The 72,089-nt window shown below is 38.4% G+C and overlaps 4 protein-coding genes across 6 annotated transcripts; 2 read left to right on the top strand and 2 right to left on the bottom strand.

Annotated features, from left to right (window-relative positions):
- Positions 1-23,411: 23,411 nt before the first annotated feature.
- On the top strand, positions 23,412-26,018 carry LOC133817737 (RHOMBOID-like protein 9, chloroplastic). Of its 3 annotated transcripts, none has more exons than XM_062250333.1 (7): positions 23,412-23,645; positions 23,836-24,261; positions 24,479-24,692; positions 24,795-24,957; positions 25,156-25,326; positions 25,438-25,592; positions 25,672-26,018. In XM_062250333.1, the coding sequence occupies exons 2-7, from the start codon at positions 23,847-23,849 to the stop codon at positions 25,910-25,912; spliced, it is 1,359 nt and encodes a 452-aa protein (XP_062106317.1). In that variant the 5' UTR covers positions 23,412-23,645; positions 23,836-23,846; the 3' UTR covers positions 25,913-26,018. The 3 variants fall into 3 exon arrangements, with proteins under 3 accessions (XP_062106317.1, XP_062106316.1, XP_062106318.1); XM_062250332.1 differs by having other exon boundaries at positions 23,419-23,645; positions 24,792-24,957; XM_062250334.1 differs by having other exon boundaries at positions 23,420-23,645; positions 23,885-24,261; positions 24,792-24,957.
- A 560-nt stretch (positions 26,019-26,578) lies between these two features.
- Positions 26,579-27,766, top strand: LOC133817741 (membrane protein PM19L-like). Its single transcript, XM_062250338.1, has 4 exons — positions 26,579-26,876; positions 26,992-27,169; positions 27,317-27,365; positions 27,446-27,766. The coding sequence occupies exons 1-4, from the start codon at positions 26,744-26,746 to the stop codon at positions 27,587-27,589; spliced, it is 504 nt and encodes a 167-aa protein (XP_062106322.1). The 5' UTR covers positions 26,579-26,743; the 3' UTR covers positions 27,590-27,766.
- LOC133817738 (ultraviolet-B receptor UVR8) lies at positions 27,734-32,131 on the bottom strand. The gene is made up of 11 exons (XM_062250335.1): positions 31,800-32,131; positions 31,559-31,703; positions 31,360-31,470; positions 31,187-31,247; positions 30,690-30,808; positions 29,811-29,896; positions 29,507-29,708; positions 29,035-29,088; positions 28,844-28,957; positions 28,219-28,275; positions 27,734-28,120 (listed from the first exon to the last, which is right to left on the bottom strand). Exons 1-11 carry the CDS (start codon positions 31,826-31,828, stop codon positions 27,911-27,913), a joined length of 1,188 nt encoding a protein of 395 aa, XP_062106319.1. The 5' UTR covers positions 31,829-32,131; the 3' UTR covers positions 27,734-27,910.
- Positions 32,132-33,096: 965 nt separating this feature from the next.
- Positions 33,097-35,358, bottom strand: LOC133817739 (14-3-3-like protein A). The gene is made up of 5 exons (XM_062250336.1): positions 35,234-35,358; positions 33,882-34,395; positions 33,663-33,785; positions 33,429-33,545; positions 33,097-33,338 (listed from the first exon to the last, which is right to left on the bottom strand). Exons 2-5 carry the CDS (start codon positions 34,365-34,367, stop codon positions 33,270-33,272), a joined length of 795 nt encoding a protein of 264 aa, XP_062106320.1. The 5' UTR covers positions 34,368-34,395; positions 35,234-35,358; the 3' UTR covers positions 33,097-33,269.
- Between the last annotated feature and the right edge of the window lie 36,731 nt (positions 35,359-72,089).

Below are 72,089 nucleotides of genomic sequence, written 5' to 3'. Positions count from 1 at the left end.
TATTATTTGTATAGCGAGCCCACACTCGTTCTTTGGGTGACTGAGAACATTTTGGAAGATCTTGGTGTGAGATCTCAAGGATTCAGCCATACGAAAAGATAGCAGCAAGGAAGGACCTGAGGTAATGTTTCTATTCTTGTCCTTGATTCAATATATATATATATGAGTGTGAAGAAGTAGATCTAGAAATCTTATGGGATTAATCTGACAATTTGATTGTTATTCCGCTGCGCATAATCTCTGATTTGATCAATAAAAACCAACAGAATGATGGTTCTCTGAGGATGTGCATTGATTACAGGGAACTAAACAAGCTAACCATCAAGAATAAGTATCTATTTCCAAGGATAGATGACATGTTTGATCAATTACAGGGCAAGGCGGTATTCTCAAAGATTGATCTTCGATCTGGTTATCACCAGCTGAGGATCAAGGAAGAAGATATACCGAAGACAGCTTTTCGCACCTAATATGGGCATTATGAGTTCCTGGTCATGTCATTTGGTTTGACTAATGCCTTAGAAACTTTTATGGATCTAATCAACATGGTGTTCAAGGATTATCTGGATCGGTTTGTGATCATCTTTATTGATGATATACTGGTTTATTCTCAGTCAGAGGAAGAACATGAACAACATCTCATATTTGTTTCACAGAGGCTGAGAGAGCATAGACTGTATGCAAAGTTCAAGAAGTGTGAGTTTTGGTTACCACAGGTGACTTTCCTTAGTCACATTATCAATAGATATGGAATCAAGGTGGACCCTGCAAAGATTGAGACAGTCAGAGATTGGCCAAGGCCAAAGAGTGCTTCAGAGATTAGAAGTTTTCTAGGATTGGCAAGTTATTACAGGCATTTTTTGGAAGGGTTCTTCAGGATTGCTTCACCATTGACAGAGCTGACATGCAAGAACTTGAAGTTTTCGTGGTCAGATAGATGTGAGAACAACTTCCAAGAGTTGAAACGATGATTGATTATAGCTCCAGTACTAAGTCTTCCAATAGATCAAGAAAAGTTTGTGGTTTACTGAGATGCCTCGAGATAACGTTTGTGTTGTGTTCTTATGCAGGCAGGGAAGGTGATTGCTTATGAAAAACATCAACTAAAATAATACGAAAAGAGATACCCCACTCATGATCTAGAGTTAGTAGCAGTGGTCTTTGCACTAAAGGTATGGAGGCTTTACCTTTATGATGAGAAGTGTGAAATATACATTGACCACAAGAGCCTAAAGTATTTCTTCACACAGCAAGATCTGAACATGAGGCAGAGACGTTGGCTAGAGTTGGTAAAAGATTATGACTATGAGATTCTATATCATCTAGGGAAAGCCAACATGGTGGTAGATGCCTTAAGTCAGAAAGGTCCGGGACAATTATTCATTTCAAAGCAGATATCTAGGAAATTGGCAGAGGATATGACCAGAGCAGGGATAGAGTTGGTAGTGGGCCAGTTAGCCAATATCATCCTACAGTCTACTCTTCTAGAGGAGATAAAATAAAGTCAACTGAATGATCTTCAGCTGATGAATATTAGAGGGGACGTCTTAGCTGGAGTGGCTAAAGAATATATAGTTTCGAAGATGGGTTTACTGAGATATAAGGGTCGAATTTATGTTCCAATGGATGCTACTATTAGACGGGAGATTTCGGATGAATCTCATACTACCCCTTATTCTTTGCTTCTAGGAACCACGGAGATATATTAGGATCTAAAGACTTTATATATATTGGTGGCGTAGAATGAAGAAAGATGTGACTAAATATGTGGCTAAGTGTCTGACGTGTCAGCAGGTCAAGGCTGAACATCAGAGACCAGTGGGACTATTACAACCTTTGTGTTGGTATTAAAAGAGAAAATCAGAGATACACAGTGGGGAATGTGCCCTTTTTAATAATTATTAATATCAGCCAAGATCATACACATACATATATATATTAAATCACATACAATCAGATTAGAGATTACCTCTTGTAGCCTATCAAGTGTCCTCAAATATTTTTGTATAAAATCAACGAACTTCCTATCCAAGTTCTGAAAGCTCACACCTTGACCTTCCACACCAATCCTCAAACACACAAGAACATGTGTGGGCACGTATGATTCAAAATGTTGATTTATGACTCTCTAGATGTACTCAACACATGAGATCTAGAGAGGTTTTGATAGTGAGAAGAGGAATTGAATAGTTTTCAGGTTTAAGAAAACTATTGCATCTGTTTCAGATAGATAGTCTGATAGTTTATGAAAAACAATGACCCTTGAAAAGTATCGCTTCTTTTCAGGTTTATAAAGATAATTAACTGATTTAATTAATTTTTATTTTATTAAAATAAAACTGATCAGTTAAAACCTTATTTAATTATTTAATTTAAATCATATTTAAAAAGGAATAATTAAATAAAACAAATTATTTGAAATTCAAAATTCAAATCCCAGGGATAGAAAATCCTTGTGTGTGGCGTCACACTCACTGTACAGTGAGTGTGTCGACCACACCATTTGGGTTATCCCTAATTTTCTCATTTGTTTATTTAATTAATATTTAAGACAATATATTTATCCTAAAATAAATATCAGTTAATTCAAAATTAAATTTATCTTAAAATATCAGTTTTAAATAAATAAATCTTATTCTAAATAAGATAATTATTAATCTCTCTTTATATATTAATCCAAACAAGATTAATATTTATTTTAACCTTTAGTTTTTCAAAACAAAAACTATATAGTTAAATAATTAATTAATTCATAATTAATCAATTTCCCATAAATATCACATAATTATTTCATTGCCCTGGAAAATTAATTCATTTGCAATTAAGTCCTTCTCTCTACAAATCTTTATTTTGGCATCCTTACCCTCGACGGTGTAGGACAAAGGTGATATGGGGACCATGGACCTATAATACGAAGTTCCAATAAACCAAATTATTAATTAAACTCTTTAATCTAATAATCTTATTTATTAATTCCATGATTAGTCCACTATAAATATGGAATTGCACTCTATGTATTTATAGAATTATATTTACAGAGTTTTCTCTTGTAATCCATTGATATAATTAATAAATGTAGTTATGTCCTCCATTTATTGGTTCATTAATTAGAGCTGGACAAGATTACTATTTTACCTTTCTAATTACCTCTTGATCCTTAAGTACCATTAATTCACTTGCGAATAATTAATCTATAATCAAATTATAGATTTGAGTTCAATAACTATTCAGTTCCAGAATTAACCCTTAAGGGAACCAATATTTGATCTATTAGGAAAGTATGGGTTCCATTATTATAATTCATGTTCCCAGCCATTCATGATATTGAATCTCCAAAATAAAAGTCATTAGCCTCATTATACTAAGAAACCTTAACGAGTGAATCAAAAGATCCAATAAACACGAACATGAGTTCATGAATACTTATAATTTAGACTGATCTACAAATGATCATCTATTATGATAAGAATCAAATCTTTATGTAAAATGACAAGTTTAAAAAGATAATTAATTCTTATCGGTCATGTCATATACAATCTCTATTATATACAACACATTTACTAAGATGTCTATCCACATCATTAATCCAAATCTAGATCACTTGCATCCTGTATGCTTAGTAAACCACACTAGTAATCATTCATTAAAGATTCCTTACTTTAATATGAATAGACTATTTTATTCATTATATATGATCTTAGTTCTCTCGTACTAATACAAGATCATATTCTCATGAATGAATAATGAATTTTCTTAATATTATCATATAATTAATTCAAACAATAATTATAATATTCAAATATAATGAAATTTTTTTTATTTAATTCAATAAATTGTCTTTATATGTTTTTAGGGCATTAATCCTAACACTTTGGAAATCCCACAGTGGAAATGGGAGGACATCACCATGGATTTTGTGCATGGGTTGCCCAAGACGATGGGTCATCATGATTCGGTATGGGTTATTGTGGATCAATATACCAAATCAACTCACTTTCTACCATTGAGGATGACTTATACAGTTGATCAGTATGCAGATCTCCATGTGAGAGAGATAGTATGTCTTCATGGGGCTCTAAAGTCAATTGTGTTAGATTGGGACCCCACATTTACTTCCAAGTTCTGGGGAAGTTTACAAAAAGCTATGGGTACACAGTTGAAATTCTGTACAGCTTAGCATCCCCAGATAGATGGTCAGTTTGAGAGGACGATTTAGATATTGGAAGACATGCTTCGGGCATGCATTTTGGACTTTTAAAGGTCCTGGAGTAAGTCTTTTCCTTTGATAGAATTTTCCTACTATAATAGCTATCAGTCAACCATTGGAGTGGCTCCTTATGAGATGTTGTATGGTAGGAAGTGTAGATCGCCCATTCACCGGGAATAAATGGGTGAAAGGAAATACTTGGGTCCTGAAGTAGTTCAGAGGACCAATGAGGCTATCGAAAAATAATAGAGCTCGGATGCTCATGTCGCAAAGTAGACTGAAAAGTTATTTAGATCTGAAGCGCAAGAATGTGGAGTTCTAAGTGGGAGGCTATGGCTTCCTTAGGGTGTCACCATTGAAAGGGGTGAAGAGATTTGGGAAGAAGGGAAAATTGAGCCCTAGATTTGTAAGAGCTTTTGAGATCCTAAAGAGAATTTTTTAGAGGGCCTATAGGTTGGCCTTACCTCCGGCATTGTCGGGAGTGCATAATGTGTTCCATATTTCTATGATTCGGAAGTATGTATTGTTGGGGTTTTATGCCCTAATTAAAACCTAAATTCTTTGTAATCTCATTTTATTATCAATAAAAGAATAGAAATCATTTTTTGATTTGGTCAATCACTTTGCTCACATGTTTTATTTTCATGATTATTTGTTTAATATAAACTTCTATTAAATCCCGAGCATATAGCTAATCTTATTTATAGTGACGTAATCACAGTGGAATATAAATATGATTATATGTTCAAAATAAGTTAGTCCTAAGATTAGTCAGCGGATTTACACTGACTTGCCAATCTACGATATGATCTACTTACACATTACAGTGTTATGTTCTTTCCAGAACATTAGCAAAGTAGATAAGATCAGATGTATTTGTTACATCAGACAGGACCGATATTGACAGTTGATAAGATAAGTAAACATACCGTTATTATCTATTCTAGTCATATCATATAGTTGACCATAGGTCAATTCAATCTCAATTCTGAGTGGTTAGTATTCTAACTGATTATATTATTTGAGTTCTTTGACTTGTTCGTTACCAGCTTACCCTACGGACTAGCCCATACTTACATCTTGGGAACTCGGTAGTATAATTGAGTGGGAGTGTTAATCATAGATATGAACATCTATAGCTTCTGATGAAGAAGTGAAACGATGGTTTCCTTTTAGTTTGGTTCAAGGTGTTAAATGATAGAGATCTCATTTCAGTAATTAAATTAGTTTACTGAAATATCATTTACAAGGAACTAAGTGTTTTAAGGATAAAATACAATGAGGGGTAAAACGGTATTTTAGTCCTGTCTCATTGTAGAACGTCTATAGAGGATTGAGTGACAATTATGGTTGTAACAATGGATAATTAATAGCGTATCTATATTTGTTATAGAGCGTTCTATGAATTCAAGAGTGCAATTCTGAGTCTATAGTGAAGTCACGAGGAATTAATAAGTTAGTAAATTTATTTGTTAGATTTATGATAACTTATTGGAGCTTGATTTCATAGGCCCATGGTCCCCATTGTACCTTGGATAAAATCATCTAGATAGTCTCAATTAATTGATTTAATCATCAATTAGAATTATCAAAGTTGACCAGGCCAATTTTGGATAGTTTCACAGAGTTGTGTAATTTTGAGAAGAAAAGAGAAATTATGGCAGATTTATTAATTAAGACAAATTTGTATCTAAATTAATAAATAAATTTAAATCAAGGTTCAAATTATATATAATTAATTTGATAAAGGATTTAAATAATTATTTAATTAATTAAATCAATAGAAAATAATACAGGCCTTGATTTTAAGTCCAATGGGCTTATAATCAAATGGGAAATTTCACGGGCCTATAGCCCATGATAATTTCGACCTAGGGCTTCAAAATGGCTATTATTTTATTGATTTTTTAATTAAATTAAATGGCCTAATTGAGTCTATAAAAGGAGTGCTTAGAGAGAAGTCAGTAGAAGAAGTTTGATAAGTCACAAGTCAGATTTTCTAATAGTTTTAGATTCTCTCTAAACACAAGTCCTTTTCGAAGCCTCTTTGTTATTTTCTCTTCTTCTCTCTATATCTATCTCATGTGTTGAGAATTGCCCACACTAGTCTAGGTGGTTCTAAGGATACATTGGAAGATCGTGAAGAAAATAGAAGATCGGTTCAGTTTCTTGATAATACTCTGCGACAGAGAGGATACAAGAGTTAGAGAAACTGAAGGAAGGACTCTTTAATTCCGCTGAGTATACTGTAAGTATTCTATTCTTTGTTTCTCTTGAATTCAATTTTAGAAACATTTTTTAGGCTATCATTTATTAATTTTTTTGATATTAGATATACATGAAAATAAATAAAGATCCTGTATAAGCCTTTTCCAACATGTATCATAAAAGACTCATGTATTGAGTTATGAAGATCTGGAGTTGTAGACAGATTTATCCTACGAGGAACAACTGTTGGAAAAAGCTTATACAGGATCTTTATTTATTTTCATGTATATCTAATATTAAACAAATTAATACGAGATAGCCTAAAACATGTTTCTAAAATTAAATTCAAAGAGAAACAAAGAATAGAATACTTACAGTATACGCAGCGAAATTAAGAGTCCTTCCTTCAGTTTCTCTAACTCTTGTATCCTTTCTGTCGCAGAGTATTATCAAGAAACTGAACCGATCTTCTATTTTCTTCACAATCTTCCAATGTATCCTTAGAACCACCTAGACTAGTGTGGGTAATTCTCAACACATGAGATAGATATAGAGAGAAGAAGAGAAAATAACAAAGTGGCTTAGAAAAGGACTTATGATTAGAGAGAATATAAAACTATCAGAAAATCTGACTTGTGACTTATCTGTCGTCTCTGAAATCTTCTCTCTAAGCACTCCTTTTATAGACTCAATTAGGCCATTTAATTTAATTAAAAAATCAATAAAATAATAGTCGTTTTGAAGCCCTAGGTCGAAATTATCATGGGCTATAGGCCCATGAAATTTCCAATTTGATTATAAGCCCATTGGACTTAAAATCAAGGCCTGTATTATTTTCTATTGATTTAATTAATTAAATAATTATTTAAATCATTTATCAAATTAATTATTTATAATTTGAACCTTGATTTAAATTTATTTATTAATTTAGATACCAATTTATCTTAATTAATAAATCTGCCATAATTTCTCTTTTCTTCTCAAAATTACACAACTCTGTGAAACTATCCAAAATTGACATGGTCAACTTTGATAATTCTAATTGATGATTAAATCAATTAATTGAGACTATCTAGATGATTTTATCCAAGTTACAATGGGGACCATGGGCCTATGAAAGTCAAGCTCCAATAAGTTATCATAAATCTAACAAATAAATTTACTAACTTATTAATTCCTCGTGACTCCACTATAGACTTGGAATTGCTTTCTTGAATTCATAGAACGCTCTATAACAAATATAGATACGCTATTAATTATCCATTGTTACAACCATAATTGTCACTCAATCCTCTATAGAGGGTCTACAATGAGATAGGACTAAAATACCATTTTACCCCTCATTGTATTTTATCCTTAAAACACTTAGCTCCTTGTAAATTATATCTCTGTAAACTAATTTAATTACTGAAATGAGATCTCTATCATTTAACACCTTGAACCAAACTAAAAGGAAACCATTGTTTCACTTCTTCATCAGAAGCTATAGATGTTCATATCTATGATTAACACTCCCACTCAATTATACTACCGAGTTCCCAAGATGTAAGTATGGGCTAGTCCGTAAGGTAAGCTAGTAACGAACAAGTCAAAGAACTCAAATGATACAATCAGTTAGAATACTAACCACTCAGAATTGAGATTGAATTGACCTATGGTCAACTATATGATATGACAAGAATAGATAATAACGATATGTTTACTTATCTTATCAACTGTCAATATCAGTCTAGTCCGATGTAACAAATACATCTGATCTTATCTACTTTGCTAATGTTCTGGAAAGAACATAACACTGTAATGTGTAAGTAGATCATATCGTAGATTGGCAAGTCAGTGTAAATCCGGTGCACTGACTAATCTTAGGACTAACTTATTTTGAACATATAATCATATTTATATTCCACTGTGATTACGTCACTATTGATAAGCTTAGCTATATGCTCGGGATTTAATAGAAGTTTATATTAAACAAATAATCATGAAAATATAACATGTGAGCAAAGTGGTTGACCAAGTCAAAAAATGATTTCTATTTTTTTATTGATAATAAAATGAGATTACAAAGAATTTGAGTTTTAATTAGGGCATAAAACGCCAACAACAACCACTTCAGATATTAGACAGGAAGGACAAGGCCCTAAGGAATAAAACTGTACCTTTGGTTAAGGTATTATGGAGGAACAACAAGGTCGAGGAAGCAACCTGGGAATTGGATTTAGATATGCAGGAATGGTATCCCGTGCTATTCAGGTAAAATTTTGATGATGAAATTCTTGTAAAGAGGGGATAATTGTAACATCCTAAATTTGTTAATCTGGTTTAGTGCCTTGATTAGTATGCCGGAAGGGCATAAACAGATATTATGTGCATTTTATGATTATATGCATGATTATCTTAATTATGTGAGTTACATTATGATATGAATATTGTAGCATGTTTAGGTGTATTGAGTATGCATGTGGGCCCGTTTCTTATTAGAAGGGTATTTTCGTAATTTTGACTTGTTGAGGGTATATTTGTAAAAATATGTGTTTTCTGATTTAGACCACACTATTATGTGGATATATTTGAGTTATTCAGCACGAGATAATCCAAGTGAGCAAATTAGTGAAAAAGTCACAACAAGGTTAAATACCCGACCCAAGGTGAGCCTAGGGGTATTTTGGTAATTTAGCACATTACCAGGATTTATTAGGTAATGGGAATTATTTGGTGATTACTTGGGGATATTGGAATTAATTTTAAAATATGGTTTTAATTGAGGGTTAGTGGGAAATGGTGGCAAATGACCATTTTTCCCTTGAGGGCATTAAATAGCTAAGGTTTGGGCAATGGGTATTTTGGTCTTTTCCCCAGCCTTGGAATAGCTTAGTCAATTAGAAGCCTTCAGAAGAAAATCATATTATACACTAAACATCTCTCTTTCTTTCTCTCATTATATCTCTTTCTCATAGCTTGGTTTGGAGTTCTTTGATTTTTTAGGAGAATTGCTTGAATTTGAAGCTTGAAGGAGCAGCAATTGGGTTAGGAGTAACTTAGGGTTGAATTGCACAGCTGAGGTAAGGATCTATACTCTGGTTTTTGGTGAATTTCTGGTTTGGTGTTATTGTTCTTGAGTTTTGAACTCAAGGTTTGGATTTTGAGTTGTGGTAAGGCTCTAGCTTAGTTCTTGATGTTAATATGTTGCTTATGATGTGTTTTTATGAGTTTATAACTCAATTCTAGGCTTGGTTGAAGTTTGGGGGGGGGGGGGGAAGGGGGGGCATATTTTAGGAGTTTTGTTTCAGAGAAAATCGTTGGAAAATGCTGGAATTCTGGGTTCGCATGGTTTCGCTGCGTCCCGCATGAACTCATAGGCACTGGGGTTCTTCTTAACCGCCTTGATGCCATGGCACCTTGTAGGCTGAGCCGCAGCACGTGTTCTGTGCCTTTACAAACTTTTTTTATGGTAGCTTCTCGGAAGCTAAGGACCTACTTCCAAGCGCAACCCATCAAGGTCCTCGCTAACCAGCCTTTACAACAAGTCCTCCAGAAGCCAGAATCCTCAGGGAGACTCCTCAAGTGGTATGTCAAAATAAGTCAGTTTGACATCACTTATCACCCAAGGACTGCCATCAAGGGACAAGCACTAGTGGATTTCATTGTCGAGTTTACGGGGACGCATGAGTGACTCGGGAATGCCTTGGTGGTTTGGCCCACATGGAAGTTGTAAGTAGATGGGTTCTCCAATGAGAATGGAGTAGGAACGGGCCTAATCTTGGTATCCCCTAAAGGGCACAAGGTCCACAGTGCCCTAAGGTTTGGGTTTGATGCCTATAACAATGAGGCCCTTATTGTTGGACTTTGGGTGGCCTTAGAGCTTAAGGTCGAGGCCCTTACGATTTTTAGCAATTCTCAGCTCGTAGTGAATCAAGTCCTTAGATAATACCAGGCCCGAGGAACAAAGATGGTCGCTTACTTAGCCAAGGCCCAGGAAATGTTGCACAACTTCAAAAGGTTTTCCATCTGACAAGTGTCGAGGGAACATGACTCTAACGATGATGCCCTGACCAAGCTTGCCACCACCAAGGACGTTGAGTTAATCAACTTGGTTCCGATTGACTACTTGGTTGCCCCAAGCATCTCAGCCCCCGAAGAGGTAGAAGTAGTCCAGCCTTAAGACAGCTGGATGGAGCCTATTGTGAAGTACCTAGTCTCTAGAGAGTTAGTGTGGGACAAGAAAATAGCTCAGAAGATGCTTTACAGAGCACCTCGGTACGTGATCATGGACAACAATTTGTACAGGCAAGGATATTCATTGCCCCTTCTCTGTTGTATGTCCAGGCAAGAAGCCAGCCTCATACTCCGAAAAGTACATAAGGGCTTTTGTGGGGACCACGCTGGGGGCATAGCCTCGCAAAGAAAATCGTAAGGCAAGGATACTTCTGGCCCACTATGAATAGTGATGTGATGGACTACGTCAGGAAGTGCGACAAGTGCCAACACTTTGCCAGCATACCCTGAGCTCCTCCAAATGAGCTCACCCAGATGATAAATCCTTGACCTTTCGCAGTCAGGGGGGTTGACTTTATCTGGTCCTTTCCCACTGGAAAAGAGGGCATGAAGTACGCTATTGTGGCGATCAACTACTTCACGAAGTGGGTCGAAGCCGAACCTCTCGCTACAATCACTTCCAAGAACCGCTAGACTTCGTCATTAAGAACACCGTTTGCCGCTACGGGCTCCCAAGAAAGATTATCTCTGGCAACGACCTACAATTTGACAGTGAGTTGTTCATAGACTTCTATCAAAAGCGTAGAGTTATGAAGAGCTTTTCCTCCGAAGCCCATCCGCAAGCAAATGGATAGGTGGAAGCTATCAACAAGATGCTAAAAGCCACCCTAAAGAAAAGGATGGAATAGGTGAAAGGCGCCTCACCCGAGGAGCTGCCTAAAGCATTATGGAGCTACCGTACCATGGCTAGGACCTCTACTAGCCACTCGCCAATCTCCATGTCCTACGGATATGAAGCCATACTCCCAGTCAAGGCGGCAATCTCCATGCACCGACGAGATACGTATGATCCGACCACAAACCACACTTTACTCCAAGAATCTCTGGACCTTATGGAGGAGCTCCGTGAAGCTTCACAACTTCGAGTACCGTCCTACCAGCAAAAAAATGGCCAGATATTTCAACTCTAAAGTGAAGGATAGGAAGTCTGGGGTCAAAGATTTGGTATTGCAAAGAGTCTTCTAAGCCACCTGAGATCCTAAGTTGGAGTACTAGGCCCTAACTGGGAAGGCCCATATCAAATCGAGAGCATTGTGTGTCCAGGGACATACAAACTAGCCCGACTAGGTGGGGAGTTAGTGCCCCACGCTTGGAATGCTGAGCACATTCGCCTAGTGTTACAACCTAGGGAGTTAACCCTAGTTTTGGAAGATACATAACCTAGGAAACTAAGCTTGTTATGAGCGAAGTAAGCCAAGTGTCATAGGATCGCGAAAATAAAAAACCTAGGGAACAAACCCTAGCATTGAAAAAATCCAAGTAACACGAGAGTGAACTTAAGGTTATCTCTCAAGGACCATGCACTTGAGGAGTACTAATCGGTTCCTAAATCTTGAACAGTGAACGGAAGCCCAAGTCCCCCGTACTCGGGCCCAATTGTCAAGTCGCCAAAAAACTTGACCCCCCGTACTTGCGAAGCATGACCTAGGAAACCAATCTTATCGCGAGCATAGTAAGCCTAGTGTACTTACGAGAACAGAGTGACCTAGTAAAATCTAGCGTTGGTAAAACCTAAAAAACCCACTTAATGGGTGAACTTGAGTTACCTCCCGAGGACTGCGCGCCCAAGGAGTAGTAACTAGTTCTCAAGCCCCAAGTCCCTAGTACTCAATCGAAAGTGTAAAGTCACTGGAAACTTGACCACAAGGCCTGGCCTAGAAGAGCGGAGAACTTGGCCCACGTCCTAAGGACTGTGAGCCTAAGGACTGGCAACGGGTTCCCGATTTCCAAAAAACTGAGCAATCTATACTCGGGGGAGAAGCCATAAAAATTACCTAGTGTACGCTCCCAAGGACTATGTGCCTAAAGAATAACACTATGTTTTCGAACCCTAAGAATGACCTCCTAAGACCCGAGATTTTGGAACTCGTGGGTGTGAGGACACGTCGAGAGCTCCCACTTGACAGCTCACTAAAGTTACTCCCGAGGACCGCGGGCCTAGGAAACAACACTAAGTGCTTAAAAGCGTCATAATACTAGATGAGTCAACAAGACTCGAGTCACCAGAACTCGAGCATAAGTCCCTTGTTGAACCAACTAGGGCAATAAAGTCCTAAGTCTCGAAGACTAAGGCCCACAAATAGTGGACAGAATAAGGTGTAAAAGTCTCATGGCATTAAGTTACGTTTAGTTAGACGTTAAAACCTTGTCAAATTTATAGTACCAAATTGCACAATTACTAAACGCTAAAAATGTGTCTAGTGATAAAGCAACGAAGGCAAAGGAATAGTGCAAGCAAAGTATTTACAAATGCGATCGGGGGCTCGAGCAATAAACTTGTTTGTACAACAAAAAAGGGAATGGCACGCAGGCCTATCAAGAGTAAAAATAAAAAATTACAAAGGGCCTACTCGCCTGGAGGAACCCTTGTCACGAGTTCGATCACGGGATCGACTTCAAGAGTCCTACCTAACTACTGTCCCAGCCTCTCGCGCCTTGGCCTCGTCTTCCCAAAGAAGATCCTCGAGCAACATCCTTATATTGGGCTCCCTCATGAAAGCCACGTCCATCTGCCTGTTACTTTTCCACGCAATGCAGACGGTGTCCTCCGCCATGATGTCGAGTTCCTTCGTGAGCTCCTCATTTTGGTGCTTCAGATCCTCAATTTGAAGCTCCATGCCCTTGATCTCCTTGGTGGCTGCCTCAACTCACGAAGCCACCTGCGCAGCCTCCTCTTGGGCTTTGGTGGCCTCCCCCAAATTCTTGTACTCCTCGCGAGTTATCCGAAGCTCCTCCTGAGCAGCCGCGAGATCCTCTGACACTTTGTAGGTGGCTTCCTCCACGACTTGAGTGCGGCCTACCGCATCCTCCAGCAACATCCAGGAGGTGTCCTCAAGAGTCTGCAACTTGGACCGCTCCATCGCCAGTTGGGTCTCCAGTTCAGAGGCACGAGCCTTCTCGTCCTTCATGAATTCTAGAGACAGGAGTGCTCTTCCAAGGAAACTGAGGTCTCCCTAAGCTCCTTGAGCTCAAAATATCTCATTGTGACAACGTCCCCAAGCCTCTGACAAAATGAAGCGACCTTCACAACAAAAACAGTTAGCTATAAGAAAGGACATGGTTGAAAAAAGGGAGTATGAAAGCTTCAGTGATACTTACCCGCATGGTGGTGTAGCGACAAACAAAGAGGAGTAATATCTCGTTATCACTGTGATAGTGGGTGAAGCTGTGAAACAGAATCCCGCATAGAGACCCCGCAAGTCCCTGGAGAAGCTCTGCTACCAACAGGGTTGTTCGGTCACCGACCCTCCCCACGAGGAAGGTTCCAGCTCTTCGCGGCTGAGAGGCGACAACAAAGTTTGTGGTTTTGTCTTCACGCAGATACTCTGCCAAGGCCTTTAAATCTTTGTTCCCTGCATCGATATGAGTGTTGGAGTACTCAACCACTCACTTGTGCCTCTCCAACTCCTCCCCCTGTAGTGCTCAGGGAAGATGACGAGGTGAGGTGTCTCAGCTGGAGGACTGCCAGGCACCTCGGAGGAAGGGATTTCCTTTCTCTTCTAAGAATACCCCTTTTTGCATGACGGGGACCCCTCTAGGTCAACGACCTCTCCGGGCATAAGTTGTCCCAAGGAAAGGACCCGTGGAGCGGTCGCAGGAGTTGCAAGGGTCGCCGGACTGGAGGGACGGTCGCTAGGCTTGGGGTTCAGCCACCGGGGGCGGAGGCTCCACCCTTGATGCCGTCAAGACTTTATTTTGAGTGGGCCCCGACACACTCTGACGTTTTTCCTGAATAAAATTGAACATGCCCATGTTGTCTGCAAAAGAAAAGGAGTCGATTAGTACTTTGTGTTGGATTAGCTTATACAGGATCTTTATTTATTTTCATGTATATCTAATATTAAACAAATTAATACGAGATAGCCTAAAACATGTGTCTAAAATTGAATTCAAAGAGAAACAAAGAATAGAATACTTACAATATACGCAGCGGAATTAAAGAGTCCTTCCTTCAGTTTCTCTAACTCTTGTATCCTCTCTGTCGTAGAGTACTATCAAGAAATTGAACCAGTCTTCTATTTTCTTCACAATCTTCCAATGTATCCTTAGAACCACCTAGACTAGTGTGGGCAATTCTCAACACACGAGATAGATATAGAGAGAAGAAGAGAAAATAACAAAGAGGCTTAGAAAAGGACTTGTGTTTAGAGAGAATCTAAAACTATCAGAAAATCTTATTTGTGACTTTTTTTTTTTACTTCTCTCTAAGCACTCCTTTTATAGACTCAATTAGGCCATTTTATTTAATTAAAAAATCAATAAAATAATAGTCATTTTGAAGCCCTAGGTCGAAATTATCATGGGCTATAGGCCCATGAAATTTCCAATTTGACTATAAGTCCATTGGACTTAAAATCAAGGCATGTATTATTTTCTATTGATTTAATTAATTAAATAATTATTTAAATCGTTTATCAAATTAATTATTTATAATTTAAACCTTGATTTAAATTTATTTATTAATTTAGATACCAATTTATCTTAATTAATAAATCTGCCATAATTTCTCTTTTCTTCTCAAAATTACACAACTCTGTGAAACTATCCAAAATTGACATAGTTAACTTTGATAATTCTAATTGATAATTAAATCAATTAATTGAGACTATATATATGATTTTATCCAAGGTACAATGGGGACCATGGGCCTATGAAATCAAGCTCCAATAAGTTATCATAAATCTAACAAATAAATTTACTAACTTATTAATTCCTCGTGACTCCACTATAGACTTGGAATTGTACTCTTGAATTCATAGAACGCTCTATAACAAATATAGATACGCTATTAATTATCCATTGTTGCAACCATAATTGTCACCCAATCCTCTATAGACGGTCTACAATGAGATAAGACTAAAATACCGTTTTACCCCTCATTGTATTTTATCCTTAAAACACTTAGTTCCTTGTAAATGATATTTCTGTAAACTAATTTAATTACTGAAATGAGATCTCTATCATTTAACTCCTTGAACCAAACTAAAAGGAAATCATCGTTTTAGTTCTTCATCAGAAGCTATAGATGTTCATATATATGATTAACACTCTCACTCAATTATACTACCGAGTTCCCAAGATGTAAGTATGGGCTAGTCCGTAGGGTAAGTTGGTAACGAACAAGTCAAAGAACTCAAATAATACAATCAATTAGAATACTAACCACTCAGAATTGAGATTGAATTGACCTATGGTCAACTATATGATATGACTAGAATAGATAATAACGGTATGTTTACTTATCTTATCAATTGTCAATATCGGTCCTGTAACGCCCTGGTTACCCCAGAATAGTTACGGTGATCGGTGAACCAAAAATTTGACCCGCTATCCGAGTCCTTTGGTTAAAAACGTGCTCTAAGTATGATTAACAGGTTAAGGTGGAAAAACTTAATAAAAAGGGAATGGATATTTTTCATTACAAACCGCTCTGCAGAGCTAATCAAAACATTTACAAGTTGTTCTCAGTACAAAATTGTCATTACAGTTTCAAATTTACAATCCCGCTGACCTAAGCGGAAAAATAGGGTAAACCCCCTAGTTCCTCTGAGAACGCCTTGGCCGTGGTGGTCAAGCGGCCGCATATGTACACATCACCACCTAAGCTCTCCACTCAAGGCTGGGTGAGCTTTTCTATCCCTTTACCTGCACCACATAGCACCCATAAGCCAAGGCCCAGCAAGAAAAGCATAATAAAGCATGATATAATATCAACAATGACCGTAATAATCATTCAGGACCAACAGTCCAAACAAATAGGTGACAGCCGCAAAAGTCACTAATATGGGGACAGCACCCTTTAGCCATGTGACGATAGGATCACCAGGGCTTAACAGATAAATGAGCATCTCACTAGCTTTAACAGGATAGGTGCATGGTGATTAGTCACCAACATAACCTCCCTCATGACTCTAGAGTCATATCTATGGAACAGTGTTCCCTAGCCATGTGACAAGCAGTCACCGGGGCCATATGCCCCGGCTTTGTATAACTAGTCTCAGACTAGCCAAGCGCTTATAAGTTCATCGACCTAGATTCGGTCCAGTGTTAATGCCCTAGAGCCATTTAACACTGATATCGATTAGATCTAATCTTCATTCGGCCCTGCGTTCAGGATGCTCATGCCGTTTCTAACTCTTAGGTCAGTGTCCCTGACTTGTCAGTGCCATATACAAGTAATCAGCATTCACTAGCATTTAATATGCAATCCATGTCCACATACATCAATCAACATGCCTCAATACCAAACTCGCATGTCACATATACACAGGGTGTAGTTTTCTTACTTCGGGTTCGAGCGAGAAATATAATAAGGACGACCCCTGAAAACGATCAATCTTTTAGTTCCTTAGTGGTTACCTAGTCACAACCAATTATAACCTCCATTAATGAGAATCCACATGAATAGGGTCTTAACCTAAGCACCACTCTCGGGACCCCGAAACATGCCAACACGGTGAGTAGATTCGATCCCAGGCCTTAAGGATTGAAACCCCAAGTCAAAAACCCTTAAAAACACTCAAAACAGGACTTAGAAGGAACAGGGTAGCGCTATAGCACTCAACCCCTAGCGCCCCAACGCTATACTCAGAACACCCAACATGCCAAAAAGCCTCCTGAGGAGCGCTGTAGCGCCCTAGGGTGGGCGCTATAGCGCTACCTCCAGACCAAATCTCCCCTGAACCGACCTTCTTCAACTCCTTCGATTCTAACCCAATTCCCAAGCTTCCAAATCCCATTCTTGATGCCCAATGAACCCAAAAACCATCCTAGCACACCCCAAACATCACAAGCATAGGAACCCTAGCCAAAACTCCCAACAAAACCAAGAATTCACCCTAGAAATCTCAGCTGCAAAACCAAACCAAAACAGGGCAAACCAGAGAAAGCTATGGTTAGAAACTTACCCAAAGCTCAGCTTATGATGCTCTTCAATGGTGGAACACACTCCCAAACTTCCAAGGCTTGCTTCCCAAGCTATAATCCTCAAGATTGGTTCAAAAACCACAAAGAAAGGTGAAGAGAAGAAGTTACGGGAGAACTCTTAAACATGCTCTGTTTTTCACTATCTTCCTTCAGCCAACACTAAGTATATCTATCCTAGGGGTGAAATGTCCATTTTACCCCTAGGTCAATTAATAGTTTCTAAAGACTCCCAAGGGCATATTTGGTACTTTCCTCCTATCTCGTTAATCATAATTAACGCTTTCCAATTCCTGCTATTCTCAATAATCTCAAATACCAATAATTCACATCCCGTCACCCTTTAATACTTGGTAATGCTCTAATCATTACAATCACTCTGAGACTCAACCCAAGCCCCGGTCTTAAACCTGTTGTGACTAAACCGCTAATCAATAATCCAAGACCGTCTCATGCTGAATAGCTCGAACCAACCCACATTATAATATGGTCTCAACACATATCATCGACATGCATACAATTACACAATTATACCCTCAACGGGACAAATTACCATCACACCCCTATAATTAAAATGTGGACCCACATGCATGCATTTAACATCATATCATAAGATAATTCACATATACATGCATCATATCATATAATGGCTTAATTAAACAAATATGGCCCTCCCAACCTACTAATCTCGCCATCAAACCACATCGGAGAATTCGGGGCATTACAGGTCCAGTCCGATGTAACAAATACATTCGATCTTATCTACTTTGCTAATGTTCTGGAAAGAACATAACACTGTAATGTGTAAGTAGATCATATCGTAGATTGGCAAGTCAGTGTAAATCATGTGCACTGACTAATCTTAGGACTAACTTATTTTGAACATATAATCATATTTATATTCCACTGTGATTACATCACTATAAATAAGATTAGCTATATGCTCGGGATTTAATAGAAGTTTATATTAAACAAATAATCATGAAAATAAAACATGTGAGCAAAGTGATTGACCAAGTCAAAAAATTATTTATATTCTTTTATTGATAATAAAATGAGATTACAAAGAATTTGGGTTTTAATTAGGGCATAAAACCCCAACACTTTGAGCTAAGGAAAGATAAAAAAAAATGACATCCATGCATGCAAGAAAATGACAAGGGCATAGATTCTCCTCAGGAGACCCACCACTACAAGGCTCCCCCAGGTGAATAATGGAGTGGGAAAATTCTCGAACAAGTAGGCCCATCTTCAGCATGGTATTTTTCTCGTATTGACAAAACCACCCGGCATGCATGGACGTCACCTCGTCCAGGGCACGAATCCTCGGGGTAAAGTCTTCTCTTCGGGTGGCAAAGGAAGACGTCGATTAAGTCTTGGAACTCCTCCTTCGTCCATTGATGCTCTGATACTTGCCCACACTCGAGGAGTGATGGTGAAACCCATATGTGGTCAGGACTAACTCCTTCCCCTACATGCTTAGCATGATAAAGGATTTGGGGGGGGGATTTCCTTGAGACATAGAAGAAAACCCTATCCCCGCCTCGAGCTCCTTGTCCTCTTGGGCCTCGGCAACGGCCTGGACGGCGAGCACTATCTCCACGTGCTCCTTGCGCATCCTCTGGTTGTACTGGAGCGCTTGCGCTGCCACATACTCCGTGTGAATTCTGGCCTTCGCCAAGGATTTCTTTGAGTCGCGGAAGCTGGACAGGCTCACGGAGCTTATGTGCTGACCCTCCTGGAGAAGCTCGTACTGGCGCAAATGGGCCTCTGTGATGAGGAATGCGAGACCCATCTCCTCGTCTGGGAGTGTTTGTATTTTCTGGACTTCGCGTGGTAGGCGTCCACATGAGGAGTGTGGCGGAAATGACCAGAAAAATACCCAACTCCTAAGAACCAGCCACAAGTGGAGGACAACTTATCGGATTCGGTTCAAGGAGAAACTTACCAACCCTGGCGAAGTCCAGGAGTAGTATTGGATTGGTCTGAGTGGGAAAGCCACTTGTCCAGAAGAAGTGATCTTTGTAGTCCCGCGCATGGCTCTCGTTATCACTCGGAGCCTTATAAGACATGCCTGGGTACGTATACTTCATCAAAGTATAGTAGTTGTCATGATTCTCCTTCTTCGGGCAAGCTCGAAAGCTATACACGTAAAAGATTTCTGTCGGAGAAGGGGCGAGCCAGTTCTGCCTCTCGTTCTAAACAAAGATCCATGCTAGCACCCGATATCCATTTGGAGATAGCTTGAAGGGGGATATGCCGATGAACTTCAGGAAGTCGACATTATATTGGTGGAGTGGTAGCACAGCTCCCGCTTGGAGGTGAGAAGCGTTCCACACTCCGAGGCCATGTATGCTCTTGTGCGCCCTCTCATTCTCTCAGGACAAGCATACCATCATGTCATGTGTGTCCACTCTGTTGTGGGAGAGGATCTTGTTTAGAGCTCCTCAATGTCTCAGCTTGCTCGGAAACTCCTCTGCCTCGAACCGTTAGCAGTATAGGTGTTGTCCCGTGGCAGGGGACACATATTGGCCTCCTCCTCTGAGATGCCAACTCGGATAGGCCACTTTTCTGGTAGAGTGATGTCTTCCCTCACCACGAAGGCCCTACTCTGCTCTGCAACCACTTACTTCCCCTTCTCGGGAAGTCATCCCGCGTCTCGGGCCTTCTCTTGTATTTCGTTGTCGAAGTAGTATAATCCTTGTTGATGGAGATGGAGTAGCTCTTCGGACATCTGAAACAAAACCAAGTAGTTAGCGCCTTGACCAGAAGGAAGATAGGTCAAAATGAGGAACCCTTAGACTACTACCCAGGGAATGGAGGAGAAAGGATGCTAAGGGACTGGGGTGTCCTCGGAACCAATGAATTGGTGCCGAAGGATACCACCAGAGTTCATGAACTTCATCGGAATCTGGAAATTTTCCAAAGTCCAGTCGAATGCCCAAAAACACGAAGAATCGTATAAGGTGTGGAATAGGCCATTTTGACCATTTTAAATGTCAAAAGGGGCCCAAAATAACTAAAAATAGGTCAAAAAGACCTCTAAATGCCAAGCACACCAAAACCCTAAGCATGCAACTACACACAACAAACCAGAACCTAAAACAAGAACATATCGAAAGTACTCACTCGATGTGAGCCGCCTGTAGGTGTTGTGCCGTGTGCGAACCCGAAAGTGCTTCTTTTTGTTCAGCCAGAAGAACGAGGACTCCCTCCAGCCGTCCAGGTTGTCGAATACATAAACGCCGGTGAATTTTTGGGGCTCTTGGAGTGATGAAGCTTTGGGAAGATTTTGAAAGCTCTGATATTTTTTGAATTTCAAATGACCAAAGTAAATATGTGATAGGCGGTTCTCAATTTTTATACTCGAAGAGCTTGGGGTGGAAGCAACTCCACCCCGACCGTTGATCACCTATGGGATAGGCAATCGAGCGTGATCCAACAGTTTCGATTATCAAGGCACGGATCGTGATCATTAACATGGGAAAAGGAAGCCTCAGATACAGGGCGAAAGGATGTTTCGAGTACGAATTGGACGTCTTGGGCGTGGAAATGACTCCTCATTAATTGCACCGATTGGCGGGCCCAGCAATGGGGAGTCAACACGTGGTTTCATATTTTTTGAGTATGACGTCATGAAGAGCCCAAGAGTCACCTCTCGTTCTCAGACTAAGTCTCCACTATCCAAGGACAAGTGAAGACTTGGGGACAAATGTTGTCCGTGATTTCATCATTGAACACGTGGCAATAATTAGAGAAGTAATTAAGCTCCTTGAAAGATGATGTAGCTCTGTAGAGCTCCTCGGAGTGTAGTATCCTCCCAGCGAACCATGTTTCCCTTTTTAGGCATGGATGTCTCCAAGTAAGGCCACGTCCCGAGGATCACTCTAGCGGTCCACTTGCCTTCTTGATATGATAATCCTTCAGATCTAGGAGTTTTTTCCTCGGGTCTGGAGAGAGCTCTAGGTGTCAGTTGTTGTAGCCTTGGGCCACCACAAGATCATCTGGCAACTTTATGGGCACCTCGAGTAGTAGTGTCAAGTTCGTACACTCGACAATTGGTATTTTCCACAACGTCGCCTGACACGGAAAAATGTGCAGCCGTATTCTGACAGTGTTAGAGGCATGTCTCCCGTAAAGTTGGTAGGCTGCAACCTACGAATTGGGCCCCATGCGATATGCACAAGCCCACAGTCTTTATTAGAACATTCAGAGGAATTGAATAGCAATTAACTCCCTAAATAATTGGGAATATTTTTAATAAATGAGATTAATGACCATCAACCTCTATAAATAGGGTTAGGGTACCATTGTAAAAGGGTTCACAACTTTTGTACTCATAGCAATATACACTGCCTAAGAAAACCTCCATTGAAGCTTGCTATCTCAAGCTTCAAAAACTATAATCCTAAAGACTCGTGGACTAGGGTTGTTTTATAACCTAAACTACGTAATTCATTGGTGTTTATCTTTTTTATTTTCTTTAAATTATGTTATTAGGTTGATAGAGAAAAATACAGTCAACAAATATAATTCAAAATTCATTAAATAAAAAATGCGATGTCACTTTGGTTATATTGAACAATTATTTGACCAAAATCAAGCTTAAGGTATTATTTTGTTTCATTTTACAAAACGCAAGGTTCAAATTGTTATTTAACAAAATAGATGGTCCAATCGATAACTTTTGCACAACACAAAGTCCAAAATGAAATTGACCTCAACCTCTTTATTAATATTTTAGGCCCCTTTTGGAACGAGGGAGGGGTGTGCACGGTGTGGTTTGGGCGGTTTGAATACTTTTTAATACACCACGCCACAAGTGCGGTGTAGTAGCTAGAACACACTGTGCGGTGTGATTTCTTTGCACCAAACCGACCAAACCAAACTAGTTTTTTGCGGTGTGGTTTGGGTGGCTTTCCACGGTGTAAGTGTGTTAAAAAATGTGTGAGATGGAGATGGTGATAAGGAGGAGGCACAAATGAGATGAGAGAGGAATGAGTTGTTGCCGTGTATGATGTGTTAGAGAATAAGGTTATACCCTAATTTAAGTGGGCTCCTAATTTAAGTGGACTCCTAGTTTTAGATTGGATTACTAAAAAATGGTAAATATGTAAAGTTTAATTTTTTTTAACATATTTGTAAGTATACGGTGCGGTGTGGTGCAAACCAAAATTTCACACTGTCAAACCGCGCATCGCACCGCTTGGTTTAGCTAAGATACAAACCATACCGAACCATTCTACTTTTGACACCGCAGTTTGTGGTGTAGTGTGGTGCGGTGCGGTCGGTCGCCGCGGTTTGCCGGTTTAGATGCTCACCCCTACGAGGGATTGTGACTAGGATGATTGGGATAAATAGTCTTTATTGTGCATTTATAATTTTTCTTCCAATTAGCAATGTACTACATGCTAGTACTACCCATTCTAAACACATACCACCTTATCGTAGACATGTCCACATACAGTAAATTGGCTAGATAGAAAGAATTAAACAGTGTGTGAACGGGTCCTCAACAAAATCCAGTGTATATATACCCTACAAGACTCCAGTATCTTAATTATTCTAATTCGTGTATTATGTGGGTCAAATGATATCTTGCCTGACAACTAGCTTGAAAAATTAACGTTGTAATTGGTTACACGTGTGTGATACTGCTAGAGAATAGAAAAAGATTTGGAGGTGAATGGTGTGTGGTGATACTAGATTTTGGACCTCAAAACCACACCCCAAGTGGGTCACCACCAACACCAAGCACATCCTTCTGCGTTTCACTCCACCACATTAGATTTTGTTAATCAGATATGGCACCTTCTCAATGGCTCATATTAGATAAGGGAAGGACTTATTTGGATTATTAATCTTCACTATTTTCACTCTTACTTACTATTCTCAATCCTTACTTTTCTCATGTGATGATTTGTAAGACTTGTGTTCGGAACAGTGCTCTCATTTTCATGAAAACTAGCAATGGAGTTCTCCAATGCCACCGCTGCCACTAGCTCATAGACTGTCAGTGATTTCAGTTCAGGTACTTAAATTGAATGCTCTTTCATATGTTTCTTAATTGTCTGTTTGTTTCCGGAGAAAGAAAATATGAATCTTGCTTTCACATGATTAAGTTCTTTCTTCTGTTTTTGTATTTAGGAACCAAGACTTAACTACTCTTCTTCAGTCAATCCTTAACCTTCTTCTTCTTATTATTATTATTATTATTCCAGTTTATATAAACATGGCTGTGGTTCCCATATGCTGCAAAATGCCTTACAGAAATCAAACTCAACACATTCAAAGTCTAATGAGACACAGCGACAGAGGCATGATGATGACATGTGATAGTATGAAACTTTTCTCTGTATACATGTACAAGAAGTGGAACTCTTCCTACTTAAAAGGACCAATTCTTTTGCAGACGAGGAGTGATTTGGAAGACAATATAAGATCGGTTTCGGAAACCGATTCGCATGTGGGATTCTTTTGTTCCAATCAGAAGCAGTTGAGATCATTGTCTTCTTACTTTGGAAAACTCCAAGAGGCTAAAAAACTCAACCCTGCAGAGTCTTCCAACAAGGCACTAAGTGATAAACAATTGTGCTCAAACAAGGAGTTGGATATTCTAGGTGCTTATCTTGACAAGCTTGATAAAGGTAAACACTATTTTTCTAGGACAATATGGTAGATGTTTTTAATTAGTATCTTAAATACTTTCATGAACTTTTAGTTAATATTGAATCATTTTTATGTGATTTAGAGAATATTGAAAGAAATAGACCCAACAAACCAAATAATAACTTGATCCTATTGAAAAACTTGGATAATTTTATCTTATCCAATCATACTTTCCAAACATGACTGTAATTACAGATGCACACTCGGACAAGGACTGTTCAACTGCTGAACCAAATCCGTCTTCTTTCGAATATCAGCATACAATCAAAGAAGATTCTGAAAGGAGAGAAGAATTGACAATGAGGTCTTACATGAACCAAGGAAGTAGAATTGGCTCCCATGGTCAAAAGGAGTCTCAAAGACTGCATCAGGATGATGACGATGATGATACCTCTGATCTGTACTTAATGTAAAACAACTCAGCTTTGCCTAAATGAAAAATTAAAAAAAAAAAATTGTTGTGATGATCTCCTCTGATGATTGATTATACTATGTATATTGGATGCAGAAGTATATTGGCTTCCATAAACATTGCAGTTGTTCTGTTTGAAATTGCAAGTCCAGTTAGGAGCTCTGACATGGAACTGTCTTCTCTACCATTACTGTATGGAGCTAAAGTAAATCATTTGATCCTAGTTGGAGAATGGTGGAGACTTATAACGCCAATGTTTCTGGTACAACATTGACAATTGGGTTCGTGTTTATTCCATTCTGTAGTCAGATTTTATAGAAATTGTTTCACATCTCCAAAGAAAACCATGCTTATTTTCAAAACTGTTGGGAGTGACTAGAAGTAGATTGCTATTATGTTTTATTTCATTTGCTTAAAATTTTCATTAATTCTGATATATATAATTGGCATATATATGCAGAACTGTGGAGTTTTTGACATAGGTCTTGGTTGTTGGGCACTTCTTACATTTGGGCCTAAAGTGTGCAGAGGTTATGGCTCGTTTACATTTGTCTTGATCTACATACTTGGTGGAATCTCTGGCAATTTGATTAGCTTTCTTCATACACCAAAACCAACTATTGGTGGCACAGTAAGCAGCTAGCACAACTCTTATTTTGCTAAGTTAATTGATAGATACGTATATGTTACTCAAGTTTACTCATTTTCTTTGGTTAAGTAATATATCATGTTGCATACACAGGCACCGATATATGCCATAATTGGAGCCTGGCTGATTTATCAGATCCAAAACAAAGATGTTATTTCAAAAGATGTTTCGGAAAGTTTGTTCCAAAAGGCAATCATCATCACAGGTCTTGGCTTTATATTAAGCCATTTTGTTCCAATTGATGAATGGTAAGTTTGAAGTAGTGCCTATGGAGTTAAAGTTATCAAAATTTAGCTTAATAAACAATAATTGATCATGATGTTCCAGGGCGCATTTTGGAGCAGCGTTTAGTGGTGTAGCTTATGGATTTCTTACATGTCCAACACTTCAACTAGATGATATTGCAGCTTCAAGTAGTGGGCAAGAGGAAGGAATAGCACTTGTGAAACGACAAGCTGATCCTTGCAAATCCCTCTTATGGTTTAGTTTATTCATTGTCGTTTTAAGCTCTTTACTCTTCTTGATCGAACCTCCTCTCAACGATATGGTATTGGACAACTTCATATAGATAGAGACATAGGATCCTATAGAATATAATTAGAGTGAAAAGGCGTTCTGTATTGAAAAATATATAATATAATGTGTGTGAAATATAAGGTCCTTGTTTACTACAATTTTTCTTCCCAGTCAATATAATTTATTTTCGTATAAACAGTAACAGACATGATGAAACAAAAAAAGACATAATTCACAGCTAATGATTCGTAGAATTTGGTCAAAATCTTAACGACCAATGTCAAATCTAAACGTAGCGTAACGTAAAACCCAAGACACCATCGTTATGGAATATGATACGATGAATTGTTGAGTAATATGATTAGACTATATAGAATGTAACACACTCCTCGAACGTATTAACTCATTATGAGATAAGAAAAGACCAAAATAGTGATATATAGACGTGGACCCCATGCATGGTCTCCGCGTGTCAAAAAAGTGCAAAACACGTTCCATGCTATTAATTATCCAAATTCTCATAAACACTACTAACTACAAGAAAATAAATCTATGTGATGTGAACTAACACCGTTTGCTCAAATCCTCAAGTTTTGGCTTATTTTGTTCACTATAATAAAGTTACTTCAAATCTTCCTAGGGACGCGAAAGAGATACCACACCTGTTCAATCGAGTTCCCAGCAAGACACCACGTAATCAAAAGCTAAAGCAAAAGCTTTCTTCTACTTTTTTTTTTCTTTGAATAACTTTTCATGAGAGCATCAACCTCAGACGTTATCCATATATAGCATAGAGACATAGATCCATTTGTGCTGCTCATTCTATGTTGGGGTACTGAAACAGTTGCTAGAGAGCTTATTGTGTGGTTGTTGAGCTTTGGTTATGACGACTGGGAGGGGTGTCAGAGACTTGTTGGGTCCTCTTATTGTTGTAAACTTGGTAGTTCATCTGATTGTGCTTGGACTCGCTGGCTGGTCTCTTGACAAATACATCAATGGAGAGGAAAACCATCCCCGTATGCTCTCTCTCTCTCTCTATATATATATATATATATATATAAATATATATATGTGTGCGTGTGGATTTTATGAAAGGGGTGTTTTATATTTTGTGTTTATATATGATGGCAGATTTAGGTGGAAATCCATCAACGAGATTCATGTTGGTGTTTGCACTGGTAGGAGGGGTGGTGGGTGCTTGCTCTCTGATTTCAGGGATGATCCATCTGCGGGCTTGGCGAAGTGACAGTTTGGCTGCTGCTTCTGCCTTAGCTCTCGTCTCTTGGGCCCTAACGGCTCTTGCTTTTGGGTACATATACTGATATATACATATAAATATATATATTTATATATATATATGATATCCACTAGGAAAGAATTAAACAAAAGAGCCAACATTAGAAAACAAACAATTTTAGTTTAGTTCAGAAGTTATAGCCAAATTCTCTTGTCGCAGACTTGTATGCAAGGAGATCATACTAGGAGGACGCAGGGGAAAACGCTTGGTAAAGAGACAGACCTGTATTGTTTAAACAAAATACTGAGTAAAAAAACCTTGGTTCTTACTTTGTGTTTTTTTTGGCAGCAAACATTGGAGGCTTTCATGGTGATTTCACTGCTGAGTCAGATGCTTTATGTGGTGCTTCTCCACGGTGGGGTGTACAGTAGGACTTATGGTCCAGGGTATCGCAATGACCCCCAGAAACCTGGCACATCAGCTGATATCTGATGCTTTCTTATTTTCTTTGTACGTCTTTTTATGTTAAAGAAAACTATATACTGTCATAATTCAGTATACATTTTGCTTAGTACGAGTACATAGCAGAGGAACAAACGAACTGTACCAGTTTTGCATGCTTGTAAAAGTTTAAAAAAAGTCCCAAGAATATTATTATTATTATTATTATTGCTTGTCTTTTCTATATTGAAGTGGAAAAGTTGTTCATTCGAGTTATGGTATGGTCTTCTGAAAAACCAACATTTACTGCGGTTATTAGTACTTAAGTTGAACAAAGTTCTCCACAAAAGAAAAGGATTTGATTTGATTTGATCACTGCTTTGACTCATCATGAGTCTGCCATTGCACAATGGCCATAGTATGGCGACCTCCGGAAGCAACAAGCTTAGCTATCCAACGTTCCTCACCTTCATCATCGGTTGTATTCTCTGTAGGAGGAGATAGGTTTATGGGAACCTCCATTGGTTGTCCGGTCGTCACCTTCCTCCCATATCCAAGCCGTCCATGGTCTCCCCGACCAAACTGCCATGGATAAGAAGTTGAATAAATGGTTGAGATTTCCTCAACAAGTAGACAAGATGGTGAAGGAATTTTCTTAAAAGCATATGATAGATCATTACCGAAAATATGCGACCGTCACGGGTTAATGCAACTGAGTGAGTGCCTCCGCAAGATACCTATTCGAAAACAGAACATATCTTTATCTTTAGACAGTCTGAAAGAAGTAAAGACCCGACCATAGTGGCCAGAATATTGATTGTATTCAAATCTGAATACTACCCTTTTTCTAAAGTGGTACTTTAAGTTACAAATACAGCTTGCCAAAGCAAAATCATGGCATGGTGATTTGCTTGCTAATGCAATTTAGGTAGAGAAATAATGATTCAAGATGGTTATACTGGAACCACTTTCAGTCCCCAGTTTTAAAATGCATTGGGATATCAGGAAGCCCTATGATGCTTGCATACTTTTAAAAAACATACTCCTTGCTAATGCTTCCATTCATATTAAGTTGGCCCTGGCCAAACTACCTAACTTTGGTGACCAAAAATTCAAAACTGATAAAAACCATTTAGGCAGCGTAAATTTTTTAATCAAGGTGGCTTAAATTTTCTCACACTTTCTGGTAACATACAAATCCTCCTGTCATGAGTCATCTATCAACTGAAGATCCATCAAAATGTCCCATGTTTTCCAGCAAAGCAAGTTAGAGGTAAAGTAGAGGGAATAATCCATTGATGGTACCTGAACAATATCCTCCCCAGCTAAAAGATTCACCTTCTGGGGCACCATTTTACTGCTTTTGTCATCATCTCCAAATCCAAGTCTTCCATGTTCCCCTCGTCCCCAACCATACACCTGAATTTAGAAAGCACTATAAGGAACCTTGGTTTAATCTTTTTGCTCAAATTAACATCCTGCAGTAGAATACTCACCTCTCCTTCATCTGTAAGTGCAGTAGAATGCCATCCTCCAGCAGCTATATCAACCTGGATGAGAAGGGAGGACAATCTTATCAAGGCAGGCTACTACCAAAGAAATAATAATAAAAAATAGACTTCTGAGAATGTAGCCCAAAAAACAAAGGAATCATGACAATGAGAAATTCGAAACTAACTCAACAAGGATTTGTCCAAATGATTAGTGTGACCTCAATTCTTTAAATATAACTATTCATGCGTTTCAGGCTTTATTTGTAAGTAAACAAAGAGTACTAACAAAGTTTATAACTATAGAAAGAACCGACCAAAAAATTAGTTAACAAATAGCTAGCTAGAGAGAACTCCAGTGAACAGTGAGGAGGAAGAATAATGTCCAATGATTCTTAGAATAAAGGCGAGCTTTCCCTGGAAGAGAAAAAAGGATAGCTATGACAGAAGACGATGTTTTACAGAAAATAACACTAACCAGAGTAAGACCAGAAAGCCCTTGAACAGGAATTGGTTGTGATCTGGGTTGGGTATCTCCAGTTCCCAGTTGTCCATATTCATTATTACCCCATGCCCATAAAGTACCATCCTCTTGGAGAGCCAAATTATGAAATGCCCCAACTGCAATCAATCTGACGGCTTCAAGACCTTGGACTCGGACTGGAATAGAAATCTGCTTTCTGTAAGAATTTACAAAGAAAATACAAAGTTTTCATATATTTATTTGTGTGAAATAAACATGTAAAAAGGCACAAGTCTGAATTCAAATTAAGACACCCTACATATCACCAGGAGGCCATGGTTGACCCCATGTCCATACTTGCCCCTCCAGTGTAAGTACCACAGAATGAGTACCTCCAGCAGCTACCTGTAATGTGAAAAATATTATCATATACAAAATACACAATTCATATGGATTCGAAGTATAGTATATACTTACAAAACAAGTAATATAGAACAATTTAAGGCAAGGTATGTTACTTGATTTATGAGAGCCAAAATGCAATAGAAACTGAGGAAGAGCACAAGTATATACATAAATATATATATATATATATTTGGCAGCAAAGTGCACAAGTATTTTATTCCATGTCAATATTAGCAGGCAGCTATAAATGAAAGGTGTAGTAACATTACAGTGGATTTGTGGTATGTTTAACCAGGCATATGAAGGGGGGAAATGGTAACAAACCTGTATACTAAAAGCCAAGAACGCCAAATACCTATTTCAAACTTGACAAGTTCACATCCATACGAGGCCTTTATAATTGCTTAATTTCACAGAAAGGATACCCTTAGAAACTATTGCACAGCATTCATTCCATTACCTGGTCACCTTCTTTTTCATGGCCTCTTTATCAAAGAGGCTAGATAAATAATACTATATTGATCAAACTTCACATCAATCTCTTATTGAATCATTGACAGTGTATCCATTATTATATAGTTCTCAAGTTAGTATGTCATACTGAAAATTCAAAGATTTTGAGTTTCCTACTTATAAAGAATTTTGTAACATTAATACGAAGAGCTAATATGATATTCCATGTCTCCATCGTGAAATAATCAACCACATGTTAAATTTAGATACAAAAAACCAAAATCATCCATCTAATATGGTTCAATATATGCCTAACCATCTACCTGTCTTAGTAGCATACCTGGCGGACTACAAGCTTTGGCGCACACCGCTGAGGAATCACTATATCCCTTCTCAGAGGTCTACCAGTGTCGTCCTTTCTCTCAGGTTCTTCACCACACTGACCATACTCATTTCCACCTGAAATAAATAACAATTTGCATCCTTAGTCAATGAAAAACTAAATTCTCATTCAACTTCATTACAAATGAGGAGAATCCCACAATCCTTATTCAGTGGCTTAGAACAATTTTGCAAATAATAAATGGTCAAGCATGTGGTTTGCTCCCACAAGGTCTGAGCTACGAGTCCCTCCTGGGCACTGACAATTTCCTGGTCAAGAGGTATTTACATAGCAATTGCTATAGTTTATTGGTCCCCAAATATTGTAGGGCTAGGAGGGGAGTCTAGTTCAATGGAGCCAAAATCCATTACCCATTTTCAAGTAGTAATATTTGTCAAACGAGATTCAAAAAGTGTAGCATAGAAGAAGAAAAAAACTAAAATCCAGTATCATACCCCAAGCATAAGCCTGGCCTTGATCATCAACAGCCAAACAATGCCACCCACCAATAGCAGCCTGCACATAAAAAAAGGAGCCGAGTTCAACTGGAGGAAAAAGACAAAAATAAACTCCAATCGTTGATTTTTCACTTCAAAACTAAAGCTTACTTATTAAAAAGGAGGAATACCTCGACAATCTTGACATTAGCCAGAGCTTTAACCTGGCTTGGGATATTTTCAGTTTTAGTTTCAGGAGGGTGCCCAAGCGTTCCTCTTTGATTCCAGCCCCATGTAAACAACTAAATACATATAATATAATAAAAATACTGAAAAAAGGGTAGCAGAAAAAAATTGATTACGAAGCTAAAAGAAGAACAAAATAAAAACCTTGCCATCTTCGCAAATGGCGAGGGAATTTCGGCTACCGGCAACTACAGAGCGAACTTTTTGAGACTCCAGAGCTTTAACAACGGAAACCCACTCCTTATCTTCATTACTTCCCAATCCTAATTGCCCATCTTCTCCTGAGCCCCTGTTTTATGACACGTCCAACAAGAAAATCAAAATAAAAACCATAACTTTTTCCCCCCATTGAACGAACAGAGAAAAAGCGAAAAAGAGCAGAGACCAAGCAATAATGGCGGTATTGGAAGCCATGAGAGGTTGAGACCGAGGTGTGAGTAGTTGCAGAGAAGAGGAGGAGGAGGTGAGAGTGAGAATGAGAATTGAGAAGAGCGGCCCAACCCAAACAATAATAATAAACAAGTAGAAGTGTAGGAGCAGCAGTAGCAGTAGCAGTACAGTAGTACTCAAATGCGGACACAGCGAACCCGATGCGGCGATGCGTCAGCCATCTAGTGGGCAAAGCACCCGGACGGAAGCAACAAGACCAAACCTAAAAGAGAATTGCTGTGCGATATTGTTATTGTTAAAATTCAATATCTTGCCTTCCATACTTCTATTTAATTATTATTGTGGAATATAACTAATTAAAGGATGACATTTTTATTATTATAGAATATCTCTGACTAATTAAAAGAGTCTAATTAAAAGTGACACTTCTTGTGTTGTGTTCTTGTGTTGTCTAATTAAAAGTACCCAAATACCAAATAGCAACATCAAACCTAAATGACAATTATGACATCCTTTCTTTAAACGATGTCGTTTTTACGAGACACCTGCCCCTTTGACTCTTGCTGTGGTGTGCAGCCAATTTCCTGGTTTACAATTAAATTAGGTTAGGTTTGTCTTGAGACTATTGGATATTGGGGATAGATAGATGGAGTATTGTGAGTTGTGACCCACCTAATGTTTTACAAGATTCGATCAAAGTGAACATATATAAAATTGGAAGAAATTAATTTAAAATGCAAACAAATCTGAGTAGTCATTGCTGACTAGTTCAGATAGAAGCAAAATCCCATGTAGTCCATCCATGCTGCCATGCCATGCCCCACACTACCATACCGGGTGGCAAACAAGTGTTTGGTTTACAACCCTTTTCCCTCCCAAATTTTTCAATATAATACTATTACTGATAGTAATAGTTAAGTTTTAAAAATATTAAACATAAAAAAAGGTTTGTAATACAATAATTTTCGGCGGATACCGCCTCCAATAACTCAGTAAAGAAATCAGTAAAACTTGAAAATGAGTTGAGTGTTTTTAAGAGAATATAATAAGCAACTCATTCAAATCAAAGAGAAAATCTGGTAATTCCGATGAGACAAATGACCTCAAAACTTGTGTATTTCTCAAGCATGTTCAACTTAAACGGCACGCACAAAATGACGACAAAAATATAATAAAACACCCCACCGTCCTACATGCACCTCATTCAAAACGACTAAAATCGACTACTTCCAAATCTACTTTGAAAATAAATAAATAAAAAAAAGGAAAGTAAAAGCAGATACTTCTCACAATTTATGAAAAGCAAAATAGCAAAATATATAATACGTTGGAATATTTCCAATCCTGAAGACATCAGGGACATCGAGTTCATTCATTAAGAAAATGTGCAACTACAACCATGGGGGATCTACTTAAAAATCATAATACAGAGTTCACATCCTTCTTTATCCAAGCTCTTCAGTCATCACTGCTGTCCGGTGCTTTCCCCTGTTTCACGTTTTGATGCTTCCTTGATCTCGTCCCCAGCATCATCCTAAATTTCACCAAAACACCATAATTTTATTACATGACCGAAGCTTAAAGATTAGATATAGGGAAATTTGAGAGGAGGAGAGAGAGATACCGTGATGTCAGAAGTCCAGAGTGTCAGATTGTCTCGGAGAAGTTGCATGATCAATGTACTGTCCTTGTACGAGTCCTCGCCTAATGTATCAAGCTCAGAAATAGCCTCATCAAAAGCCTGCATATTTAAAGTACACGATATTTGATTAGATAGACATAAAAGAATGAATATTTAATGATTGTGAAACTGAATCTTGTCCCATAGCATATGAATTGTATAAAAAAAAGTACATACCTGTTTTGCAAGATTGCAAGCACGATCAGGCGAGTTGAGGATTTCGTAATAAAACACGGAGAAGTTAAGAGCAAGTCCAAGCCTAATTGGGTGAGTAGGAGCCAATTCTGCAAGAGCAATGTCCTGCAAAGGAAAAAAAACATAACAAAACAAATCAAAGAATGTATCGAAAGTAAGAAATGAAACATAAAATACGAACATGATGATGATGATACACACCTGAGCTGACTTGTAAGCCAACAAAGTGCTCTCAGCAGCTTCCTTTCTTTCAGCTCCAGTCTTAAATTCAGCCAAGTACCTATGGTAATCACCCTTCATCTTAAGATAGAAGACCTTAGACTCGGCAGATGAGGCTGAGGGAATAAGATGTGACTCCAAAAGGTTCAAAATTCCTTCACAGATCTTGCTCAGCTCAGACTCAATCTTTCCCCTGTACTCCTTAATTATCTTGACATGGTCCTCATTTCCTCTACTTTCCTCCTTCTGTTCAATAGAGGAGATGATCCTCCATGAGGCCCTTCTAGCTCCAATCACGTTCTTGTAAGCCACGGAAAGCAAGTTTCTTTCCTCAACAGTGAGCTCCTCAACATCAACGGCTTTAGCTACCTTCTCCATAAACTCAACCATTTCTTCATAACGCTCAGCCTGTTCGGCCAACTTGGCCATGTAAACATTCTCCTCCCGTGATGATTCAGTTGGCGACATCTTTAGAATATTTATGTATTACTGAAATCTGGAAAATAATTAAAAGAAATAAAACAATTAAACCACAGATCATATATCTTTACAAGTATGGGTCAACATCACATATGCAAATAAACCAACGTTCTAAAAAGCAAGGATTACTAAGAAAAATCAATCAAGCTATAGATTATTAAGTAATTACACACCCACTTAGGAATTCAGATCTGAAGAGAATATACATGCCCAATACATGAATCAACATTATATATTATATTTCGATAAAAAAAATCATATAAAATAATTGACATTTAGAATAATTAAGCACAAATGAGAAAACTAATTACATACCCTCTTGGGTATTCAGATCTGGAGAAGAAATACATACACGCATAAAACTTAAACCAGTAACAAACTTAAATTCCTAAAAAAAACCCTATACTTCACATTGTCATTTAATTTTTTCTTCCATGAATTATTTCGGCAACCAACAGATCGAAATCCAGCCCATTACAAACACAGATGTACATTTTAAAAAAAAATTATAAAGCCCTCAACGGACAAGAAAGAACAAATTATTATTTTTACGATCATCTCCAAGATCTCAAGCAGCCCTAACTGTGATTAATGAAAATCATCCAACCTCCAAATCAAGAACACACAAATTAATTTTTAAAATCAGAAATACATGAAGCCATTACCAAATCACAAACCCACCAAACTAAAGAAGAAGAAAAAACGACTCATAGCACTAGATCTCCAAAATATAAATAAATTTTCTAAAAAAATAACCGAATAGCACAAAGAAATTCATCAAAAAAAAAAAGCAAACCCTAAAATCCTGAATCGAAAACGATGAAGATTAGGGAAGAAGGGCTTGGCGTCCTTACCTCTTAAGAGTTAAGAGTAAGAAAATAAGAGTAAGCGCGTAACCGCACGCGAGAGAGAAAAAAATGAAGTGGGAAAGGTGGGGATGGTGGTGGTGCTTAAAAATTGTCGCCTATGAGGAGTGGAAGGGAGTAAGGTTCAATGATAATAAGACACGTGGCAGATGACGGAGATTCCGTGGACCTCTTATAGTAAATTTACATCGGTTTTTGCACGCTGCCGTTGACCGTCAAACGCCTTCATTATTGGAATTGTCCTTTTTTTCTGGGTCTTTTTGGGCCGAACGGTATGACCCAATGGGCTTTTAACCTTTTTTCCAGGGTTAAGTAGATAGGTTACCTTTTTACTGCTTGAATACATATTATTATATTTAGAGAAATATGAAAAATGTTTTTCTCTAATATTTTCGACTTCCAAAACAAAATAAATAATAATGTAAGGAAAGCTTTCTGATATAATAACCACTAATTTGTACGAATTCTTTGGTGGTTTTATTTTTAAAATTAGAATGAATCTATTCATTGATTGTAAAAAAAAATTACCTTTTAGAAAATGTTAAATCTGATTATATATATACTTCCGAATTTCATATGATTTTTAAAAATACAGCCTGTTGACAGATATGCATGAAAGCCTAAATTTAATTTAATGTGGGAAAAATGAAAAAAGAAAGTAGTATAATGATAGCCTGTTGACACTGGACAGGTACCTATTTGTCATAAATCCCTGACTTTAATTGAAATGGTTAACTTTTTTTTAACTATTAACATAGTTATTTTGTTTGAGCATCTCCGATTAAGGTTTTTTTTTTAAATATTGTTATATTTTAACACATTTAAATATTTCTTCTACATAAAAATGTGTAGATAATAAAAAAAAAAAATTATTTTGATGGTTTTTTATTTTTTTAATGTTAATTTTAACAAAATATGTTTATATTTAAATTTAAATAAAATAAAATTAAAAATTTTAAAATATAATATTTTTAAGTTATTTAAAAATAATAAATAATTAAACAAATTAAAATAGGATATTTTTGAAATATTTTACAATGATAATTATTTAAAAATAATAAATAATTAAATAAATTAAAATAGAATATATTTGTGATATTTTACCATGATAATTATTTAAAAATAATAAAATTATATGTTTATTAGCTTAAATAAAATTTAATTAGACTTAAACTCACTTATTAGAATAATATCATATTCAACATATAATATAATCTATTGTCAATTAAAATAAATACTTAAAAAAAATTAAAATATGATATTTTTGAGATATTTTACAATGATAATTATTTAAAAATAATAAATAATTAAACAGACTAAAATATGATATTTTTTTAGATATTTTACAATAATAATTATTTAAAAATAATAAAATCATACATTTTATAACTTAAATAAAATTTAATTAAACTTAAACTCACTTATTAGAATAATATCATATTAAACTTGTAATATAATCTATTGTCAATTAGCAACAAATTTTTTTTTTTTAAAAAAACTAGCAAGAAACTTAAATTTAAAATTCACGTATAATATTTAATATTACATTAAATATATAATGTATAATCTATTATTGTCAATTCCACATTCAAAAACTATAACAAACATAAACTTAAACAAAAATAAATAAATTATTTAATTAAAATAAAATATTTATTTAAAATTTATATGACATTAATATAATTTAATAAAAATAAATAATAAATTCTATAAATAAAACTAAAGAAACGCATATTGCACGTTGTTTGTATATAATATATATATATTCTAAAAAATGTAACAAATTTTATCTTTACATTATATTTGATACAAAATATAATACAAACTAAATTTGGCATAACAAAAAAAGGTTTTGGAACATTAGGAGCCTTGGTTCCGTCCCATTGGGTCCGTTCATCGGATTTTTTTCTGCCCAATTGAATTTTGTGGCAGTTTTCTTGTCTTTGATTTACCTGATTTCCCTTATTTCTATGCTTTTTTCCCTCCTACTTCTAATTTCTTCTTTTATCTCTTAGATTTAGGATTATAATATTTGGTGGTTTTATGATTTCTCTTTTTTTCTTATCTCTACTGATTTTGCCTAAAATTAAATTCCTAGTATGGAGATCTGCAGCTGATAGACCAATAGTACGAATTTTCTAGTCAATTAGTGAAGTAAGATACCTTCTTCTCCTATATATTTACTTTGTTTGGGTGATTTTGAGATCACTACTCTGCTTTCTCTCCAAATATAGGTCTATTTCTTATTGTTCTGTTCATTATACTTTTTCTTAGGTAGATTTCCCTTAAGAAAATGAGTAATATAAGTTGGAATGCTAGAGGTTTGGGGAATCCTCGAGCATTCCGACAACTTTCCATTTTGGTTAAAAAACATAAACTTTCAGTTGTTTTTTTATTAGAAACTAGGCTTATTTATGGTGTTATTTCTAAGATTAAGATTGGCTACATTTTGCTAATGGGTTTGAAGTGCCTAGGAAAAAGTTAGGAGGAGGATTGATCCTTCTGTGGTCAGATGATGTAAATATTAGTATTTTATCTTTTTGTGATCAGATGATGTAAATATTAGTATTTTCTCTTTCTCTTTAAATCATATAGACTGTTATGCTTCTTTTGATATTAATCAAACTTGGCATTTTACTGGTTTCTATGGCTCTCCTTTTGTTCATGGCTCAACACTTCATGAATATATGATAGATCTTCTACTTGGTCTATTTTATCTAGAATATATGATACTGCTCATTTGTTGCCTTGGATGATCACTAGTGATTTTAATGCTTATCTTTCAAGTTCTGATAAACATAGTGCTTCTGAACCTTCTTAGTATAATATGCAATGTTTTAGGGACTTTGTAAATAGATTTAACCTTTTCCTTTTACCTTATCTTTCAAGTTCTGATAAACATATTGCTTCTGAGGCTTCTCAATATACTATGTAATGTTTTAGGGACTTTTTAAATGAATTTAGCATTTTCCTTTTACCTTATATTGGCAGCAAGTTTACTTGGTCCAAAATACAAACTAACAACGCAAAATATCTTTGAACGATTGGATTGGTGTATTGCAAATGAAAAATGGTGTGATCTTTTCCCTTCTGCTTCTTTGTTTCATTTAGGTTTTTATGGGTCTGATCATAGAGCTTTACAACTTTTTTTATTAAGATATGGTTGTGGTTAATTCTAAGCTTACTAAAACACGCTTCATGTTTGAAAATCATTGGTTAACTGAGCCATCTTTTTTTATGCTGCAAACTAATCCTGGGTTGATAATAGTTCTTTTCCTTCATCGTCAAATCCTAATTATATGTTTTTCACCAAACAACAGTATTGTGTTCTTCTTTAAGTACTTGGAATGCTTCTAATTTTCATATTTTTAAGTCTAGAATTGGTCAGCTTCAAAAGGAACTTCAAGTTTTGCAATCTAATATTTCTCTTACTAATTTTGATGGTGAAATTCTGTTTTTAGTAATTACCAAATTAATTAAACAATGTGAATTAATTAATGTGCGAAATGGTAATTGAATGTTGAAAGAGATTTTAGTTCTGTTGAGACAGAATCTGAACTTGTCACGACAGAAATTGAACACAATAAAAAGACAGTACAAAAATAATAAAGAACACAACGAATTTTTACAAGGTTCAGAAATCCTTTCGGATAACCAACTCCTTGAGGCCATGCCCAACTAATAAAACTAATTAATAAAGAATCACAAGTACACAATATTGACTTAAATAAAACAAGACTCCCTCTTGAGATTTGCCGCAACTTTATTGTACTTCTCTTCACTAATCTGATTATGATTGAAATGCTCAACTACTTGAACTCCCTATTGGGGTTTTATGCCCTAATTAAAACTCAAATTCTTTGTAATCTCATTTTATTATCAATAAAAGAATAGAAATCATTTTTTGACTTGGTCAATCACTTTGCTCACTTGTGTTTATTTTCATGATTATTTGTTTAATATAAACTTCTATTAAATCCCGAGCATATAGCTAATCTTATTTATAGTGACGTAATCACAGTGGAATATAAATATGATTATATGTTCAAAAATAAGTTAGTCCTAAGATTAGTCAGTGCATCGGATTTACACTGACTTGACAATCTACGATATGATCTACTTACACATTACAGTGTTATGTTCTTTCCAGAACATTAGCAAAGTAGATAAGATCGGATGTATTTGTTACATCGGACAGGACCGATATTGACAGTTGATAAGATAAGTAAACATGTCGTTATTATCTATTCTAGTCATATCATATAGTTGACCATAGGTCAATTCAATCTCAATTCTGAGTGGTTAGTATTCTAACTGATTGTATTATTTGAGTTCTTTGACTTGTTCGTTACCAGCTTACCCTACGGACTAGCCCATACTTACATCTTGGGAACTCGGTAGTATAATTGAGTGGGAGTGTTAATCATAGATATGAACATCTATAGCTTCTGATGAAGAAGTGAAATGATGGTTTCCTTTTAGTTTGGTTCAAGGTGTTAAATGATAGAGATCTCATTTCAGTAATTAAATTAGTTTACTGAAATATCATTTACAAGGAACTAAGTGTTTTAAGGATAAAATACAATGAGGGGTAAAACAGTATTTTAGTCCTATCTCATTGTAGACCGTCTATAGAGGATTGAGTGACAATTATGGTTGTAACAATGGATAATTAATAGCGTATCTATATTTGTTATAGAGCGTTCTATGAATTCAAGAGTGCAATTCCAAGTCTATAGTGGAGTCACGAGGAATTAATAAGCTAGTAAATTTATTTGTTAGATTTATGATAACTTATTGGAGCTTGATTTCATAGGCCCATGGTCCCCATTGTACCTTGGATAAAATCATCTAGATAGTCTCAATTAATTGATTTAATTATCAATTAGAATTATCAAAGTTGACCAGGTCAATTTTTGATAGTTTCACAGAGTTGTGTAATTTTGAGAAGAAAAGATAAATTATGGCAGATTTATTAATTAAGATAAATTGGTATCTAAATTAATAAATAAATTTAAATCAAGGTTCAAATTATAAATAATTAATTTGATAAAGGATTTAAATAATTATTTAATTAATTAAATCAATAGAAAATAATACAGGCCTTGATTTTAAGTCCAATGGGCTTATAATCAAATGGGAAATTTCACGGGCCTATAGCCCATGATAATTTCGACCTAGGGCTTCAAAATGGCTGTTATTTTATTGATTTTTTAATTAAATTAAATTGCCTAATTGAGTCTATAAAAGGAGTGCTTAGAAAGAAGATTTAAGAGATGACAGAGACGGCAGATAAGTCACAAGTCAGATTTTCTGATAGTTTTATATTCTCTCTAAACACAAGTCCTTTTCTAAGCCACTTTGTTATTTTCTCTTCTTCTCTCTATATCTATCTCATGTGTTGAGAATTGCCCACACTAGTCTAGGTGGTTCTAAGGATACATTGGAAGATCGTGAAGAAAATAGAAGATCAGTTCAATTTCTTGATAATACTCTGCGACAGAGAGGATACAATAGTTAGAGAAACTGAAGGAATGACTCTTTAATTCCGCTGCGTATACTGTAAGTATTCTATTCTTTGTTTCTCTTTAAATTCAATTTTAGAAACATGTTTTAGGCTATCTCCTATTAATTTGTTTAATATTAGATATACATGAAAATAAATAAAGATCCTGTATAAGCCTAATCCAACACTCCCGTCAATGGCCAGCGAGTGCTTGCATCCTCCCGACACAAGGCTTGTAAAAATCCTCTCCCGAAGACTATAAAATTTGTGTTCAAATTACAATGTGTATTCACTCATGAACGTGGTATAAACTCGCCACAAAAACTAAACACTAATTTTTCTATAAAGTCACGTGAATACTATGATCTTGAATACAAATAAGGAACTCTCACAATTATTACAATGCACTCACAAATTATGCACCAGTGAGTTCATTTTTTCTCAATGCCTTAGAAGTCTATTTATAGAGTCCATTTCGTGCTCAGAAATGCTGAGAAAAAATCTCCTTATAAAAGAAAGAATATTTGAAGATAGTCTTGATTGATGAAGAATTGTCTTTTTTAGAATATTCAGATTCGACTGATACGAACTTGGTTGGGATAGCTAATACCTGTGTCAGATCAAATTTCTCAAGATAGAAATAATGATTAATTACATCAAAGATTCAGTTTCCTGGATTTTATTATCTTGAGCTGCATGAAAAATTAAAGACAAATATTCCAGAAATGATTTTGAGTAAGTACAGAATATTCTCTTTATATAAACAAGATACATTTTCCCTTTATAATCATATTGTGATAAAATTAAGCTAAATAAGGAATCTTAATATTCCGAAAATAACAATAATGGGAAAGTGATATTCCGAAAATTACAATAAAAGGAAAGTAAAAATTATCTTTTAAATAAAAAGATATTTCTATAAAATATGTCAATTTTAGGATTTACAATCTCCCCCTTTGGCAATTTTATAGACAAGACATATCTATTTTTTTTAAAAGATCCTATATAAAACAAGTGAGTGCTTAAATTCACAAGAGTCACAAAATGACTCACAAGAGTCTCAAAATGACTCCCCCTACCAAAAATAACCAAAGCACATTTAACAAAACACAATGAGCAACTGCAGGTCAAATAAAGCACCAAAAATAGAGTTACTCTCTCTCCCCCTCATTGTCTAAGAAAATGCCAAAGAACAAACGAAATGAAACAAAAACAAAGACACTTTTAGTGTTCTTTTACATTTATCAAAAGCAAATAAAAATAGATCGAAAGGAACGGTAACCGTCATGGAGTTGGAGTGGTAGATGCATTGATGATCGCCAAAGAAGCCAGAATTTGGCGCTGAGTATCCTCCATGGTAGTGAACCACTCGAAGAGACGTGCAATTCCTGTTTGAACAGAAGCAAGAGCATTTGGGACAGCAGGGGTGTCAGACTTGGCATCGCCAGTCCCAGAACCAGCCAAATTAATGCCTTTGACCTTTCGAGCTGTGGTTGAAGCATGGTCATCTTTGACAGTGTATGTAGGTCCAACCAAAGGAGAAGTCAATGTCTCGTGGGACTTCTTCAAAGGACGCTGAGAGTCCTGTAAATGACTTGCGGAAACATCAAGTGTTGACCCTTGCGTTTGGCACCACTTAAGGACATGATTTGATAAAAAAATAATAGCAGAAAGATCGATAGTGACACCAGTCCCAATTTTGAACAATAGAAAAGCCATATCTTGAGTGATGGTCGAGGAATGAGTGGTAGGCATCCAATTGAACATTGCAAATTTGAAAAGTGCACCATAATAGTGAGTAAGGTTCGAGACCCGGAGATATGTGCTTGGTTCCAACACCATAGCTTGGCCAACTAATTCAGACAAAACTTGATCCTTTGCAAACTCAATAGAATCATCAATCTCAACAGGAACGAGATTGAGGGCCTTAGCAATTTCAGTAGGACTAAACCTATACCAATGACCCCTAACATAAACCTTATGAAACATAAAAGAAGTCTGATCTAACAACTCATCATTCAGATTTGCATAAAATTCCTTAACTACCCGAGGCACAAACCCATCAAAGCCAGACAAAGATCGTAACCAACCCCTTTCCTCTAAAGTAAGTAAAACCCCAAAAACACGATGAGGAGCAAAAAGGAAATTACGTTCACTAATAAAGTGACGATGCTCATAAAATTGCATATTTTTCTCATTACCATTAAAACAGAAAGTAAGAGAATGAGCTTTGAAAGAGGCACCTAAAGTACGGACAGTGGCACCTTTTTGTTTAGTGAGTTTGGTAGTCAATTCGGGAAATGCCAATGGTGTTGTGCCATTTGGGTTAGATGCAACAGGAGTGGTTTCTGATGGGTCTTCTGCAGATTCAGTCTCCTCCTCCAAATTTTCATGAAGATCTTCAGGAATTGGCTCCGTAAAGGAAGGGTCAAACTCAGGTAGTGAGTCTTCCGTTTCAGGAGAGACATCCTCCGATGAGGTGCAAGAAGGTGGGTTGATTTTTGCCTTCAATTTGAATTTGGATAAAGGAGATGAATCAGAGATGGAGCTAGTACCTTTTGCTGGAGCCACTTTGGCCTTCTTGGTTCTCTTTGCTCCAGCAACTTTGGATTTGCATTTGCCCTTTGCCTTGGGTGTCAACACATCAGGGGATAATGACAAATCAAAGTCATGTTCAGACGGATCAGACACGGCTTCAGTGGAGACAAATTGTGTATGATTTGAAGGCAAGGCCGGTTTGGATCTTACTTTACCTTCGGGTGAGGCGAGTGGAACCGCCGAGGCTTGGTTTTGCTGAGCATCAAGGTTAGGAAAGGTAACTCCTTTACTCGTAGCCCCAATCAAAGTAGATCCCTCAGGATTTGGAAGAGAAAGAACCTTCTTTCTTGCTGTGGTTTTGGGTCGACGACCTGTAGGAGGTGAGACAACAGGGGTTGACGCTGGAACATGTGGAGTGGCAGAGGGAACTGTCTCAGGAACTATCTCCTTCAGAGACGTCATAGATTTGAAGGTAGAACCACAACCTCAGGTCTTCATGGCTGCTAGGAGATAAACAATTGGAAAAACACAAAGAACAAAACCCTAAACACTTTGGTTACAAGTGTGAGAGAGAAAACAATAAAACACTTAGAATTAAACAGCCAAAGTGAATCCGAATATATAGAGAATTCGGTGCACAAAAGAGGCAATTTCGAAAATGGGTAACCAAAAAAAAGGTAACCAAATTTAATGTGATAAATGCCAAAATATCTCTTTTTTAAAAAAAAATTCTTTCACACCTCAAAATTGGAAACTTTTTGCATGATTTTGAATATAATGAGATAAAACAAATAAATTGCATCAATTATTTTTCAAACTTGATTTTTTCTTAAGTACACAATAAAAAAAACATATTTTATTTTATTTATTATTATTTTTTTAAATTGCCGAAAATAAGAAGTAAATTGTCATACCATATGTGTCCATGTAAATGCCAAGTCAAGTTCAAGAGAAACAAGATAACTATTTTTTTTTCACAAATTAGAATAATGAATTATAATTAAAATATTAAGTGATAATGATAACCATATTTCGAAAAAGAATATACCAATCACAAAAAATATTTTAATCAATTCATTATGTGTATGAGTCTTACAACATTTTTACACAGTCTAGTCAATAGGCATATGTGTGTGCATGTGTAATCAATTTGGTGTTTCTTTTTGGCCTTTTAAAGCTAGGGTCATTGCCCATGTTTGGCAATTGTAGCCTTTTTCATATTGTAACCATACTAGAGGCTATAACTCTTATACTGATGGTAGCCCTTTACACTGGTAGAGTATCCTCCAATATAATTGTTAATTACCTGGTACCAACTTACTCAATATCGGCTTTCACACATCAATATAGGTAGCTCTTTTCCAAAATGGAGCCTGAAAAAGAAACTGGATTAAGGAATGCTCATACTAAAACAGACACAATGATTTGTCAAATATAAATTGGATGGTATAATTTTTTAAATATGGTTTTTTATTTCTCACAAAGTATAAGAATTATAATGTTCATTTTCTAAAAATTGAAAAAAGAAATGGTCATCAAATTTCTTCCAAACAGAACAAGAGATTTACACAATCACATATGCAAGGCAAGACAATCAATTATTGGCAATTTCAAATAAAACAAACCCCCAAGGATTTCCCGAGGGAATCAAATCTGACCGTGTCTAAAGCTTTAGTAAAAATATATGCAATTTGTTTGTTAGTCTTAACATATTCTAAAATCAAAGTTTTGTTTTCAACAAGTTCCCTAATAAAATGATGACGAATGTCAATATGTTTAGTGCGAGAGTGCTGAATAAGATTTTTGGAGATATTAATAGCACTTGTATTATCATAAAAAATGGTTAAAGTTTTAAGATCAAACCCATAGTCAGCCAACATTTGTTTCGTCCACAAAAGTTGAGTACAACAGCTTACAGCAGCTATGTACTCAACCTCGGCTATTGACAAGGAGATGGAGTTTTGTTTTTTACTATGCCAGGAGACCAAATTATTTCTTACGTAAAAACAACCACCACTTGTACTTTTGCGGTCATCAGTGTTTCCTGCCCAATCTGCATCACTATAACACACAGGGTTAGAGTTTGTTTCTTTGGAGTACCAAATGCCTAATTCAAGAGTATTATTGATATAACGAATAATTATTTTTACAACAGTCACATGAGACTCCATGGGGTTCCCTTGGAAGCGAGCGCACACTCCATCATTGAAACATTTTTCATGGGAAATTTTCAAATATTTTCCCAATCGACATGGTTCACATTTACCAAAAAAATATTTACTTAAATTCGGTAAATCATGAACATGACTCACACTTCCAATTTTTCTCAAATTTTCAAAAACCACATGACCATGTTTTTCATGACACAAATTAGTATCACTCCTTGTGTTTGTGTGACAACTACGTGATTGAGATAATGTGTAACAATTGTCAGCAAATTTATAACCCTTCAAAACACAATTTCCATTTTGGTCAAGCACAAAACAATTATCATGAGAAAAATTTACAAACAAGTCTTGGTCACAAATTTGACTTATACTAATTAGATTAGTTTTAAGTCCAACAACCAAAAGAACATTTTGCAACTTTAGTAGTCCTTCATAATTTAGAGTGTCACTACCAAGTACCTTACAAGACTTACCATCTCCAAATTTGACTTCCCCATTTTTCAAAGTCTTGAAGTCAGTGAGTATGCTTTTGTTACTTGTCATATTCCTAGAACAACCACTATCAAAATACCAAGAGTTAAAATCACATGTTCTAAGACAAGTAAAGGCATCAAGACATTTGAATTCATTTTTATTCACCCAAACTTTCTTAGGTCATGTCCTTTTCTTCAAGGGCATTTATCTCAAATTATCATGATGATTAAAGTAATTTTTTTGAAGAAAATTCATCAAGGTAAAACATTTAGGTCGGATATGACATTTCACTCCACAGAAATGGAAAATTGGAATAAAATGACCAGTTTTTTTTATTCTCGAAATTTCTGGTCTGTTTTTCATGTTTTAAATCTATATTGAGAAGATGATGCCACATGAGTTTCAGTTGTTCCTGCAGAAGGGTCAGTTGTCGAAACAATAGGAAGATTTCCAGAAATATAAATTATTTTTCCTTTAGATTTAGATCCATTTGATCCTAACCTAGAAAAATCACAAGCTTTTTGACCTACAAGCATAACATCATCCAAAACCATAGATCTATGATTAAGCATTTTGACACCTTTCACAATTTCATTAGACAAACGATTGATTTCAAAATCTTTAGCAACAATCTCAATTTCATATTTTGTAACAAGAGATTCAAGTTCTTCATGTCTCTTTTTGAGAACTTTGTTATTGTTTGCCATTAAACGATTATCTGAACATACTTTCAACCATGGATCATACATGTTTTTGTATGATTCTTTCAAGGAATCCTCATCCAAATCGGATTCATTCGAATCACCATGGGAACCCTCATCTGTTGAAATAGTATTATTTAAATGAACAAGGTTCTCATTCACCTGCACAGAAAGAGGTAAGCAAGAAAAAACAAAATTTAAGGCAAGATTAGAATTTTCTTCCTCATCACTACTTTCAGAGTTCTGGTCACTCCAAGTGACTACCATGGCCTTCTTATTTTTCTTTAAGGTATTGGCACATTCGGATTGAATATGTCCAAAACCTTCACACTCCCTGCATTGAATACCTTTTTTATTAGTAGATTCAAAAGGTTTTGAAAAATTATTACCTTTGGAGGATTTAGACATGTTTTTCTTGTTACCAATCTTATTCATAAACTTCTTAAATTTTTTTGATAACAAGATCATTTCATCATCATCTTCCTCATCTGAGCTTTCCATTCTCTCTTTGGAAGATTTCAAGGCAATCGATTTCTCCTTCACAACAATTGGTTTCTCTTGTTGGCGGATCTTTTGATTTAGTTCAAAAGTTCGAAGAGCTCCCATCAATTCCTCAACTTTCAAGGTGTCAAGGTTCTTTACCTCCTCAACGACTGTGATCTTGGATTGAAACCTGTCAGGAAGAGATCTAACAATTTTCCTAACCAAAACAGAGTCAGACAACTTTTCTCCTAAAGCAAAATATTCATTAGCAATGTCAGACAATTCTTCATAAAACTCAGTGAGGGTTTCTTTTTTAGACATGTGAAGGTTTTCAAATCTTGTGGTCAACATTACAAGCCTAGATCGCTTAACATCACCGATTCCTTCAAATTAAGTTTGAAGGATTTCCCAAGCATCTTTGGCAGACTCACAAGATGAAATCATTTTTATATAACTCTCACCAACACCATTAAAAATTGCATGTAAAGCTTTATTATTATAAATTGACAATTTATCTTCTTCATTAGACCATTCAAGTTCAGATTTTACCTGTGTCTTACCGAATTTCGAATCTATCTCGACAGGTGGTGTCCTATCGGTCAATATTGATCTCCAATCATTTTCATCAAGGGATTTGACAAAAGCTTTCATCCTTACTTTCTAGTATGGATAGTTAGTATCATTTAGCAATGGAGGGCGAGTTATAGATCCACCTTCTGTAAAGAAAGACATTTCACAAGAAACAAAACAAACGGAAAACCACAAAATCTCACTAAGAGTTTAGTGACTCGCTCTGATACCAATTGAAATTCCATTTTTAGTAATTACCAAATTAATTAAACCATGTGAATTTAAGGTGCGAAATTGTGATTAAATGTTGAAACGAATTTCAGTTCTGTTGAGACAGAATCCGAACTTGTCATGACAGAAACTTAACACAATAAAAAGACAGTGAAAAAACAATAAAGAACACAACGAATTTTTACAAGGTTCAGAAACTCTTTCGGATAACCTACTCCTTGGGGCCACGCCCAGAGAATAAAACCAATTAATAAAGAATCACAAGTACAAAATATTGACTTAAACAAAACAAGACTCCCTCTTGAGATTTACCGCAACTTTGTTATACTTCTCTTCACTAATATGATTTTAATTGAAACGCTCAACCACTTGAACTCCCTTCAATGGCTAGCGAGTGCTTGCATCCTCCTGACATAAGGCTTGTAAAAATCCTCTACCAAAGACTATAAAAGTTGTGTTCAAATTACAATGTGCATTCACTCATGAACGTGATATAAACTCACCACAAAAACTAAACACTCATTTTTCTACAAGATCACGTGAATACTATGATCTTGAATACAAATAAGGAACTCTCACAATTATTACAATGCACTCATAAATTATGCACCAATGAGTTCACTTTTTCTCAATGCCTTAGAAGCCTATTTATAGAGTCCATTTCGTGCTCAGATTGGCTGAGAAAGAATCTCCTAATAAAAGCAAGAATATTTGAAGATATTCTTGATTGATGAAAATTTGCCTTTTTTAGAAGATTCAGATCCGACTGATACGAACTTGGTGGGGACAACTAATACATGTGTCAGATCAAATTTCTCAAGATAGAAATAATGATTAATTACATCAAAGATTCAGTTTCCTGAATTTTATTATCTTGAGCTGCACGAAAAATTAAAGACAAATATTCCAGAAACGATTTTGAGTAAATACTGAATATTCGCTTGATATAAACAAGATACATTTTCCCTTTTTAATCATATTGTGATAAAATTAAGCTAAATAAGGAATCTTAATATTCTGAAAATAACAATAATGAGAAAGAGATATTCTGAAAATCACAATAAAGGGAAAGTAAAAGTTATCTTTTAAATAAAAAGATATTTTCATAAAATATTCAAATTTTAGGATTTACAGATGTTGATCATATTAGAAAGATTCAATTTGAGTTAGATGCGCTGTTATATAAAGAATAATTATATTGGCATCAAGATATAGAATTAATTGGTTAAAAGCTGTGATAAAAATACTAATTTTTTTCATAAAAATGCTTCTTTTAGGAACAAAAATAATGTTATTAGGTTTTTAACTCGTGATATGGCTCTAAAGTTACTTCTTTCTCTATGATGGTTCTAAAGTTACTTCTTTCTCTGATATTAGTATTTCTATATCTAATTATTTTTCTAATCTCTTTTCTCCCCCAATGAGTAAATTCACATGATGTTCCTTATATTCTCTCAAGTATTTCAGCTAGAATTTTCGATGAGCTATAACTTTTTGAATCAACCTTTTTATGTTGATGAAGTTAAAGTTGCTTTGTTTCAATTATCAGGCGATAAAGCTCCTGAACTTGATGGACTCAATGCCTACTGTTAAAAAAAACAAAGAATGTCTTAGGAGTTGATTTCACTAATGCAATTTTAGTTTTTTTGAATGACAGGCTTGATAATTCTTCCATTAATAAGACTCTTTTCATTTTAATACCCAAAAATAAAAATGCTTCCCATCTTAAGTTTAGACCAATTAGCTTATGCACTACTATTTATAAAGCCATTTCTAGAGTTTTAGTTAATAAGTTAAAACTGTTTTTTTGTGATATTATCTCTCCCTATCAAAGTGCTTTTTTGTATGATCGTATTATTTTTGACAACATTTTAATAGCTCATGAGTTAATTCATACTATTAATCATAAGAAATAAGGTTCCATTGCTTGGGCTACTCTTAAACTTAATATAGCTAAAGCTTTTGACTGAGTTGAATAATCTTTTATTCTATTTTGATGCACTATAATTTCCCTACCCGTTTTCTTTCTTTGATCATGCAATATCTTTCCTCTATATTCATTAGATTTTGTAATTATGGTCAGATTTGTGGTTGTATATATCCTACTAGAGGTATTAGACAAGGTGATCATTTATTGCCTTATTTATTTATTTTGTGTTCTGACGGTATTTCTTCTGCTTTGAGATTACAAGAGTCAGCTGGTATTTTGAAGGGTATTAAAATTTATAGAACGTGTAACACCCTACAACCTTAGAGTCCTCACCAAGTGATTTATAAATGTATCATTAGCTCGCTAATCGAGGTTTTAGGTTGGAAAGTGTGATTAAATTGAAATAAAAACTCATTTGATAACATTAATTATAAAAGATTTGGTCATTCATTTAAATCGTAAAAGTTATACATTTGGGATCCAAAATACTGATTGAAAATGTATTACAACTAAAAAATGTGAATATAGTCGACCTAAGCGACAAAATCAACCATCTATAGTAAATTCCTCAAACAACCCCGGCCATGGCAGCCAGTAGGTCGACATGTATACGCCACTCCACGCTCTCCAACTCATGGTTGGTTGACTTTTCCCTTGCCCTTACTTGCACCATAGAGCACCTGTGAGCTGAAGCCCAACAAGAAAACTCGATGCATAGCATATCACAATCAATCCAATAATGTATAGTTTAAACAGACAGCAAATTAAACATATAGTGGCCTATGCCAACCCAGGTGCTTTACTAGGCCCTGGGTTTGTGGTCTTCATCAAGCTGGTGGATATAGCACCCTTAGAGGGTCTCACCCTAGTGGTCTGCACTCAGTGTGCTTAACGCCAATCTTAACCCTTGTCTTCCTCGGCCTTCGCCGTTCCCGGCCTTCGTCGTTTATTCAAATCATGCACAAATAGCATAGCAAGTCATAACATTCACATAAAACACTTAAACACAGATAATCAGGCCATGCTTGGCTCTACGGGCACAAACAATTTTCTTACATGTGTCCCAAACTGAGTGGTTAACGCAATCCCGAGCACGATCCCCTAAACCTGAGCCTTGATGTAAAACCTAGTCACAACACATTAATAAATAGATATACATCAATACCTAACCAATTAAGAACTTCAGATTAAAATACTAGCCTTTGGGACCTTGACTTCTACTAAACCGGGTAGTAGAATCCTTCTTGAGCCTTAACATTTGGGTTCTGAGCTTAAAACCTTCAATTGGAAAACATTGTCTATTTGAGCTGCGACCCAGCCCTTAAGGGTCGCAGAGCGCCACAAGTCAGAGCCTTGGGCTCTCTTCAAAGAGACACGGGCTGCGGCGCGCCTGGGCAAAAATGAGGCCCCCAAGCCTCTCAGTTCGTGTGGGCTGCGGTGCCTGAGAAACAGGGTCGTGGCTCAAGCCCCAAAACCCAGAAATTCCACCACTTTTTTGCATTTCTCCTCGAGCCTAAACCACTAAATCACACTCCAAACAACATCTAAACCTAGAATTAAGTCTAGAAATCTGATCCGCACAACCTAAGAATCATAACAGCCCCATAAATTATTCCATACCCTCACCAAAACTCAAAACCAATCTAGAGTTCAAGCTTCATGCAAACCTTTGGATCATAACAGAATTCAACAGAAAAAATATCAAATTTGAAACCTTTACCTCACTAAGAATTCAATCCTGAGCTAATCCCCAAGCACTTCAAACCTCCAGTCCTTCAATTCCCCCAAGCTTCAGCTAATTTTCCAAAGAGTTCCTCAAGGTTCCCACACACACCAAAGGGAAGAAAAAAAGAGCAAGAGAACGTGGGAGAGAGAGAGAGAGAAAAGGCTGAGGGGTTCTATTTTTCATGTTTCTCCTTAGTGTTAGAGTATTGGTTGACTCTATCTTCAGCTGCCTAAGTCCAAAAATTCCTCTAAGTCTATCCTTAACCCTTTAATGCCACCAAGGGCAATCCCATCATTTGCCACATCCCGCTAATTCCTCGAATGTTCCTATAATTCCCCATTTAACCTTGCATACCCAAATGATCGCTAAATCGCTACCCATTACCCGACTGTTATCCCAAAAATTGACATGTCTGACGTGGCATTAAGTTTGGACACGTGGAATAGACTAGGCAGACCCTGCGACAGGCTGATCAATGTATACCTGCAGGATGTAAGACAAGTTACTACTCGACATACTATCACAGAGGCCCAGCTGGTCGGAGTACACTTGACAAATGAATAATAGTCACTATTAGGTACGCTTGCCAGGAGAGCAGCTGGTCAGTATGATGAACAGACATACCTGCCCGGATGAAAGCAGTTACACTCACCGTCAACAGTCTACATGAATCACCCAGCCACCAGCAAAGAGTGCCTAACAACCCTAAAAACTTGGTCAAGGCTCCTCAAGAATAGGACAGCAACTACCTGCGAGAATAATGAGATATTTCCACCATCAGTTACGCCGTGTGCAGCCCCTGGGCCAACAAATCATTATAAATACAAACTCTCCACCATAGTGGAGGAGGTTCAGAAAAAGATCCTACCGATCAGCACCAAGAAAATACAGAGCAGCTTGGCTTGGTACTCAGCAACGATTTTGTCATATTTTATGGTCTTTTACACATAGAAATCCACTTGTAATCCCTTGTGATCTTGTGTAAACCTTCAAGATTAATACAAATCTAAGAGGGCGTAGGTCATTACCAATCTTTGGGGTTGAACCTCTATAAATCATGGTGTTCTCTATTATTTATTGCTCATTATTACTAGGTTCTTGGCTCATTTATGGTGTATTGATTATCTAATTGAAAGCTCTCTAATTAATTATTTGTCTCCACGTCAGTTGGCTAAAAAACCAGTCAACATTTTGGTGCTTTTATTGAGAGCCTAAGATAATCACATTCAGATTCTATTACTGCAAGGATGGTAGTCTCAACTAGAAAGTCAAGCCAAGAGCCTCCAGAGTCCAAGGCTGAAGTCTCTCACCAAGTCCCATCAATGAGAAATTTCAATGGGTAGCGAAGTGATTTTCTGCCTAGAAATCCATCTGGTGTCGGGGGTAAACTGCTAGGCCCACTGCACCAGGACGCAGAGCTGCTGCCTCTATTGGAATCACCCATGCAGGAATGTCAGGTGGAGTTGCTGCACGGGGTACCGACTAGCCAGTACCCAGAGCTGGAGGTCCTGGATGGTATGAGCCCTACGTAGATATTGAAGGACTTGACCCTGAAATTGATCAGATAAGGGAAGTTGTGGGGCAGATGCAAGATCAGCTTGCCACCATGAACCAGGGGCGAGCCACTGCACATGAGGCCCTTAATGAGGCTTTCGAAAAACAAATGAGAGATTTCCAAGAATGGATGGATCGACATACCCGGGAGGTGTAGGCCCGATAGGAGGACATGGAGTGCCGGACTAGAGAGGTTGTTGAATCCATCCATAATTATATGCAACAGCAGCAAACCCAATGTATGGGAACTGCAGCTGGAACTATTACCCAAAACCAACAACTTCCTCCCATTTTTGGTTTTGGTGAGGGTGTCATGCATGGGCTAGAGGCTCAACCTCAGAATGGAATCAGGGTCTGTCCAGGAATCACAGATTTGGTTGGGGCGCTCAAGCCAACATTAATAGGCAACACTTACCAGCTGATGAATAGATCCTGCCAAGGCGTGGCATGGGACAGAACCAAGTAGGAAATTTTCGGCCAAGATCTCAGGGCAGTGGCCATGATAGGAATCCTAGTGCTGTAGGATGAGATGGCAACCCTCGAGCTCTAGCACCCGAATAGGAGTGGTCAACCCCAAAACTACCAGCAGCAACCTGGTCAGTACAGACAACATCAAGAATACCGACCAAGGTCGCGAAGAGATGAGCCGGAGGTTAGTAGCATATACATGCCCCATTATGTTGATGGGTATGACCATGATGAGGCTGCAAGCCAAGTTTGCCAACAGAATAATCAAGGTCAGAGAGGTAACTAGGCTGAAGGACCATTTGTCCCACAAGGGTAGGCTATCTTGAACAACCAACCACCTCGAGGTGGAGGGTTCCAGGGAGTACCTCTAGCACCAGGCCGAGCAGATAGCTAGAATACCAGGGGCAGACCACGGCCAAACTCTGTTTTCAACCGAATGGGCCCCATGGAAGGTGAAGACCTTAGAGATGCTCTTAATCGCAGCAGGGAAAATCGAGATTCGAACAACATAGCTCTGCCTGAGCCTATTTGGGATCCGAGAATGGATGAGGTCCACAATGCACCACAGCCCCAGGCAACAGCAGACCCTAACATCCAAGCCCAGCTGGATCTGTTAACCCGACTAGTAAGGGACTTGACATCCCCCAAGTTAACAGATATTGAAATGGAGAAGCAGAGAGGTTCCCCATTTTCAGACCGTATTAATCAGCTGCCTATACCTGTCAAATTCAAAATGCTGACATGGAAGATGTACACTAGACTGGAGGACCCAATACCTCATGTTTACAAATTTGAACTACAGACTGATTTATAGAGAGTTCGGGATGATGCCAGGTGTAGGATCTTCCCAGCCACCCTGTCAAAAATTGCCTAGCAATGGTTCTTAAAATTACAACCAGGGTCGATTACATCATGGGATGGATTTGTTCCCACATTCTATTCCCAATTCTCCTTAGCAATGCCCCTTCCCGTCGAGCCAAATGACCTGGTGGACATAAAATAGAGAGATAATGAACCCTTGAAGGATTACATTCAACGTTTTATGCGGGAAGCCACCAGAGTGAAATCCCTTAGTGATGACGGTAAATTAATAGCCATCAATTCGGGAGTTAAGATAAAGAGTCTGTTCTGGAGCAGTTTGAAAAGGAAGTCTGCACGTACCACCCAAGATTTCCTTGATCGAGTAGAGGAATTCATCAAGCTTGAGGAGGCCGAGCGGAAGGTTAATAATCAAACTCAGACGGCTACTAAACAAGGGAAAACAGATTATGGGAATACCACTAACCCCGCAGAGGGATGAAAGAATGGGGCTGGAAGTAGCGGTAACCTGAATGACAATAAGAAGCCTAAGACCGCCGAGCAGCCCAAGCCATAAGAATATGTTCCTAAATTTCCTACTTACTCCATCATGTTAGAGACCCAGACGGATATTTTCAATGCCACACAGGCTGTTGTACCATACAGAAGACCTCCACCAATGAGGAATGATGTTAATAGACAGGATATGACCAAGTTCTGCCGGATTCACAATGACTATGGTCATGAAACCAATGAATGTAACCACCTGAAGGAGGAGATAGAATTCCTCATTAGACAAAAAAATTTCCATCTAAAGAGGTATGTATGGTCGACTGCCAACCAGCATCCTCAACAGCATCCTCAGGAACAGTCTTAACAGTATCAGAGCAATCAACCTCTCCTACCACCACCAGTTACTGGTCGGCTAGATATGATCTGCGGCGGGCCGTATTTTGCCGACAACTTCGGCAAAGCTCGAGAAAGATATGCTCATTCCCTTAGACACGAGCAGGAGGAAGATGTACTGGCCGTCTAGGAGCGTACTCCCAAACAGCCTCGCTACGAGTGTGAGCCTATGACGTTTAGTGAGGAAGACACAAATGACGTACATCATCTACATAACGATCCGTTGGTGGTAGAGGTACGGATCGCTAATATGATTGTAGCCCGAACGATGATTGACCATGGGTTATCTACCAACATCCTGTTCAAGAGTACCCTGGAGAGGATGAATTTAAGCATCAGAGATCTAGAACCATGCGAGCAGATGTTGTATGGGTTTACAGAGAATGGCATGGCCCCAGCAGGAAGCATAAGGTTGCCTTTGACAGTGGGAACAACACCTAACAACAACAATGTAATGGCTTTGTTCATGGTAATCGACATCCCATCTCCGTACAATACCATGATAGGCCGACCAGCCCTGTATGACCTCCGAGCAATCACTTCAGTCTTCCATCTACTCGTCAAATTCCCAACCCGGGCAGGTATAGGATGTCTTAAAGGGAACCAACTGGTGGCCAGAGAATGTTATAATTAATCAGTAAAAAAGTCAAGGAAGGCAGCCTGCACCACACAGCTTGCAAGGCCCAGTCACCAAAAATAAAATGCAACCCAAAATGAGGGGAAGACATATACCCTCATTTTGAGGATATTGATACGTGGGTGGGCCCAGACGAAGAATTAGAAGAGGTCCCGCTTGACCCAAAACACCCGACCAGGGTGGTCAAGGTAGGGAAAGAATTGTCCGAGAACATAAGATCTGCCTTGATCCAATTCCTATGGAACAATCAAGATGTGTTCGTCTGGTCTCATGATGACATGGTAGGGATCTATCCAACCATTATAAGCCACACTCTCAACATCGATACCGAACACTTCAACCCCGTACAACAAAAAAGGAGGTTACTGGATCCAATGAGGGCAAAGGCATTGAAGGAAGAAGTGGAGAAGCTACGAAATAACGACTTTATTATGGAAGCTTTCTACCCAGTATAGGTGTGCATAGATTTCACTGATTTAAATAAGGCATGCCCGAAGGAATACTTCCCACTTCCGAGAATTGACCAGCTAGTGGACGCTACAGCCAACCACGAGATCTTAACTTTTATGGATGCCTATTTAGGATACAACTAGATAAGTATGCATCTGCACAACCAGGACCACACTAGCTTCCGCACGGATGTGGAGCTGTACTATTATAAAGTTATGTTGTTTAGCCTGAAAAAAGCTGGAGCCACATATCAGCGACTGGTAAACCATACGTTCAAAAGTCAAATAGGAAATAACATGGAGGTTTACGTGGATGATATGTTGGTGAAATCCAAAAAGGTTGGGGGCACATTGAAGACTTGGAGGAATGCTTCAATATCTTGAGGCAGTATAGAGTGAAATTGCACCCCTTAAAATGCTCATTTGGTGTGGGGACAGGAAATGTTTTGGGTTTATAGTGAACTCCCAGGGAATTGAAGCAAACCCCGAAAAGATAAAGGCACTGCTGGACATGCCCTCACTAGACAGGATCAAGGACGTACAGAGTCTAACAGGACGCATAGCTGCACTCAGTAGATTTGTGTCCAAATCAACTGATAGGTGTATTCTGTTTTTTAATATCCTCAGAGGCACAAAGAAATTTGAATGAACTGAAGAATGCAAACAAGCATTCCAAGCTCTAAAGCAGCAGATGACACAACCCCCTATCCTTTCAAAACCTCTAGAGGGAGAAGAATTGTGCATTTACCTGGCAGTAACTCAACACGCTGTCAGTGCAGTCCTGGTCAGAGAAGAAAACAAGATCCAACATCTAGTCTACTATGTCAGTAAAAGGCTGGTCGAAGCTGAGAGCATGTATCCTCTAATTGAAAAATTAACTTACTACCTGCTATTGTCGTCCAGAAAACATTGCCCATACTTCCAAGATCATCCGATAAAGGCTCTTACCGACCAACCATTGCACCAAGTCCTGCTAAAACTAGACACCTCTGGTCATTCTAAAATGGTCTATAGAGCTCGGGAAGTATGAAATCACTTACCAACCCCGAACAGCCATTAGAGGCTAGGCTCTTGCCAAGAAAAGATGAATAAATGGTCAAGCAGTCACCGGAGTTTGGACCACTGCCCAATACAGATGTTGGGCAGAACACCGAGCACCCAACGTCTAGTACTGTTCATTTCGAGGAAGAACCCCAGGTATGGAAGCTGCACATCGATGGCCCATCTACCGATTAGCTGTCTGGGCCAGACTAACATTAATCACTCCTAAAGGGAAACGCATCTATTGTGCACTTCGTTTTGGATTTAAAGCATCCAATAATGAAGCAGAGTATGAAGCATTAATTGCAGGGTTGAGGTTAGCAAGGGAAGTGAAGGCTGAAGTCTTGGACATATACAATGATTCGCAATTGGTTGTCAATCAAATCCTCGGTGAGGACACTGCTCAGTGAGAAAAAATGATGGCCTATCTTGATAAGATCAAAGACCTGCTTGCTCAACTCAAGAGATACAATATCCAATAGATACCAAGAGAACAAAATGCCACAACAGATGCACTGGCTAGACTAGCCAACATTGATGTGATAGACAAAGCCAACTCAATTCCTATAGAATACCTGGTCGAACCAAGTATCAATCTGCTAGAACCAGTCTTTCTTATAGACAACACTCCATCCTAGATCACCCCAATTGCAGCTTATGTGGAACACGACACCCTACCCAATAGCTATAATGAATCCAGAAAATTAATAAGAAAACCTGTTCATTATATAATCCTTGACGGGGTTATGTACAGAAGGGGGTTCTCCATGCCATTACTCAGGTGCGTCAACCAAACAATATCAGGATGGCTGCTGGAGGAATTTCACGAGGGTTTCTATGGGAACCATGCAAGGGGGCAAAGTCTGTCTAAGAATATTTTAAGGCAAGGCTATTTCTGGCCAACTATGAATGAAGATGCCTTTACATATGTTCGGATATGTGACAAGTGTCAGAGATTTTCCAAGATACGCCGAGCAGCCCCAAATGAGCTTACTCAAATGAAGAGTCCATGGCCCTTCGCTATTTGGGGAATTGACCTCATTGGTCGGTTGCCAAAGGGAAAGGGAGGAGTTCAGTATGCAATCATGGCAGTTGATTACTTCACCAAGTAGACGGAAGCCGAGCCACTGGCAAACATCAATTCCAAGAAAGTATTGGACTTTGTGGTGAAAAATATAATCTGTAGATTTGGTCTACCCCAGAAGATAGTTTCTGACAACAGCACCCAGTTTGACAGCCAACTGTTTACTGATTTCTGTGCCAAGCATAGCATCACAAAAAATTTCTCAGCAGTCTTACACCCTCAAGAAAATGGGCAGGTAGAAGCAGTTAACAAAACTCTTAAAGACACCCTGAAGAAGCGTCTAAAATGGGGTAAACGAAACTGGCCTGAGAAATTTCTTGAGGTACTTTGGTCATACAGGACTACCGAGCGAACAGCTACTGGTGATACCCCATTTGCACTCACGTATGGGTATGATGAAATGCTACTAGTCGAGATGACTCCACCTTCCCAAAAATGTACAGTGTACGACCAAGATCGTAACCATCAATTGTTGGCTGAGTCCTTAGATCAGATTGAAGAAAGATGCGAAAAGTCCAATATACGCCTGGCTGCCCACCAGCAAAAAGTTGCCCGGTACTTCAATTCTAGAGTTAAGGAACGAAAGTTTGACATGGGAGATCTAGTCTTGCGAAGAATATTCCCAGAAACTCGAGATGCCTCAACAGGAGTGCTAGGGCCAAGCTGGGAATGTCCTTACCAGGTCACAGAGAAAGTACCGCCTGACACGTACAAGCTAGCACGGTATGACTAGATCTCCAGTTAGTACCTGCCCCCCGTTACTGGAATGGGAAACACCTGAGGAAGTACTACCAATAAAGATTACTTTTGAGTGATCGTTGATTGGCTGGTATAGGCACGAACTGCCCATACCACCAACCAACTCAAGTTAGCTATATTAATTATGCATAGGCATAATTTGCCCATTTATTGTAATGATTAATATTTATGAATGTAAGCTACATTGTAGCCACACAACTTGTATGGTTAACTTTTAATCAATAAGACACGATTTTTTTCCATTTGTACAAGCCTTATTTTTACAATGATTATCTTGCTAATTAGTGATTTAGTTCACGGATTGCCGGCAGTGTATAAAACCTTTGTTGGTTTTGGCAAACCTAAATACCCCCGAACAGGTTATTACGAACAGCTCTGGTCAGTTAGCAAGTGACCAAGAGGATAACCCGAGAGTTATGAATCCTGCTCGGTCACTTAGGGGGCACCATAGTCATACATGGACAAGCAGAGAGAAAAGCGCGTAATCAAAAGGACTTAGAAACATTAATTTTTATTAATGTTAAAGTGCTTGCACGTTGGTCGGTATGTACCAAGCAACAAAAAGATCCATAAAACAATTTCTGTAGATAGGGTTGAAAATTTTTTGTTTACAACTCATTTTAAAAAATTGAACAACTCCAATTCACAGAGCCGCACAGCTCCAAAAACAACATACGTCGAGTAGCAAGGAAAAATAAAAGCACGAATGGATATATAGCTAAAACGAGAAGCATTTTATAAAAAGGTAAAAGATTGCTTGAGATTAAAGGTTGCTCGGCTCAACCATGCTGTTTTGGTCAAAGTAAAAGATCGCTCGAGATTAAAGGCTACTCGGCTCAGCCATTTTTGTCTTTGCAACAATAAAAAATAACAAGTAAAGTTTATCAAGAGCCCTGGATTTGTTGTCAGACTCGGCGACAAGAGTTTCGGCAAGGAAGCTGCTAGACTGGTTAGCAGGGGTCAGAGCCTCAGTTAGAGCACTCGGACTAGAGGGCAAGACATATTTTTCAAGGGCCGTGATAATTGGCTTGGTGGGTAGCATAACAGACTCTAGCTCAGAGGCTGGAGGCTGCTCGGTATGGACAGCTGGGGTCTCATTCTTCTCCTGCTCATCACAGTAGTTCATAAGCTCATCATAGGCCTTTCCCAGATAACTAAAGTCTGCCGTCTTGTTGCGAACCCAGAAATCATAGAAGGTGCTCATACCAAAGTCCTCAAAAGCTTTAGCATCAGCGGCCGTGTCAATTTTCTCTTTCTCAAGAGCCTTTGCTAGCTTATCTTTTTCCTCCTGAGCGGCCCTCCCATCAGCAGCATTCTTCTCCTTTAACTCCTCATCCCTCCTCTCTAACCAGTTAACATCGAGATTCCTCTGCTTGGCGGCAGATTTGAGCCCCTCGTTTTCCTTAGTAATATGCTCGGCGGTGTTGAAGTTGCTGGACTTGCTCGGTCAGTTGGGCAACTTAAGAGGTTTTATCCTCAGACTCTTTCACTAAGCCGATCACATGTTTACTCACCCCCTTGGATCGGTAATGAGCATAGCTAAGAGCTAGCATACCCTGCAATATGAAATGAAGAAATTCATAACAAGTAACAAAAGAAGAAAGAGCAGTTTGAGATCGAGCAAATGCATTACTTACCCTGGTAACATCTTGAAGACCGGTGCTAGTAATGATGTAACGCCCCAACTCCAGGGACCGCTACAGTGCACATTGCAAACAGTGCTAAACTCGCTAATCGAGTCGTTTGGCTATAAACGTGTGACTAAGTATGATTAGCGGTTTAGGGGTTAAAAACTTTGGTTAAGATGAAACGTCTCACTAGAACGTTTACTGTATACATTGGGATCCCAAAAATATAATTTCAGAGTTTATTACAAGAAAGTGTTTACAACAGGCCGTTCTAAGCGGCAAAACAGGGTTCAACCCTAGTTCCACTTTCAAACCTCGCCCAAGTATTGGTCGAGCAGCTGCATATGTACACGTCATCACCTAAGCTCTCCAACTCAAGGATGGTCCAGCTTCCTTTTTCCTTTACCTGCACCACAAAGCACCCGTGAGCCGAAGCCCAGTAAGAAAACTCATATGCTCAAAAACATTCATATCATGATATCAAATCATATCTAGCATGCCTAGCATTCATAGCTCTATTCAGCATGCAAATGAATTCAAACAGATGCTGGGGTATCCAGGATAAGAAAACCTGGCCTTCTGATTGGAGGACTATCAAGTCAATCCTAATCAGATGAGTGTCGTAACACTAGAGGTTCTGATAAACCATGCTGAGTGACCGACAAGCGAATCACTAACTCAAGTGGAAGGGTGGCTGTTGGGTAAGCCTCTAACCTTCGATAGGTTCTGGTAAACCATACTGAGTGACTGACAAGCACGTCACTAATTCAAATGGAAGGCTGGTTGTTGGGTAAGCCTCTAACCTTCAACAGGTCCTGGTAAACCATACTGAGTGACCAACAAGCAAGTCACTAGGGCCTCAGTGCCCAAGCCATGCATATGATGATCAAAATGATCATGCAGAGCCCGTAGCTCTGATCAGATGAGTGAATATCACTTTGAGGTCCTAGTAAACCATACTGAGTGACTGACAACCAAGTCACTAGGGCCCAGTGCCCATTTCCTGCAATGGCTCTACATGACTAGCCTTTGGCTAGATAAATGCTTGTTTATATTCATCGAACTTGAGGTCGGTCCTGCATTAATGCTTTTGGAGTCATTCAATGCAGAGGGTCGATTAGATCCAATCGACATAGCTTGCACTACTCACTAGGGTTGTCATGACTAGTGAGACAGCACAATGTGGCCAGTGCCTAGTACCACTGTCGAACCTGACTAATAAGTCACAGCTTCACAGTTGATACTAGCACCTTTGCCAAACCTGACTAATAAGTCAGTGCCATGCACAAGTAAGCAATGCTATCAATATGTATCATATGCCAATTATCCAAGAATAGGGCACTCAGCATGCTTACTAAACAGTTGTTAGCATAATTATAATCATGCACAAACACAGAGACTCAAGCTCTGACCAATCTCATATTCATCATTCATGGCATGCCCTAATCACATGTTTCTCATGCATCACATGCATCACATTTAACCAACCAGCATGCCTCAATAATAATCATACGCAAATGGGCAAGATTGCCAAGCATTCATTATGCTATCAATGTTTACATTTAAACATCCAACATGCATCAAACATAACCATGCATATCACATATGGGGTGCAATTTTCTTACCTTAGGTCCAAGCACAGGTTACCAACAAATGAGCCACAAGCACGATCCTGATCCAAGCCTCTAGCGTTAACCTAGTCACAACCACAAATGGTGATCCAATGAGTTCAAGCTTTAAAACCAACCCTTGAACTAAAACTTAGCCTCCAAGACATCAACCCTCACTAATCCGGGTAGTAGGAATGATCCCGAGGCCTAAAACCATGTTTCCGGGGTCAAAACACCCAAACGGGCTCAAAAGCCTGCCTGAGCCACGGCCCCCAGCACCACCAGAAGCAAGCGCCGCGGCGCCCAACACCAAGGGCCGCGGCGGCCAGCAAGGCAAAACTGGGGCACCTGCTTCATCGAGCAAGGGCCGCGGCGCCCAAGAACAGGGCCGCGGCCCAACTTCGGGGCAGCCATTTTTCCTTCGTTTTAACCTTTTAAAACCTCCCAAAAACATGTCTAAACATTCCCAAATCATCAAATCAAAGTTCCCAAACTCCCCAATGGTCCAAAACCACCAAAACCCGAGGTTCAAACAAACTAAAAACCCAACGATTCACAAAGTCCAATTCAAGCTTAAAAACTTTTAAAAACTTAAAACTTAAACTTGAATTACCTCCGATTGAGTTGTTTCCAACTAAATCCACTGGCTAATAAGCTTCTAATTCTCCTTAGGATTTCTATGCCTCGATCCTCCCTTGATTCCGAGTCCTAGAACTCAAGTTACCTTCGAAAATGCGATCGGGAACGAAAAGGGAACTTTAGGGAGAGAGAACGTACATATCGTTCTTTTTATTTCCTTAAAAGGTTACTTCAAGCTTAAGTAGCTTCCAATAAAACCTAATGCTCGGGGTCCCAAAAACACCCCCGGGGACATTATAGTCAAAACTTCCAGAATTTCCCCCTGGTCTTACTAACTCCCAATTTATCACCAAATGTTAATTCCCATTACCCAATAACCCGGTAATGCTATAAATACCCCTTGACTTACTCCAAGTCAAGCTTAAATCCCGTTGTGACTTTCCCACTAGCTTACCTCCTAGGATCGTCTTGTGCTGGGTAACCCTGGCATAACCAAATAATAACAAAGCACCACGCCCATTTCACATATATGCCAAAAATGCCCGAAATGGCCAAAATATGAAAATCACCCAGTTAATCACAAATGGGTTCACATGCATATTTAATACACCTAAACATGCATAATATCATTAAAGAGCACAATAAAGCAATTATGGCCCTCCCGGCCTCCTAATCAAGGTCCTAAACCTTATTAGGAAATCTGGGGCATTACAAATGAAGTCTAGAGATTTGCTACTAAGGGTATCCATGAATTCAGTTTGGGAGGTAGACACCCTTTTATATGTCCTTGCTGGTGGCCAGGGCTTTCTTCAAAGGCCCATGGACCTCCTCAGCAGGATCCTCAATAGTGCCTTCTGGAGCTTTTCTCGGGCTGGTCAACTCTAGTTCAATGACTGTTATATTATTTCATATAATATAATATTATATTAAATAATGTGACAAAATATGATTTGTCACACAAATGTGATTTGTCATACCTTGTAACATTTTATTGAGAGTTACAAAATTGGACACATGTGTGTGCCCAAATGTGACATATTTTGGAGTTACAAAATCAGTTACAAATCTGTAACTCCCAAATATTATCCAATAATGTGTATATTATATGTTATACATTTGATATTGGATTTCATAAAGCCATAATGAAATATGGCTGTTGGAGACATGTTTTTAACTCCCAATAGGTCTTTGGAGGTTACAAAATCATGTGGGAAAGGATTTGGGATGTTTTGGAACGATTTGGAAAATGACAATTTTTGTGCTGAAACTAGGCTGTGGCCGCGGCCACTGTCTTTCCCTGGCCGCGGCCTAGGGGACGCCTAGGGGACAGAGGCCAGTGGCCGCGGCCACTGATGATTCTGGCCGCGGCCAGTGAGGCTGACAACCTATGTGAATTTTCAGTTTTTTCCAAATTGAACTGTTCTAACATCCCAAATAACTCCCAAATCTCCATTTTAATTCCATAAACATCCAATTAAACATTGGTAACAGCCATTGGGGTTGGTGGAATTTGAAATTCAAAGGGGTATCTCAAACTCTATAAATAGGAGTCTAATGCTCACTTGTAAGACACACCATTTTTCATCCACAAAGCACTTGGCTGAAAAATACACCTTGAGGATTGATTATTCCAGAGAGTTATTTCCTTGAGAGATCCTTAGTGCTTAGAGAATAGGGGAAATAAGCTTTTGGACAAAGGGTTTGAACCTTGTTCAAGTTGGTGATCCCCACTACTCTACACTTTGGTTGAGTGTGAGTTTGTGTTTTCCATTGATCTTTTCATTCTGTTGTTCTTCTTGTATTATTAGTGTATTGAGTTTGTAATCATCTTCTCTTATTTCTATTTACTTGTATTTTGAGCAATTGAGTTGTAATATTTATTTAATCAATTACCTTGTCTATTGTATTTTTTTGCATAGAGTTGTATTTGGTTTTCCATATTTCTATTGAGTATAAATTTATATTCTCTAACAATGACCATATGGGTAACTTCCTCGGCAGAGAGTCCTTTGCCTTTGATCGATTTGCGCGATGAGGTAGGCGCCTTTTTTCGAGAAGAAGTCTTATCGGGGGTCTTCTCGACCCGCTCGGTAGTTCCGGCAGGAGAGTCGACTTTTTGACGCTTGGTCGGGGGAACCTCATTGCTAGGACCACTTGTATGCTTCTGGGCAAACTTCTTGAAAAATACGGACGAAATATCTGCAAAATAAAAGCAAAGAATTAGAAAAGGTGTCAAGCAGGGTCAGAGCAAAGAAAAAAAATCATCATAGTTAAGCAAAAAGTAAAAGTAAGTTGTGAGAAGAGAGTCAGAACACCCTCTTCGGCTTCCCCTGAGATGTCGGCTGCCTCGAACGGAAGACCCCCATCACTGCTTGATGAGTCTGAGTCTATATGCTCTAATGCAACCTCCTTGCCCTTTCCAGGCTGGGGGGTGACAATAGTTTTGGGAGAGCTAGGCTCAGCAGGCTCCTTAATGACAACTCCGGCCAAACTCCTGGTTTAGTGAGCCACGCAGGGTCTGGACAGAGGGATTGATGCTCTGGCTTGCTTCTTACTGGGTGGTGGACTAGGTGATTTAGCACTGGACGAAGGTTTCCTAGTCGACTTCCTGGTAGGGGTTGCACCCTTAGCCCTCGTCTTGGGATCAGGGTAGAGCCCAGAGGATACAAGTCTTTCTGCGGAGGTCAAGGCCACCAGATCCTTGTACCAAGGATCCATGGCAACTAGTTTTTTTGCCCTTATTTCCATTTCTCTGATGAGGGCTAACCAGCTAAAGGGGCCATTGTGACAGAAGGATAGGTGATTAGCAACGATATTCTCTGTGACGAAGTATTGGCTAGTGTACACCCCAACCTTGAAGATACCTTCTATATTTGATAAGTAAATGTTGGAGTCCCGGTGGCTAAAGTAAAAATAACCCGACCTGCCTTGTCGAGGGCTAGATTTAAGGTCAAAGAGATAATTTATCTCGTGTGCAGTCAGCACTGGCTAGTTTAAGGATTTGTATAAAACATAGAGGTATGATAGGAATCGGATGCCCTTACGACTAATTTGGGTAGAGCAAAGCCCGAAATAATCAGCCACACTACGGAAGTATGGCAGAAGTGGAAGGGTGGAACCCGCGTTAATATGAAATCTGCTCTAGGTGCAGAATTGGGCCCCGGGGTGCTCGACAGTTTGTACAATAACAAGTTTGAGGATTGAAACATCTTCGAGATTGAAATGCTCTTTGATGTTCTACACCTATTTGTCAGAAATAATGCTCTTAGGAGCTATGTACAGGGGGCGTCCTCTGTCTCTGATGCAGGGTTAAGGATAGCCTCGGTATAGATCTCTGTGGCATAGTCGATTTCAGCTTCCCCTTCTTGTCCTGAGGAGCTCGACTCTTCCTCAGTAGGTGGGATCCCCTGTGTAACCCCAGTGGTGGCACGACGCACCACATGGGGGTCTTCTTCCTCTGCACTACGGTTAGCTTGTTTGATGCGGGCCATTGGTCGTTCCAAATGATGTGTTGCAACACGGTTCAATGGTCTCCTCCCCTTTGCGTATACAAGAAAAAGGGAAAGGTGAGGCGAGAACACCGAACAGTGCTGGTCGGTAGGGATTCATACGCTATACCGACCAGTCCAGAAAAACATGGGACAACATGCCGAACAGAGAGCATATCAAATTAAAAACAAGTGAACCCAAGAAAGTGGAGGGTTTTCCCCAAAACAGTTTTTGAGTGGTGCTCTTCATGTTTTTCAAGAACACCGAACGTAAATCAACAAAAAAGGGACGTTAAAACCCAATTTTTACAAAATTAGAGGTTCAAAAAGGTTACCCAGGCCGAGCACCACTCAAAATAGTCATCTATTTACGGATTCAAGCAACATGCATTCAAGAAATCTAGGGATTCATCAAGAAAATTACTCACAATCACAATGAAAAAATGCAAAGAAAAAAGAAAACATTTTGCATGAGTTACAGAAATAACAAAAGGGAAAATGGAAGACTTACTAGTAGAAGGCGGCTGGAACAAGCGCGGTACAAAGAGCCTCGGTAAAACATGACTGTACGATGGTCGGTGTGGGAGTTTGAAGATGCGAAGAGCTTTGAGTATGGGCAATGTTTAGAAAAGGGAGAGTGTAAAGTGATGCCAGGGATGAGGGAGACTATTTATGAGCCAGGTGCAACACCTTTTCTCCTCTCACAGCATTGATGAGTCGTCTCTTCAACTGTTGTAGGCACGCCTCCCCAAACACGTCAGCACATCCTTCCAATCACTTTGCCTCAGCCGCTAAGTACGTCAGCCACTTTTTGGTAACTGCACGATATAATAAGTGGGGGAATATTATGGTGCTTTATTGTTCCAAAAAGAGGCGGGAAAAACTGAAAGGTCATTTCTTGGAAATACTAAGGCTATTAACTACACCAGGTGCTATGTCATGTAGCAAGGGGCGTGTACCCCTGACCAGGCTAGACGGTATGGTCCCCAAAAAGAAAGTTTCCATGCTGCTTAGCACCATAGAAAACTTGGGGGGCAAATGTTATCTAAAAAATTGACATGTCTAACGTGCCATTAAGTTTGGACGCGTAGAATAAACTGGGCAGACCCTCCGATAGGCTGATCAATGTATACCTGCAGGATATACAACAAGTTGCTGCTCGACATACTATCATAGAGGCCTAGCTGGTCAGAGTACACTTGACAAATGAATAACAATCACTGCTCAGTACGCTTACCAGGAGAGCAGTTGGTCGGTATGACAAACAGACATACCTTCCCAGATTAAAGCAGTTATACTCACCGTCAACAATATGGAGGAATCGCCCAACCACCCGCAAAGAGTGCCTAACAGCCCTAAAAACTTGGTTAAGGCTCCTAAAGAATAGGATAGTAACTACTTACAAGAATAATGAGATATTTCCACCATTAGTTACGCCGTGTGCAGCCCTTGGGCCAACAGAGCATTATAAATACAAACTCTCCACCACAATGGAGGGGGTTCAAAAAAAGAGCCTACATCACCAAGAAAATACCGAGCAGCTTGGCTTGGTACTTAGCAACAATTCTGTCATATTATATGGTCTTTTACACATAGAAATCCATTTGTAATCCCTTGTGATCTTGTGTAAACCTTCAAGATTAATACAAATCTAAAAGGATGTAGGTCATTACCAATCTTTGGGGTCGAACCTCTATAAATCCTGGTGTTCTCTATTATTTATTGCTCATTATTACTAGGTTCTTGCCTCATTTATGGTGTATAGATTGACTAATTGAAACCTCTCTAATTAATTATTTGACTCCGCGTCAGTTGGCTAAAAAACCAGTCAACACCAGTAAATCCCAAACACATACCATGTCCCCCCCAGAGCCGAGTATTCGACCCCATTGTGAAAATTTCGCTATTCTGCTCCCTAGGACTGTCTCGGATTACATATCACAATTATATCACCACAATCTTGTGGTATCAAACACAACACGCATATAATTCACATTTATGCCCTCAATGGGCCAAAATTACAATTATGCCCCTATTAACTAGAATGGGCCCACATGCATATTTGATTCACCTAAACATGCATTTATAATCACATAATCATTTCATCCACATAATAACATAATTAAATCAATTATTTCCCTCCCGGCACGCTAATCAAGGCACTAAGCCTTATTAGAGAATTCAGGACGTTACAACTATCCCCTCCTTACAGAAATTTTATCCTCGAAATTTACCTGAATAACTCGAGATATCGATCCTGCATATCAGTCTTAAACTCCCAAGTTACCTCTTCCACTTTGTTGTTTCTCCACAACACTTTCACTAAGGCAATAATTTTGTTCCACAAGACTTTATCTTTTCGGTCTAGAATCTGAACCAGCTTCTCCTCATAAGAAAAATCTTGATCCAGCTCCAGGTTCTCATAACTCAGCACATGCGTAGAATCTAATACATACTTCCGGAGCATGGATACATGAAATACGTTGTGAACCCCTGATAAGGCTGGAGGCATAGCCAATCTGTAAGCTACCTCCCCAACCCATTCCAGAATCTCAAAGGGGCCAACAAACCTCGGGCTTAACTTGCCTCTCACTCCAAATCGTTTCACCCCTCTCAAGGGAGAAACTCTAAGAAATACATGATCACTGACTTGAAACTCTATGCTCCTGCGTCTCAAGTTTGAGTAATTTTTCTGTCGACTCTGAGAGGTGAGCATTCGAGCTCTAATCTTCTCAATCGATTCATTGGTCCTCTGAACGGCCTCAGGACCTAGGTACTTTCTCTCATCCATCTCATCCCAATAGAAGGGTGATCTGCACTTCCTCCCATATAACATTTCATTCGAAGCCACTTCGATAGTCGCCTGATAGCTGTTATTATATGAAAATTTAATCAAAGGGAGATACTTACTCCTAGATCCCCCAAAATCCAGCATACAGGCTGGCAACATATCTTCTAGTATCTGAATCGTCCTCTCAGACTGTCCATTCGTCTGAAGATGATAGGCGGTACTAAACCGCAACTGTGTGCCCATAGCCTTCTATAAGCTCTCCCAAAACTTGGAGGTGAAGGTGGGGTCCCTGTCAGATACCATCGACCTCGGAGCCCCATGTAATCGCACAATTTCCTTCACAAAAAACTCAGCATACTGCTCCACTATATAAGTGGTCTTAATAGGAAAAAAGTGGGTTGATTTGGTGTATCTATCCACAATCACCCACACCAAATCATACTGTCCTACTGTCTTCGGTAATCCAACCATGAAGTCCATGGTGATGTCCTCCCATTTCCACTTCGGTATCCCTAAAGTGTAACGCCGTACTACTCAGGGACCGTTACAGTGTGTATTTTAAATAGTGCTAAATGAGTCATTTGGTCATAACCGTGTAACTAAACGTGATTAATAGTTTAGGGTTAAAATTTTTGGTCAAAGATACAAATGTTTCACTAAAACGTTTACTGTATACATGGGATCACAAAATACATTAAAAAGGTTAATTACAATAAAAGAGTTACAACCTGCCGACCTAAGCAGCAAAATAGGGTTTGACCCTAGTTCCCCTTTAAACCCTCGGCCGGGATGGTCGAGCAGCCACATATGTATACATCGTCACCTCAGCTCTCCAACTCAAGGATGGTCCAGCTTTCTTTTCCCTTTACCTGCACCATATAGCACCCGCGAGCCAAGGCTCAACAAGAAAACTTAAACATGCTCATAAGTAGTGAATATCATATCTTAAAATCATAATAAGCATGCCTACCAGTGATACCCTACTCATGCATGCATACCATTCATATAAATGACTACAACGTCATATGGCACCAATTGCCCTATATAGATAATCAATGCATCACGTCGGGGTCCAATACCTAAATTACATGATAATGGAGTCATACTGGATCAGTGCCCTAGGATATGGGACAAATGAGTCACCCTGGGGCCCTTTGCCCTGTCCTCTGTATAACCAGCTTTGGAGCTGGCCCAGCATACATGGCGCTCTAGTTTTCTCACGACCAATAGGTCAGTCAAGCATATGATGCGCTCCTGGTTAGGCATAACCATATTGGCATGCGCTTAGCGCGCTATTGCTATCATTGACTAATAAGTCAATGATTTACGAACAGCACTCAGCGTGCCAAGTTCTTCCTTCACTAATAAGCCAATGCTTTACGACCAGCACTCAATGTGCTAAGTTCATCCTTGACTAATAAGTCAATGCTTTACAAACAACACTTAGCGTGCTAAGGTCGTCCTTGACTAATAAGTTTATTCTGGGGCCCAGCCCTAGGATATGGGACTAATAAGTCACCCGGGGCCCATTGCCCTATCCTCTATATAATCAGTCTTGGAGCTGACCCAGCGTACCTGGCGCTGCATTTTCCATGACCATTGGGTCGGACAAGCATATGATGCGCTCCTAGTTAAGCATAACCATCTCGACCAGCGCTTAGCGCGCTATTGCCGTCCTTGACTAATAAGTCAATGTGGGGCCCAACCTTAAGATATGGGACTAATAAGTCACCTCGGGGCCCATTGCCCTATCCTCTATATAATCAGCCTTGGAGCTGACCCAACGTACCTGGTGCTGCATTTTCCACGACCATTGGTGCGGACAAGCATATGATGCGCTCCTAGTTAAGCATAACCATCTCGACCAGCACTCAGTGCACTATTGTCGTCCTTGACTGATAAGTCAAGCCCTTCTCAATAAGATAATGCAAACAAGCATATATCATATGTCAAATATACATATATAAAGCATTCAACATGCTTGATCAATAATCACAAGGCTAATCATAATCATGTGCATTCCCAGGCGTTCATGCCCTATTCATGCTCCTGTTCAACAATTCAGGCCAAGCCATAATCACATGTATCACATACTGGGTGCAGTTTTAGTCCAAGCACAGGTTACCAATGAACGACCCTCGAGCACGATCCCATTTTCGAACCCCTAGCGATAATCTAGTCAACACCATAATACAGAATCCTGTCAATATTGAGTAAACACAAGCTTTCAGACCGAGTCCCAGCCTCTGGGAAGTCGAATCATACCAAATAGGGTAGTAGGATCGATCCTGAGTCCTTAGGTTTAAGTTCCTATCACTAAAAACCAATTTTAGCCATTTCTCCCATTTTGAGCCGCAGCCCCAAGCAATTGAGCCACGACCCGCTCAAGTCTAAGGCCCAACCCCTTCTCTTTCTGCGCCTCACACCGCGGCGCGCCTACCAGGCGCCGCGACCCTGATTGCCCAACAGCCTATTCTCCTCCTTCTTCAAGCCCGAGCCGCGGCGCCCAATAACAGGGTCGCGACCCGACCTCGAACCCATCCATTTTCTTCGTTTTCCTCATTTCAAAAACCTCCATAAACCTATCAAAACGTATCCAAATCCCAAAAAAAAAGTTCCCAATCAACTCCATGGCCCAAAACCATCAAAACCCAAGTCCCAAACAATTCAAAAACTCATCAAAACATAAAATCCAATCCAAGATAAAAAAAACTAAAAAACTTAA

Source organism: Humulus lupulus, chromosome 2, assembly GCF_963169125.1.
Source record: "Humulus lupulus chromosome 2, drHumLupu1.1, whole genome shotgun sequence".
Classification (NCBI taxonomy): Eukaryota; Viridiplantae; Streptophyta; class Magnoliopsida; order Rosales; family Cannabaceae; genus Humulus; species Humulus lupulus.
Note: the sequence above shows the minus strand (reverse complement) of the source record. Positions and strands in the feature narration are given on the sequence as shown.

Coding starts and splice junctions, on each gene's coding strand:
- LOC133817741 (XM_062250338.1), top strand. CDS start 26,744: ATGACGACTGGGAGGGGTGTCAGAGACTTGTTGGGTCCTCTTATTGTT. Junction 26,877..26,991: donor TGGAGAGGAAAACCATCCCC/GTATGCTCTCTC, acceptor ATATGATGGCAG/ATTTAGGTGGAAATCCATCA. Junction 27,170..27,316: donor CTAACGGCTCTTGCTTTTGG/GTACATATACTG, acceptor CTCTTGTCGCAG/ACTTGTATGCAAGGAGATCA.
- LOC133817738 (XM_062250335.1), bottom strand. CDS start 31,828: ATGGCTTCCAATACCGCCATTATTGCTTG. Junction 31,704..31,799: donor AATACCGCCATTATTGCTTG/GTCTCTGCTCTT, acceptor GTCATAAAACAG/GGGCTCAGGAGAAGATGGGC. Junction 29,897..30,689: donor CAAAGCTTGTAGTCCGCCAG/GTATGCTACTAA, acceptor TTCACATTACAG/GTAGCTGCTGGAGGTACTCA.
- LOC133817737 (XM_062250332.1), top strand. CDS start 23,847: ATGGCTGTGGTTCCCATATGCTGCAAAATGCCTTACAGAAATCAAACT. Junction 25,327..25,437: donor AACCAACTATTGGTGGCACA/GTAAGCAGCTAG, acceptor TTGCATACACAG/GCACCGATATATGCCATAAT. Junction 25,593..25,671: donor TTTGTTCCAATTGATGAATG/GTAAGTTTGAAG, acceptor ATGATGTTCCAG/GGCGCATTTTGGAGCAGCGT.
- LOC133817739 (XM_062250336.1), bottom strand. CDS start 34,367: ATGTCGCCAACTGAATCATCACGGGAGGAGAATGTTTACATGGCCAAG. Junction 33,786..33,881: donor TGGCTTACAAGTCAGCTCAG/GTGTGTATCATC, acceptor TTTCCTTTGCAG/GACATTGCTCTTGCAGAATT. Junction 33,339..33,428: donor TCTGGACTTCTGACATCACG/GTATCTCTCTCT, acceptor GGTGAAATTTAG/GATGATGCTGGGGACGAGAT.